Source organism: Gossypium arboreum, chromosome 3 (assembly GCF_025698485.1).
Source record: "Gossypium arboreum isolate Shixiya-1 chromosome 3, ASM2569848v2, whole genome shotgun sequence".
Taxonomy (NCBI): Eukaryota; Viridiplantae; Streptophyta; class Magnoliopsida; order Malvales; family Malvaceae; genus Gossypium; species Gossypium arboreum.
The window spans coordinates 2,415,009-2,486,376 of record NC_069072.1 but is presented as its reverse complement, the minus strand read 5'-3'; the positions used below and the strand labels follow the sequence as shown (position 1 = coordinate 2,486,376).

General features: G+C 32.7%; 9 protein-coding genes across 11 annotated transcripts in view; 6 read left to right on the top strand and 3 right to left on the bottom strand.

The window, feature by feature from the left end:
• LOC108476385 (wax ester synthase/diacylglycerol acyltransferase 11-like) overlaps positions 1-1,755 on the bottom strand; it is a 2,810-nt gene extending 1,055 nt beyond the window's left edge. Inside the window, exons 1-3 of the mRNA XM_017778596.2 lie at positions 769-1,755; positions 475-547; positions 303-370 (exon numbers count right to left, since the gene is read on the bottom strand). Of these exons, the coding sequence (XP_017634085.1) occupies positions 303-370; positions 475-547; positions 769-1,569 (942 nt within the window). The 5' untranslated portion in view covers positions 1,570-1,755. The remainder of the gene's footprint in view (positions 1-302; positions 371-474; positions 548-768) is intronic.
• A 1,489-nt stretch (positions 1,756-3,244) lies between these two features.
• LOC108475534 (caffeoyl-CoA O-methyltransferase 2-like) lies at positions 3,245-4,927 on the bottom strand. Its single transcript, XM_017777504.2, has 5 exons — positions 4,762-4,927; positions 4,572-4,651; positions 4,334-4,478; positions 3,845-3,976; positions 3,245-3,736 (listed from the first exon to the last, which is right to left on the bottom strand). Exons 1-5 carry the CDS (start codon positions 4,852-4,854, stop codon positions 3,443-3,445), a joined length of 744 nt encoding a protein of 247 aa, XP_017632993.1. The 5' UTR covers positions 4,855-4,927; the 3' UTR covers positions 3,245-3,442.
• Positions 4,928-8,141: 3,214 nt separating this feature from the next.
• LOC108475818 (transcription factor bHLH95-like) lies at positions 8,142-10,789 on the top strand. Its single transcript, XM_017777793.2, has 3 exons — positions 8,142-8,590; positions 9,302-9,784; positions 10,694-10,789. The coding sequence occupies exons 1-3, from the start codon at positions 8,150-8,152 to the stop codon at positions 10,787-10,789; spliced, it is 1,020 nt and encodes a 339-aa protein (XP_017633282.2). The 5' UTR covers positions 8,142-8,149.
• Positions 10,790-12,253: 1,464 nt separating this feature from the next.
• LOC108474661 (probable carboxylesterase 12) lies at positions 12,254-13,472 on the top strand. The gene has a single exon (XM_017776654.2). The coding sequence runs from the start codon at positions 12,355-12,357 to the stop codon at positions 13,315-13,317; it is 963 nt and encodes a 320-aa protein (XP_017632143.1). The 5' UTR covers positions 12,254-12,354; the 3' UTR covers positions 13,318-13,472.
• Positions 13,473-16,821: 3,349 nt separating this feature from the next.
• LOC108475712 (probable carboxylesterase 7) lies at positions 16,822-19,350 on the top strand. 2 transcript variants are annotated; one of them, XM_053026157.1, is made up of 2 exons: positions 16,822-18,016; positions 19,115-19,350. In XM_053026157.1, the coding sequence occupies exons 1-2, from the start codon at positions 17,065-17,067 to the stop codon at positions 19,171-19,173; spliced, it is 1,011 nt and encodes a 336-aa protein (XP_052882117.1). In that variant the 5' UTR covers positions 16,822-17,064; the 3' UTR covers positions 19,174-19,350. The 2 variants fall into 2 exon arrangements, with proteins under 2 accessions (XP_052882117.1, XP_017633184.1); XM_017777695.2 differs by having other exon boundaries at positions 19,099-19,350.
• Positions 19,351-39,579: 20,229 nt separating this feature from the next.
• LOC108475556 (cyclin-dependent kinase inhibitor 7-like) lies at positions 39,580-41,090 on the top strand. 2 transcript variants are annotated; one of them, XM_017777533.2, is made up of 4 exons: positions 39,580-39,991; positions 40,208-40,254; positions 40,513-40,668; positions 40,813-41,090. In XM_017777533.2, exons 1-4 carry the CDS (start codon positions 39,683-39,685, stop codon positions 40,880-40,882), a joined length of 582 nt encoding a protein of 193 aa, XP_017633022.1. In that variant the 5' UTR covers positions 39,580-39,682; the 3' UTR covers positions 40,883-41,090. The 2 variants fall into 2 exon arrangements, with proteins under 2 accessions (XP_017633022.1, XP_017633021.1); XM_017777532.2 differs by having other exon boundaries at positions 39,581-39,991; positions 40,208-40,260.
• Positions 41,091-49,164: 8,074 nt separating this feature from the next.
• LOC108475290 (serine/threonine-protein phosphatase 7 long form homolog) lies at positions 49,165-50,581 on the bottom strand. Its single transcript, XM_017777258.1, has 5 exons — positions 50,525-50,581; positions 49,700-50,415; positions 49,527-49,608; positions 49,330-49,437; positions 49,165-49,251 (listed from the first exon to the last, which is right to left on the bottom strand). Exons 1-5 carry the CDS (start codon positions 50,579-50,581, stop codon positions 49,165-49,167), a joined length of 1,050 nt encoding a protein of 349 aa, XP_017632747.1.
• Positions 50,582-52,804: 2,223 nt separating this feature from the next.
• On the top strand, positions 52,805-57,225 carry LOC108475291 (uncharacterized). Its single transcript, XM_053026136.1, has 4 exons — positions 52,805-53,320; positions 53,390-53,839; positions 53,936-54,511; positions 57,118-57,225. The coding sequence occupies exons 1-4, from the start codon at positions 52,805-52,807 to the stop codon at positions 57,223-57,225; spliced, it is 1,650 nt and encodes a 549-aa protein (XP_052882096.1).
• An 8,026-nt stretch (positions 57,226-65,251) lies between these two features.
• On the top strand, positions 65,252-70,011 carry LOC108474592 (uncharacterized). The gene is made up of 7 exons (XM_017776564.2): positions 65,252-65,657; positions 67,155-67,212; positions 67,322-67,402; positions 67,891-67,926; positions 68,062-68,301; positions 68,379-68,520; positions 69,274-70,011. The coding sequence occupies exons 1-7, from the start codon at positions 65,482-65,484 to the stop codon at positions 69,753-69,755; spliced, it is 1,215 nt and encodes a 404-aa protein (XP_017632053.1). The 5' UTR covers positions 65,252-65,481; the 3' UTR covers positions 69,756-70,011.
• The last annotated feature ends 1,357 nt before the right edge of the window (positions 70,012-71,368 follow it).

Below are 71,368 nucleotides of genomic sequence, written 5' to 3'. Positions count from 1 at the left end.
CTAACATCAATGGTGTTTTACCTATTATTTGAGCAGGGCCGAACATGAGTTTGATTCAAACATCAATTTTTAAGCTCAAGCTATCGAGGTTTTCAAGCTAGATTAAAGTTTGTGTATTGATTTATGCTCGAACTTGAGCTTGATTTAAGTTTGTTCATTGTGCTTTTTCATAGTTAACTTCTAAAAATATATATTGCATAATAAAAAATGTATCAAAATTTCATTTAAGTATTACTGAGTATAAGTTCGATTAATAGCTTGAGCTCGGCCCTATTGTTGAAATCTGGAAAGCTGAAACTGACCTGCAATCTTGGATTTGCTCTTACATTAACCATGGCTACCCCGGTCAAACGAAGGCCCTCATGCAAGGCTAACAACAAAAATTGGAATCAAATCAGTTCTGGTTTGTTTTTTGGTCGAAAATTAGTTCTAAATTATTGCCTGGTTCGATTAATGTTTCTGAAGTAAGATTACCGTTTGGTGTTCTGTGCTCTAAGTATCTTGATAGTCCAGATGACACCATTGCAAGCAGAACATCATTAATGGTCTGCAAATTTGCATTAGGTCAGTAAGAAATTTCAATATTTATACATGAACTTTAAATACAAAAAGGTAAATTTTAGTTTAAATTGATTGGATCAAGAATCGGATAGTAAAAAGTTCTAATTAAAATTTTTAAAAATATATAATCTGTTTAATCAAAACCGAACTGGTGGCATTACAGGTACCGATAGCTATGGAACAGATATTCGTATTCTGGTTACTTACTGTATTTGGAATAGCCCTTTTGACCTCCTTCATGTCTTCAAGCAAGAACTTAGCGGTGGCCAATTTCCTCGGCCAGAATTCGATGCCGTCGCCGCCTGATATCACTGTTTTCCTGTCGCACACAAACAAGCTCCTCACCACAAACTCCAGCACAAACACCAAAGTGTAACGGACCATCTTAAAAACCCCCCAGAGAAGACTTAACAACCAGAACCAGTCCCTTCTTTTCCCGCTCTTAATTCCCTCAGTCTTAATGGGAGGAACCGCCGCGGGAACATCTACCTTCCCGCTTCCGGCCATCAACATGGACATTAACGAAAACCCATCCCCTAAAGCATGATGAATCCTGAAAACGACACAATTGTGCGCCTTTAAAAGGTGTAGTTCCCACAAAGGCTTGTCCATACTCAACGGACTGCTCACCGATAAATCCGCTACGTACTGATTCACCGCCCCTTCACCATCACCATCACCATCATCATCGTCGAAACCTTGGGTTTCGTTTTCTCCGACGAACTTACCCGATTTATTGAGCCGGTTGTTGATGACGATGAAATGCCGGTCGATGTCGAGCTCGGTTCTTCGCCAATGCTCGAACCCGTTTTCGTCACGAACCAACAGGCTACAAAATCTAGGGTGTTGGACCATCACCGATGACTTTAGAGCCGTCTTTGCTACGTCTAAGTCAATGGGGTTTTTGCTAACGGCTATGCAATGGATGACCACGTCTGTTTTTGGATCAATAAAAAGTCGACCGGCAGGGCTCAACGGTTCGTCGGAAAAAGTGCCCCGAGAAGTCATTACAGTATAAAAAAAGGGGTATTTGAATTATTCAAAATGACAGTGACCGGAACTGTACTTTCTCGCCGTTTGCTTTGTATCGGTTATTTGTAATACAAACAAAGTTCTCTTTCAACATTGATGTTGCATTTTTAACGTGAACGGAATGATAACCGTCCCCTAATTGATGCATGATGACAAGTTTTTCCTGCCGTGAAACTGGAAAGCTGGTTATATTTACATTTTAGTCCTTCAACTTTAAAATATTACAATATATAAACACTAAACTAATCGAAATTTTTTATTTAAATTAGTTAAAATTGTTAATGTACAGCATTCTTTATTCTCAACTCTGGCATCAATTAAAAGGGCAAATTTCTCTTTCTCTTCTATAGTTTAATTTTTTTTTATAAAATAATTTTAAACGTCACAAATTCATTAACCAAAATTCAAATAACTTTCTTCTTTGATTTTCCATATTGATTATTAGATCAATTTGGCTATGAGATATATTTATTTACTCGTTGATTGATGTTATTCCACAATACTGATTAACGAATTATTGTTCAAACTTATTGGACTTAAAAAAATTTCATAATCTAATAATTTAAATAAAAACATTCAAATAATTCACTAATTAATTTATAAATTTTAAAATTAAACATTTAAAAATAAATTTATAAATAATTTAATAATCTTATGTGTAATTTATCAATTTTAATTGTATTTGTGTAACGATGGAAATTGTGTTTCATGGTGTTGTTTTGTCATTCATTCGGTGCTTTTGATTGTGGCATACTAACATTTATGAAATTTTGTTTGATTTTAAGTGTTGGGAAATTCTTAAAACTCGATTGGGTGTTTATATCTTACTACCATAAGATACCACTCATTATAGTGTAAATATGCATCTTTTTTTCTTCTATTTTTGGTACATGAACGATATAAATTAATTATTCATAATTGAGTTGAGTCGGGTTTTAATAAAATTTTAGGTTCGTTTTATAGTTTCGAGTCGATTTGAAAAACAGGTTTAAATTTTTGTCTAAGTCTGATTCGAATTGTAGATGCTAAACCCAGACTCGACTCAGTATTTAAAATTTATTTTATTTATATATAAAATAAAACATCAAAAATACTAAAAATATTAAAATAAATGTTTCTCAACAAATTAAAATAAGTTAAAAAATTATTTATACTTAAATAACACCAAGATATGTGCAACTTAACAAACAAATGTTTTTAAAATAGTAGCAAAATTAATAATAAAACAAGGGTTATATAAAATCTAAACAGTAACAATAAAATAGTAGTAACATAATAGTGAGATAACAGTAAAACAGTGAGAAAATAATAGTAAAACAATAATTTTTTTAATTTTTGGTAAATTTTAGGCTGAATCGAGCCTGGACAAAAAGACCTTACTCAAGATTAGACCTATTTTTTAAAAGAGTCTTATTTTTTGCCAAAACCTATTTTTCGAATATATATTTTTGTCCAGACTTTCTCACTTTTCAGACCAATGGCCCGTCCTATGAACAAATTTAATATAAATATATTAAATCATTTTAATTTGATATAAGAATATTGGCAATAATTTACTCCTATAAGTGAAAAAGATTAATTATTATAATTAATTAATTATAATAAATTTTATGATTTAATTGCAACTTAAAAATATATATATATATATATATATCTTAAAATTTCCATTGAATTGATTATAATTTGGAATGTTTAAAAATACCAAATTAACATATAAAAATATGGCATCCTCCAATCAGCCAATACATAGGGTGGTGGTGGCCAGGTGGGATCACATTGAATATTATCAATACAGTATGCAGAAAAGACACTAACGTCGTGATCAAACTTCGGTGGAAACAGCGGCGGTTCATTTGAGCCGACGGCAGAGGGTGATTCCATCGCCGACAGGAAGCATACAGATCTCAATCCTGGGGTCAACAGCAAGAGCCTTGTTGAGTTCCATAACAAAGTCTCTATAATACCTGACGTACTTCCGGAGAGGAGCATCCGCCGGCGCCACCACCGACCCATTCCACAGCGTGTTGTCGTAGCCGATCAAGCCACCCACTTTGACCAGTTCGATCAACCTCTTGTGGTAGTTCAAGTAATTGTCTTTATCAGCATCCACAAAGATAAAATCATACGACCCATGATTCTTTTCCTGCAAATTTTTGGAATTTTCAATCACAGAAACCATTAATATAAATTCACTCTATTAAACAAAATCTAAAGAACCAAATTGATGGGGTTGTTGAACAAAAAAAATTACATCTTGGAGTAGTTCATCAAGAACCGGCATTGCAGGGCCTTCTTTGAACTCGATTTTGTGTGCAACACCAGCTTTTTGGATAACAGGTAGACCCAACTCATAGTTTTTTCTATTAATATCCATGGCCAAGATCTGCAAAAAGCATTGAAAACCCTAATTAATTTTTTTTTGTTATTTAGTATTTAAATTTGACAATTAAATCCATTTTGATCGTTGAACTTAACGAATATAAAAATTTGATAACCTAACATAATCTTAAAGTGTCATCTAATTTTGATAGTACCAAAGCGGACAAAAAAAGTATAGACATAAGGGTAGGATAATTTTTCTTACTTAGTCTCTAAACTTTTTTTATAGTTTAAATTAGTCCATGCATTCAACAAATTATCCTGTTTTTATCTATATAATAACATATATCATTATGATATTATAATATTAAAATGTCAAATCCTCACAAATATTAAAATTGAAAATAGTTATCATTTATACCTTTCCATCATGAGGGAGAGCAAGGGCAGTGGCTAAAAGAGAATAGCCAGTGTAAACCCCAATTTCCATGGTGTTCTTGGCATTGATCAACTTAAGCAACATGTTCAAGAACTGGCCTTCATCAGCTGATGTTGTCATCAAGTTCCTATTTTACATTTCACCATCAAAATCAAATTAAAAATCCCAAACCATAAATGACAATTAATTGGAAAATCTAAATGAAGAAATAAAAACCAACCATGGGTGCTTGGCAGTCAACTCTCTGAGCTCTTTCATAGGTTGAGGCTCCCTAGGATACACACTGGTTTCAAGTATATACTGCACAAAATCAAAAACCCATGTCAGAAAATGATCAAGAATGCAATTTTTTCAAAAAATTTCAACGCAATCAAACAAGTTTCAATCTTGAAAGGATGGCATTGATTTACTTGGTAAAGATCATCAGTTTGTAAAAGGCTTTTGTGGCCAACTTCTTGGTGTCTAGCAGCTTGAGATTGTTGCTTTTGTGTATTGGTTGCCATTGCTATGAATCTTTCAAAAAAATTACTTATTGCCTTTGAATGGTGGTAAGCTGTGTGTGGAAATGTAATGGGGATTGTGGGGAGGGGGGGGTGGGGGTGGTATATAGAAGTTGAAAATCCCGGTTCGACCGGTGTTTTGGGTGGATGGACCGGCTGCCAACCCGGTTTTGGGTTGGGGGTGGGGTTGGTGAAGTACCAAAATTTTGTATTATAAAATGGGATTTGGGATTGGGACCCTATTCATAGCACACCATTAGGGCTGGCTGCATGGGTCAAAAATAGTAGGACAATGACTCAATGAGTCAACATGGCTTGATGATTAGGGTCAATGACTCAATGCAATGAATATTCTTAAATATAAGTTTTATAATCTTACCAAACCTCTAAACGAGGGTTAGCTAAAAATTTTGAAGTTAAAATTAAATTATATATTTTTATGATAGTAAAAATATAAAATTATTATTTTAATAGTTTATATTTTATAATTTTAAAAAATTAAGTTAATTTTTATTATTTTTAAGAAAATTAAAATATAATTTTATTATTATTAATTTAAAATTTTACAAATTATAAAAACAGTCTAAACATTAAAAAAAAATCTATCTTAGGGAGGGCCAAGCGCCCAAGCCCCTACCAACCCCTTTCAATTCCCCACTAAATTAAGCCTAATTGACAAAAGTCAATTATACTTTTTCTTATAACATATTTCTCAATTAAAAAAAATCTTTACTCATTTAATTAATTATTCCTAAATATTTGTGGTTAAAATTGGCTGTAAGTAATAAAAAAATACAAATAGTCGGAAAACAAATTAAAAAAAAAGACTTATTGGGTTAAAGAGATTTTAGCATGATTTATTTTGGTTAATTTTTGGGTGTAAATTATTAAACTATTGTTTTTAGGTTAACAATTTAACGAGAAATATTTAGCTGTATTATCTAATTAAATTAATTTCTTAATTTTCAAAAATATGAAGACTTTTAATAAATTAAATTAGATAAACTGATTCCTCAAATTTTAAATTGTGAATATGTTTTAAAAGTCTAAAATATCATTCAAAAAGTTTAATTGTTAGTTTTAGTGTTAAATGTTAATTTAGATATGGCATGCAAGGGCGTAATTGGAGGGCTGGTAGTAGCGGTGTTCAATCGGTTAACTGACTCCAACTATCATTAACCGAATTAACTGATCCTTTTAAACCCTTACCCGTTAACCGAACCAAATTTTTTTTAAAAAATTTAGAACCGAACTTTTTCGGTTAATCTGGTCGGTTAACCGAATTAATTCGATTTTACCTGAAATTTGCACACCCCTAGTTTGGCAGGGTTCTCGGCCTTCCCTAAAATGAAAAACTTTTCATTTAGACATTTTAAAATTTTAAATTAATAAAGGTAAAATTGCACTTTACCCCTTAAAAATAATAAAAATTTGATTTAATCATTTAAAAATTATAAAGATATAGACTATCAAAATAGTGAAATTACATTTTACTATTGTAAAAATTACAATTTAATTTCGCACCATTCAAAAATATTCTTCACTTTGCCCCTAATGACATGATTCATTTCTTAAACACGTATAAATTGATACATATATTAAACACGTCGGATTCAAATTAACATTTTACCTCAAAACTAACAAAAAAAATAATTAAAACAATATGTAAATTTAAAGATTCAATTACAACATTTATTTTAAAATTTAAATCAATTTAAAATTTAACTCATAATTAAACAATTGTGGTAAATTTTAATTTTCAATAACTTTCGGCTATAATTTTAAGCTTTTAGTTCACATTTGAGCATGTTAGCAAACATGGTTGTCAAAATTACAATAAGGCAACATGCCTTTCCACACAATTTACAACATACACAAAAATAAAAATTTGATTCTACATTTTATATAAAATTTTTAATTATACATAAATAAAAAAAATATAGCTGATTAAGTATTAACTCGATTAGCATGAACATTATTGTCAATGCAAGAGGACGTGGATTTGAGTGCGTTGAAGTGCATTATCCTCATATTTATGGATTGGGAGGGGCTATGAATAATTCTAAGTATTGTGCAAAAAAAAAACAAATATGATTAGAACTTATAATGAGATTGTTGCCTTTCAACCCAAACCCAAAATTGATTGCCCCCAATTTCATCCTTCATTACCCATCAAGTAATTGCATTGGCTTTCTAAACTCTATATTTTTTTAGAATTTTTTGGATAGGTCGGATCTGGTTCGAGGTAAGATTATAGATGATATTAGTGTACTTTATATTTGTATAAATTTGATTTGACTTGAAATATGAGTCTCTATAATTGACTAACTCAAGTCTATTTTAAACAATATTCATATTAATTTTTATTTTTAAATCAAAATATTTTTAATTTAATATTTAATTATTCTATATTTTTTATTAAAATATTAAACACAAACAGATATTTTTAATATTTACAAATCATTATAAATTTTATTTTTATATGATATGATTTACATAATTTATAGAAATAAAATTTATATTGAAAAATCAGAAAATGAATTGAGCTAAGCTGTTGGAGCTCGAACCTGGTCTCTATTTAAAACAACCCTAATTTTTTTTTATCTAAATTTATTTTTAGATTTTTTCAAACCCTGTTTTTAAAATTGGATTAGACTGGCTAGTTGTATTAAGAACCAATCGAGACACCGATTTGAAATAAGGGATTAAAATAACTAATTCATGAATTGATTGAACTGGATTTTTTTATATTTTTTAATATATATTTTAATAATTTATTTAATCAAATAAAAAACTGATGATGTAACTGATCAACCATTAACCTAATCCTGAAAACCTTGGCCCAAATCCTTTTAAATATCAATAGAGACTTGTTGATTGAGTTGATGAGGGACTATAGGCATGAGTTCAAATCGTATTACCTCCATCCCCAAGCCTAATATTATATAGTTGATATATTTATTTATACAAAGAAAGTGTTGACAGGATACAAGTTTAGCGACTAACTAGGTACAAATAGACAAATTCGGGGATAAAGTTATATATATTTAATAGAATGTTTAGAATTAGTCATAGTCCCTCCTAAACCCTTACATAGGATGACAACGCGCTTTAACGCACTTGAATTCATGTTCTCCAACACTAGCAACAATACTGGTGTCAATCGAGCTAACACTCAATCCACACAAAGTTGAAAAATATAAACTGTTTTACCATTAAATCCAAGTTGGTGATAATAATCTGTATGCCTATATATATACGTTTTGTTTTGATTCATATATAGTAACGGCATTGCCTTATGATTGTATTTTGGACTCATCAAAACAGTGTATTCGTCCTTTGTTTGCCACCTTTTAAACGCCTCCTCTCTTTATCTTCATCATCATCACGTCTTCCCTTAATTCCCCTTTCTCTTTCAACCTACTTAGCTATCATCATGTCTGAAGAAGGCCGCCATGAAAGCTTCTTGTTGTGGGAAAAAAACCACCAGTCACGGCCTTTATCCATTTCAGACAACAACAATAATTCACCTGGTCTTGGCAGTGAAGATAAATCTGCAACCCATAACAATAACCAACAACAAGAAGATAATTCACAAGCAGAGACCAAGAAGAAGAAGAAAGGGAGTGAATCAGATGATGAACATGACATGCATATATGGACAGAAAGAGAACGTAGGAAGAAGATGAGGAACATGTTCTCTAATCTTCATGCTTTGCTCCCTCACCTTCCTCCCAAGGTATTATATTTATATTTATATTTATATTTATATTTATATAACTGTGAATGATATTTTAGATTTAGAGAGTCAATGATTTACATACCTAAATTAATTCTGAACTTTAAAAATTTTTGGGGTCTCAACAAGTATGAGTGAGGATATTAATGTATCTTGTAATATATTAATAATGAGAAACCTTATGTGTTTGTTTATTAGTGTTTTTCACTCTATCCATCGTTGAATTGAATATTTATCCAACTTTTAGTCATTCTAGTTATGGAAAATGTAGGATATTTTTATGTTTGTTTTGTTGTTAATATTAAATGGGTCTACATGTTATAATTCAAGAAGCTAGCATCTTGATTACACATGTTGAATTGAGTAGCAAGAAATTCGATATTCATTAAATAAAATCTAGTTTTCAACATTATAAATGATAAATAGAAAGAACTAGTTGAAAGAACTTGCTCCTGAAATGAGATCCAATTCAATTCAACTCCAAATTTAATAGGATCCATAGGAAGTCAAAAGAACATATGAACTTCACAATATTGGGTGTTCACCCCATTCCGAAGATTGTGGACTTATTGATTAAGGGTGTCCAAACTATTCCGAAGATATGATTGATCCACAAGCTAGTAGTTTAGTAGTGTGAGTGTGTATGGGTGTGTGAATTGTGATGGAATAATATCAAATATATATTCTAACTTAATCTTGTATCCTGTGCAGGCCGACAAATCTACCATAGTTGATGAAGCAGTAAACTATATTAAAACCCTACAACAAACCCTCCAAAATCTAGAAAAAAAAAAGCTAGAGAGATCAATCCAAGGAGCCATTAATGTTGGTTACCACCCCTCATTAGCGATGAACACTCAAAACCAAACTTTGGAATATTCAAGCAGGGAGGCATTCTTGGCTGATCAAGTATCTTCTTCGTCAACTGACTTAGCCAATAACAACAATGCAACCAAAATTTCAAGTTCCTTTTCAATGTCGACCCAATCCAGACCTGTAACATTTGAGACATGGACATCTTCCAACCTTGTGTTGAATGTGTGCGGTAATGAAGCACAAAAAACCGTGTGTTCACCCAAAAAACCAGGCCTTTTGGCCACTATTTACTATATCTTGAAGAAGCATAAAATGGAGGTGGTGTCTGCTCAGGTTTCTTCGTTTTGTAAGCACAGCATGTTCATGATTCAAGCCTGTGTAAGTTTTCTATGTTTTTACTTGATAATTTTCTTAGCTACTTATTCATATCATTTAAAGATTTCAAAATTAGGATTAATTGCCCTAATGCCTTCAAATTATGGTTTAGATTCCAAGTTTGGTCTGATTGAGTCCTCAAAATAACATTAGTATTACACCGATTAGCCTGGTCATCAATTTAAGAGTTATAAATAGTTGGAATATAACGTGAAGCATATTTAAAGTAAGTGGATGAAATTGTAAACATATTTTTACCTATCGCATAGATAATTTGGATCTGAAATGTTAAAGAAGAAAGATAATGTCAATAAAATTTTAGAGGATTATTTATCTTCTATGTTTTAATAAGTCAGATTCAAGTTGTCCATAAAATTGGTATACACGTGTTTATAATTTTATCCACGTATGTGTAGGGACGAAACTAAAAAAAATTGGGGGGAGAAATTAAATTATATATTTTTATATGAGCTAAAATGCAATTTCACCGTTGTATTGACACATATCTTTATAGTTTTTAGGACTAAATCAAATTTATTATTTGGGGACAAACAATAATTTTACCATTTATTTACTTAAACTTTTATAAATTTTCTGAGAATAAAAAGCATAATTTTCCATTTAAGGGGCAAGCCTTTCCCCTGCATATGTTTTTTGAATATGATCCACATCATATTTGATTCCACATTTAACAAACAAGCTAATGACTAAAATCATGGACTAATTTGATTGCTACAATACCAATAATTTAATGACTCAATCAAAATATTTCAAAACTTGAGATCAAATTAAAAATCTAAATCGTAATTTGATGACATTAGTGAAATTAACCCCTTTTTTATGGTATTGCTGGCTTATAAATAGGGTTGGATTTTGATACAAACAGTTGTATATGTTGGGTGAAATAAACAGGCAAATGAAGCTTCTAAACAGTCGGTAGAGACATTCCAAGTCGAAGACATGTTTAAACAAGCTGTTGGTGAGATCATGTGTTGGGTCTCTTCATAATCATGCATGTGATAAACTAAGGGTTGTTATAGATCAACGGTGTGTTTTCTTATTATTAATGTAAAAATAACGATAATTATACAAAAATTATAATGTGAGATAAAAAAAATTAAATGCACAGCATTAAAATAAATCCACCTTCAAAAGGCCTAAGCCTTCAAATATATATAATTGTTGGGTTTTTTTTTAAATATATATATATATATATATGCTATATTTTCTATAAGAAATACTCATGGAGTAAATGATCTATGGCCATATGAAATTTACAAGGAGACCCTTTTAACTAAAGTTATATGTTGTTAAAATAATTAAGTAAATTTTTTATGTGAATATTGAATTAAGTATGTTCAATTATATATAATAATTATTTATGTCAGTTGGATGATTAAAAGTACTTTTTTAAAAAATTCACATCATCATTTTAATGATAATAATCAACGATGTTATAAATTTAAATTTTATTTTGTATATGTGTAATTAATGTATCCTTTATGTTTATTTTACAGTAAAGACTAATTATTTTAGAGTCTATAGTTATCCTTCTAATAATGTCTATCTTTAAAGTTCAAACTCAAGTTCTCTCATTAACAGTGCAATATATTTTAACATTATATTAAATTTAAACTTATTTATAACATTATAAAATAGAAAGATTAAATTCTATATTAAAATAGAAATTATATCTATAACTTGTATGAGACAATCAATATTTCTATTAAAATAACAACAATTTGACTATTATTGAAAGTTTGATAATTAAATTCAACATTTTAAAAAAGTTGAGGACTAAATTTAGCTCGAAAAAAGAATAAAAGGTTAAATTGATAAAAATTTAAACATCAAAGTCTAAATTTGTCATTATGCCTTTTGATAATGATTTTAACATTTTAATATTTAATTCGAGTTTTAGGGTTAATATGATGAAAATTAATAATTACCTAATAATAATATAAATAAACTTTAATCAAATCTACTCTAAATTTTGGGAAAAAATCATAATATATTTAATCAATGTATCCTAATATTTTAAGCTTTTTTAATGGGTTAATATAACATTTGATATCTAAGTTTGATCTCAATGTTCAATGTGATATCTAACATTTTTTTTATCTCAATTTAACACTTGAATTTGACTTCAATGTTTAAATTGGTACTTGATTTTTTTTTAATTTGACACGAGTTTCTTTTTGTCACAATTAAGCACCTAAATTTGGCTTCAAATGTTCAATTTGATGCTAGTGTTTTTTTTTCTCAATTAAGTACATTTTTTTATTAGATTATTGTATCAAATATTCATGGGTCCACATGATGCGGTTTGGTCAGAGTATCAAATTAGACATTGAAGCCAAACTCAAGACCAAATTGAGAAAAAAATAAGGTACTAAATTGAACATTAGAGCCAAACATAGGTACCAAATTGTATATTAAACCTTTTTAATAATATCTAAATTGTCTTATATGGTAATCCAAGTAGAGCCATTAACCACTATATCATCCTGCAAGTAACAAACTCCATCTTCGTGCTTGCTTCCCTTATCTTCTTTCTTTCTTTTTTCACCGCCATGGAACCGACCGCATCGGAAATCCGCATCGACGCCGCCCCGTTGCTTCGGGTATACCAGGACGGTCGCATCGAGAGGCTTTTAGGCACTCAAACTGTTCCACCAGGCCTCGACCCCAAAACCAACGTTGAATCCAAAGACGTCGTTTACTCCCAAGAAACCGCCCAATCCGTTAGGATTTACGTCCCCGGAACCGTCGTGACCTCCGCCCAGAAACTCCCTCTCCTAGTCTACTTCCACGGCGGAGGCTTCTGCATAGAAACCGCCTTCTCTCCTACGTATCAAAATTACTTAAACGCCTTAGTCGCCGAAGCTAAAATCGTCGCCGTTTCCGTCGATTACCGAAGAGCCCCCGAACACCCTATCCCTGCCGCTTACGACGATTCATGGACTGCCCTTAAATGGGTCGCTTCCCATTACGACGGAAACGGTCCCGAACAGTGGTTGAACCGCTACGTCGACTTCGAAAACGTTTATCTCTCGGGGGATAGCGCCGGTGCCAACATAGCCCACCACATTGCCGTTAAAACCAGCAAGGAGAAGCTCGACGGTATGAATCTCGTCGGTATCATTTTAACCCACCCATTTTTTTGGGGCAACGAACCGGTTGGCGATGAGGTTAAGAACCCAGCCGTAAGGGCGAAAATCGAAGGGATCTGGCGATTGGCCTCTCCTACAACGAGTGGGTCCGATGATCCATTGATCAACCTCATTGATGATCAAAGCTTTGGGAGTTTCTTAGGGTGCAAAAGGGTACTGATTTGTGTTGCTGAAAAGGATATACTGAAATACAGGGGCTGGTACTACTGCGAGAAGTTGAAGAACAGTGGGTGGGATGGTGAAGTGGAGGTGATGGAGGCTGAAGGAGAAGTCCATGTGTTCCATTTAAGCAAACCCTGTTGCTCAAATGCTGTGGCTAAGGTGAAAAAAGTTGCAGAGTTCATGAACCAGGGTAAGGCTTAAAAGTAGCTGTAAAAAAGTATAATTGAGATAGTAATTTAGTGTTCTATGAACCATTGATTTTTAGTGTTGAATTGTGTTTTGGATGATAATATGAACAATACCCAGCAATTCGATTCTGGTTTGGTGATGGTGAATTTGGATTTTAAAATTTTAAAGTTGTTTTGGGTTTGAATTATTTTTGAATTTTGTTAATTTTGATTTTATAGTTATTTGGGGTTTGAATTGTTTAGAGTATTTTATTTTAAGTTTGGATTACAGTTGATGGGTTGATATCCTTTTTTATAAATATGTATGTTGAAAGATATTTTCATGACTCCTTTTTAAATAAGTTTTTGAGTTGTTGTTTACTTAGAGTTGGTAGATTCTTAACATGTTGGGGATTATTTTTTATTGAGGTTTTATCTCTTGATGATATTGACAATAGCTTAAGTGCCAAAGGTTGTTTAAAGAGACTACGGGTTCAACAGGGTGGGTGTCATGTGCCCATAATTAATTTTATTAGGCACAAATATTCACATTTCCTTGTTAAGTGACCGTGTGTCACGCACGATCTATCGTGATGAGATGTTTTTTATTGGGCTTGTGGTCTCTTTAAGTAGCTTCAAGCACTTGTGCTCTTGTTAGAGTTGAGAGATAAAATCTCAACTAAGGATAACACCAGATATCTTGAAATATTTATCAATTTCGAGCAAACAATACTTTGAAGAGTTTTATTGAAATAATCAAAAATCCCTCAACAATGTATGATATCGTACAAGAGCTCAACCTAAAATTGACCTTATACATAAAGAATTCTAGCTATTAATTTCATGGTTGTTAAAGTTGAATCGGGAATCGTTTGATATATGAATCAATTTTTGAGCAAAATCACATGAAATTAGTTGAAGTAAATTAAAAAATCGATTGAATTGATTTTTTCTATTATTATCACATTGGCTCTCATTTACTCATTTTAATTATTAATTTTTGAAATTTAAAATTTTAATATTAACTAAAGGGTAATTGTTGAATTTATTATTTTTAAAATTTTATGCTATAAATATGATTTCTATTAGTCATGTTTTTGAAGTGAACTTCTATTAGTCATATTGTTTGTGTAATGGCTATTTTCTGCCCCTAGTTTTGACGGGCATTTCTTATATATATATAGTGATTATGATAGGGTAAATTACACTAATAGTTATTTAACTGTTAGTGTATTTCTATTTTAGTCACTTAAATTTGTAAAAATATATATATATTTTAATCATTAATATTACCCACATTTGATATTTTAATTACTCATCCGTTAAATTATTAACCAAAAATGACATAACCTTTCTTTAATTATTATAATAACAAATTTAAGTGTTAGGGAGGAACTATGGGTAGATTTAGGCATTGAATTAGGGGCAAAGTCAGGAAATTTTTTTAGGGGGGCCAAAATTAAATTGTAATTTTTACGATAGTAAAATGTAATTTCACCATTTGAATAGCTTATATTTTATAATTTTAAAGGATTAAATTAAAATTTTATCATTTTTAGGGGCAAAGTGCAATTTTACCTTTACTAATTTAAAATTTTAAAATTCTAAAGACCTAAATGAAAAATTTTCCATTTTAAGGCGGGTTGGGCCCCTTGCCAGCTCCCTAGATTCGCCTTTACATTGTATCAAAAAGAACAAAATATGATAAGAACCTACAATAATTTTAATGTTAAAAAAATTTATTACAAGTATGTAATTAAATAATTAACTCAAAATTTTACATAAATAAAAAAAGAAAGAAAAATAACCAATATTTTATTTTTAACAATATGATCATATCTACTCTTTTTAAAATAATGCCTAGAACCATCCATAACCCCTCCCAACCCATAAATAGGAGGATAATTTGTTTTAGTGCACTCGAACCCACATTTTTCTACGTTGATAACAATACTCATACTAATTGAGCTAAAACGACAAATAACCAATATTTTAATATCAATAATTTTTAGTTGGTTGTAATCTATCAGCTTGTCCTTTTATCCAAAGTCAATTCTCATTAGTTATAATTTTATTGAGGCTATGTTTTAAAATTTTCTTTTTAAAATTGACATTTATTTTAAAATAAATATTTTAATCTCAACATAATTCATTTGTTTTTATCTTTTCCTCATTGTTTGCTGCATTTATCTTTTCTGTAATAAATATAAATTCTCATCTATGCCATCCTTGTCTTATTACAAATGTAATGTTTATTGATGAGCAAAATGCAATGTTTTAAATAAATTATAAAAATTAAAAATTAAAAATTGTTTTCAACTTATTTTTAATTTAGTTCAACAAGTTTGTACAATTTATGAATCAACTAATTTTTATGTCTCTTCATGTTATATCAATTAATTTTTGATCCGATTGATCTTTATCCTATTTAACATATTGCAATTCGTCATTAAGAATTTTTTAACGGGAAAGTAAGTTTAAGTACTACTTTTAATAAAATAAATAAATATTTAAATGATAAAAATATTATAATTTAAGGTTATTTTTTATTTAAGCTCTTGTTCAAAATAAAATTTAATAAATTTATTTTTATAATTTTAAATAATACAACAGCATCAATGATTAGGCCCAACATCTTCAAAACTGAACTGATGATTGAGCCTGTTAAATTATTGATTTTGGTTGATAGATTGAATCAATTTGTTCGATTCAATTGAATAATTCTTTTAAAAAATTATAAACTAAAAGGGATAATATGTTTTTTATTTTTTATTTTATTTTTATCTTTGAACTAGGCAACTAGATTTATTTTGGTACATATATATATATTTTTTTCATTTTGGTATCTGAACTTGGCAATTAAATTTATTTTGGTCCATGAATTAAGATTTCGTTAAGATTTGATAATGTGACCAGTGTTCTTGAAACATTACTGGATTGGATGGTCGGACCAATTGGGTCAAGAATTGACTGATATGCTAACCCAAACAAAGGAGTTGAATTGATTAAATTAGAAATTGCTTGAACAAGTAAAAATCGAAAATCAAGACAAAAAACCAATAGTTGAATAGGTCAAACCAATTTAATAATTTTTTTAAAAAATATATGAATTTTTAATTATTATTGGTCTAACAATTGAACCAATCAAATCAATTAAATCATGAATCAGTAGACCTGTCCAATTATTAAAACACTATATGTGACACTTTAAGTACCACATTATCAAATTTTAATAATTTTCAAGTTAGTAATCAAAACGAATGTAGGCATCAAGTTCATGTATCAAAGTGAATAAAAAAGCACATATACCAAAATAGATCTAGTTGCTAAATTCAGGGCAAAAAAATATATTATCTCAATTTAAAAAAAATTGATTCATTCGGTCCAACCGACTAGTCTAGTTCTTAACAATGTATTCTAAATTCGACTTATATTAAATTAATCGGACACTAATTTATTGATTCGATTAATTCAATTAAAAAATTATTAAAAATTCAAAACTAATAAGACAATTCGATTTCAACAATCTTTTATCCAGTCAATTTTCCGATATCAATTCTCGAATAAACCGATTTAAAACTACTCCCCAGATTAATACCTAAACCGTGGTTGACGCAACATTGGCTCTTAAGAGAGTGCCACTAGCTCATTACAATGCACTATAATCTATTCACCATCTTTGTTATCTACGTTCATCATTTTTCCTTTTATTATATATTCCGCCATCTTTGTAATCTTTGTGCTTTGCCTTTCGTATCTTCTTTGTTTCTTTTCCACCGCCATGGAATCCGCCGCATCGGAGATACTCATAGACGGCGTTCCTTTTTTTCGCTTATACAAGGACGGTCGCATCAAAAGGCTTTCAGGCACCGAAAACGTCCCTCCAGGCCTCGACCCCAAAACCAACGTTGAATCCAAAGACCTCCTTTACTCCCAAGAAATCGCCCAATCCGTAAGGATTTACGTCCCCGGAACCGTCGTCACCTCCGCCCAGAAACTCCCTCTCCTCGTCTACTTCCACGGTGGAGGCTTCTGCATAGAAAGCGCCTTCTCTCCTACGTATCACAATTACTTAAACGCCTTAGTCGCCGAAGCGAAAATCGTCGCTGTTTCAGTCAATTACCGGAGATCCCCCGAGCACCCACTCCCCGCCGCGTACGACGATTCATGGACCGCCCTTAAATGGGTCGCTTCCCATTACGTCGGAACCGGTCCTGAACAGTGGTTGAACCACTACGTTGACTTCGAAAACGTTTATCTCTCAGGGGATAGCGCCGGTGCCAACATATCCCATCATCTCGCCGTTAAAATCACCAATGAAAAGCTCGACGGTATGAATCTCGTCGGTATCATTTTAACCCATCCATTTTTTTGGGGCAAAGAACCGGTTGGCGATGAGGTTAAGAAACCAGCTATAAGGGCAAAAATGGATGGGATTTGGCGATTGGCGTATCCTACAACAAGCGGATCCGATGATCCATGGATAAACCCCATTGATGATCAAAGCTTTGGGAGGTTCTTGGGATGTAAAAGGGTACTGGTTTGTGTTGCAGAAAAGGATGTAATGAGACACAGGGGCTGGTACTATTGCGAGAAGTTGAAGAACAGTGAGTGGGGTGGTGAAGTGGAGATGATAGAGGCTCAAGGAGACGACCATGTGTTCCATTTAAACAAACCCAACTGCCCAAATGCTGTGGCTATGCTGAAACAAGTTGCAGAGTTCATTAACCAGGGTAAGGCCTAAAACTTAAGGTTGAATTCATTTGGATAAGATTAATTTTGGGTTTGAATAATTTTAGGGTTTAGGATAAATTTTGGGTTATGATTATCTTCTAAGCTCGGATTATTCAAATTTATCATTTATTATTTTTGAATATTTGGATTTAAAAGTATTATAGAGTTTTTTTACTAGAAATTAAATTGTATTTTCTCCTTTACTTAAAAAATAAATATATTAGTCTCTATATGTTAGATAAAAGAGTAAACTAGTCATTTATGTTAAAAATTTAATCCATTGCCCCTTTTAAAAACTAGCATGCTTGATGAAACTGTACCTTATTTCGATGCCAATATATATGACCAATTTTTAATATTAGAAATTAGGATGCCAAAACCCGAATAGTATGGTGGATTCTGAGTTGATCCACTTTAAATGTAATATATTTTTTTGTTTAAAAAGTGGATGCGGGCAGAATGAATTTCTTCTTTTAGATAGTGGGTATGGAGTGATCACAGTAATTACTTGTCCCGCCCTGACCCGCTCTACTATATAAAATTATCATGGTATCCTTCTATATATATAAACGATTAAAAAGGTAAAAGTGTAATAACATAATATAGAAAAAATCATATATTTAATATTGAAATATGTTTTTTAAAGAATTATATTTAAATATTTTACTTGATTTTGAAAATTTAAAAATATTAAAGATAAGTAGCAAAAATAAGATACAAGCAGAACGGGTTGGGACAAGAATGGATGGATCCAAAATCTATAGAGGTAGTAGTAGTTTTCAAATTTATACATCTATAATGGAGTGGGGCTTGAACATGCCAATTGTGAGCAGTAGTGGATTTAGCAATATCCGCCCCATTCTATTGCCATTCCTAGTAGAAATGGATAAAGTTTTTAACAGAATGACCAATTTGCTCTTTAATCTAATGTATAGGGACTAATTTACTTATTTTTTAGTAGAAGGGGCAAATATAATTCCACTTTTAATACAAAGATCTCCATGATACTTTTACTCTTAAATTTATCATTTATTATCTTTTGATTTTATGAACCCTTTCGGCTATTAATTAACATTTACAGTAACAAAACGAAGAAGAGCAAGTGGCAGACAATCAAAATTATAAGTTCCAGGCCGCCGATGAACTGTCAATTTAGCGAGGCTATCCGCAACTCTGTTACCTTCTCTGAGTGTATGTATAATTTTCACCTCCCACGATTTAGCTAGAAGTTGCTTAATTTGCTTTATAAGTTGAAAATAATTGGTATAATTATATGTAATTATACATATGAGACATATTTTGATAATTATTATAATTATAAAATTTTATTGAATTGAGTGTAATTAGAGCATTCCAATTATACTTTTCAAATCTTAAGAGAGAGATTGAGATTGGAGGAATTACAAGAGTAAATAACCCGATGACCAAATTATTGATATGTAATTATGCTATGCTCGTCAAATAGCTTTAGTGAATTAAAATTCTTTATAATCACAAGAGGTTGTAACCTCAATGCTTGAAACTAGGAGGGATATTAGTTTGGTTTGGTCGAGTTTTTCGGAAATTTTTTTATCATTCATGATAATTTGGTTCGGCTCTTGATTGTTTTTCATTTTAATTTTTTGTTTTGAATTTCTAGATTTATTTTGATAAAATTGGCTTTGTTTTATAAATTTAGAATATTATTTGACAAAATTTTAAAGTTTTTTTCATTTATATTTTTAAAAATAATAAATTTTCAAGAACTTTTAAATTATTTTATTATTTTAAATATAAAATATTTATTTTAATATCATAAAAATAAAATTAATTATATATTAAATAAAAATATAATTCAGTTCGTTTTTGCACAACTGTGATTTCTAATATTGCATTCCATAAACTATCCAAATACCTTGATTCGAGTTGGTTTTTGATTTTTCGGTTTTCTTACTCAACCCTACTTGCAATTACATTTTGGCAACACACCATTAAGATGAACAATAAAATAAAACGAAGATGAGACGTATTCGGATAGGTAGAGGTGTTCATGGGTTAGGTTAGGTTTTAATCAAACCTATGTACGATATTTACACATTTTATGTTAGCCCAAACTCCGCATTGCCTGAAATATTAGCCTCGAATTTTGCCCAAGCCCACTTATATTTGTAAATAGTTAACTCAAGCTTATTTTAGCCATGTCCAAATTATTATTTCGTAAAAACTGTTAAAATTACATTAATTATTAATTTTATTTTTTTCTTTTATTTTTTTGGTACAAGTATTTTTTTCTTTTATTAAATTTTAAACATAAACAACTTTACATATTTTTAATGTTTATATTATAGTATTTTATATTTAATTTTATTTGATATATATTACATAATATAAAAATAAAATAATATATATACAAAGTAGAAAATGAGTAGAGCTTCAACCTTTCATGTTGAAGCTCAAACTTGACTCATATTTTAAATGCGTCTAATTTTTTTGTCCAAATCTATTTATTGCATCATACTTTGATTTCTACCTTTTTATATTTTTGTTAGACATTCGAGCTTTAACAGATAGATCGATCTTTGAACAGATCTAGTGACAACATGATTTGTTAGGTGGATATTAGACTTTTTAAGTGTTTAGCAACTCATTTAGTCGAATAAATATAACTCTCTTGGGTTGACTAGGCTTAAATAAAACTCGGTTCAACCCATTAAAATGTTTGAAAAATCTTAGATTGCATTATGTATCGACCCATTAAAACCCTATTAGCTCAATGAAGGTAACTTTTCCATAGGTTGGTTCGTCTTTTCCTTCGCTTAAAACAGCTACCGGTAGTGATCATAAAGGCATCATTTAAAGGTTTTACGATCATCAATTGACTGTTATTCATGACAAACTAGACAAAATAGGGTGAAACAACTAAATTTGAACATAAATACTACATTAGTATTGTAACACCTTTAACCAGTATCCGTCACCGGAATAGGGTTTCGAGGTATTACCAAACTTATACATTAGCATTTGTACAAAACAGAGTCATAAATTTGCATTCCAAATAAAAAATTTTCAAATTTCACCATAAAGTCCCTAATATGGGCCTACGGGGCCCAATACATGCTTTAGAAGTGATTTAGAACTAAACCGGCAACTTTGGAAAACTTTTAAAACAATTTCTTGAAGTTAGGGGCACATACCCGTGTAGCTAGCCCGTGGGCAATTCTGACTTGAAATTTCTTAAGCATCAAATGGGCACACGGCTTGGGCACACGCCCATATGGCTAGGCTGTGTGGTAAACTAATTTTTCACCATTTTTAAGCCATTTTTACACAATTTTGACACACGACCATGCTTGAAACCCATGTCCTTCACACGACCAAGACACACGGCCGTTTCTTTTGCCCGTGTACTATCCTGACTTCACATTTAAGGATGCCGGGGACACACGGTCATTTCACAAGCTCGTGGGCTTACCGTGTGTCACACACGGCCTAGACACATGCCCGTGTGTCTATCCATGTGGACAAAAATAGGTCATTTTAGGCCACTTTTCTCACCCTTTCATCCATTACATGCACTTAAACTCAACTTTATACAAATTACAACCAACCAATTAACCAATTTATGCCTATAATATGCATTTTATATTAACACACTACCACTTAACCATTAAACTAAGTTTCATACACATATGCCATCCCTTTTACATACTTTAACCATTTATAACTTTATCCAACCAAATACTTATACATGCCATATAAATCAAAAGATAATAACCCAAAAACTACCGGAGAACGTCTGGATAGTGTGATTCTTGGTGATGATCCAATCTTCCGACTCCACGTTAATCTACAAGACATGACAATCACATTCAAGTAAGCTTGTGAAAGCTTAGTAAGTTCATAGGCTTAGAATGTAAACTTACCAAATATGGTAAAGCATTCATATATTATCCAATTCACTAATTTCTCCTGTCATTCACAAGCCAAGTCAATTTCACTTAATATTATTCACACTTAAACTTCATTTTTTTAGGCACATTTATCACTTACCATCTCTTTTCAAATTAAGAAACTATACGGAATTGAGTACTTCGTCTTCACTTTGCCATAGTAAAACTATGGACTTGCACATGATCACGTTTCACTTTCCGAAGCCATGGCCCAACCATGGTCTTACACGAGTCATATATTATACCGATACCATATTCCGGATATGGTCTTACACGAGAGCACTTATCACTTTTCTCCGATGCCATAGGCCAGCTATGGTCTTATACGGATCACTTATATCACTTTAATCCGAAGGCATAGCCCAACTATGGTCTTATACGAAAAATCACTTATCACTTGTTTTTCGATGCCATAGCCCAACTATGGTCTTATACAGATATCACTTATCACTTGTTGCTATGGTCCAACCATGGTCTTTTTCCGTCAATTCATCGTTTGTCACTGGACAGAAGTACTCAATCCGATGTTTCATTCAATTTGATCATTTCTTCAATTTCATATTTTTACATTATTCATGGTTTTATCATAATCATATAGTATAACTCATTATAAAATTCATAAGAATAACAATGATCACTAAAATTTAGCCACATGAACTTACCTGGGCTAATTCGCAATAGTTGTAGAAGTTCAAGAAAATTATTTGACTATTTTCTCATTTCCACGATTCACTTCAATTTCTTGATCTATAATTACAAAATCATTCATTAATTATCATTCATTTCAATTTTATTTTATCTCACAATTTATACCGTTTAATTTCCAAAATTACACTTTTACCCCAAATTTCACAATTTTCACAATTTGGTCCCTGACCAATTAACTCATCAATAGAACCTTTTCTTCTCAATTAACATTTTACTTAGACATTTTAAATTACTTCACAACCATTTAAATTTATAATTTCTACATAAAACCCTAATTTCAAGCTCTTTTACAATTAGGTCCTCAAATATTCACTTTCTATATAATTCTTTCAATAAAATCAGCATATAAACAAATTAAAGCTTTAATTCCATGCTAAATCATCATAAACTTCCAGTACTTATTCATGGAAACTTTCAAAATCAACTATGAAATCAAAAACTAATGAATTAGATGATAGAACTTAGTTGTAAAAGTCCCAAAAACACAAAAAATTCAAGAAATAATCAAGATTTGAACTTACTTGCAGTAAAAATATGAAAAACCAGCTCTAAGGTTTCTTCAATGGCTATTTTTAGCTGAAGAGGAAGAAGAAAATTGAAGAAATCTCTAGATTTCCAATTACATCCCATTTTTTAACTATTCAATTTTTACTTATTTTCCAATTTTACTTCTTGTTCACACCTAATTTCAATATTTTCTGCAGAAACATGCCGTCCAGCCCAATAATAGGTGTTTAATTGCCTATTTAGTCCTCTTTTAATTATTACTAGAGCTATTTAATCACATTTCACAATTTTACACTTAATTCAATTTAGTCCTTTTTACCCAACTAACTACTGAAACCTTAAAATTTCTTGACGAAACTCTAATAATAACTTACTAACACTCCATAAATATTTATAAAAATATTTATGGCTCATTTAATATTCCGAGGTCTAAATTATTTAGTATTTATTATAAAATACTATTCACTATTTCAATCATTTTCCTAACTTCACATCTAACTTATTTTCATTAAATAAATAATATTTTCTACTCATTTGTTGGATTTAGTAATCTTGAATTACTATTCCGACACTACTGGAATTTGGGCCTTTACAACTCTCCCCCATTTAGGAAATTTCGTCCTCGAAATTTCACACCTCGAAATAAGTGTGGATATTGAGATCTCATTAATTCTTCTATTTCCCAAGTTGTCTCCTTCGACCCATGACGATTCCACAATACTTTAACTAATAGTACCCGTTTATTTCTTAATTCTTTAATTTCTCGTACTAAAATTTTCACTGGTTCCTCCGAATAAGTGATATCTGGTTGAAGCTCTATCTCCGTATGAGGAATACATGTGATGGATCTGATCTATACCGTCTCAGCATAGACACATGAAACACATCATGAATCTTTTCAAGTTCCGGAGGCAAAGCCAATCTGTATGCTTCCGGACCGATTCTTTCAATGGTTTCGTATGGCCTGATAAATCGTGGACTCAGTTTTCCCTTTTGTCGAACCGCAAAACTTTCTTCCACGATGACACTTTCAAAAATACTCGATCGCCTACATTAAACTCTATATCTCTTCTTTTTAAATCTACATATGACTTCTGATGATCAGAAGCAGCTTTTAATCTGTCTCATATAATACAAATTTTTTCTTCTGTTTCTCGAATCAAATCTACTCCCATTAACTTTGATTCACTTAATTTAGTCTAATACAATGGAGTTTTATATTTCCTTCCATATAAAGCTTCAAACAGGGCCATTTTGATACTAGTATGATAACTATTGTTATAAGCAAATTTAGCTAAAAGTAAATACCTTTCCCAGCTGCTGCCAAATTCAAGTACACAACACATCAACATATCTTTTAATATCTGAATTACCTGCTCTGATTGCCCGTCTTTCTGGTGATGAAAAGCTATGCTGAAGTTTAACTTGGTGCCCAAAGCTTCTTGTAATTTATCCCAAAATCTTGAGGTAAACCTTGGATCTCAATCAGAAATAATAGATGTCGGCACTCCATGTAATCTCACTATCTCTGAAACATATATTTTCGCCAACTTTTCAAGTGGATAGTTTGCCCTGACTGGAATAAAATGTGCCGATTTAGTTAACCGATCAACAATCACCCATATTGAATCTTTCTTTTTTGGTGTCGCCGGTAACTCGGACACAAAATCCATCGTGACATGTTCTTATTTCCATTCCGGAATCATAATGGGCTGCAATAAACCGATCGGTACCTGATGTTCAGCTTTCACCTGTTGACAGATCAGACATTTTGCTACATATTCACAAATTTCCCACTTCATACCAGGCCACCAATACATTTTCTTCAAATCCCAATACATTTTCGTATTACTCGGGTGAATAGAACATATACTACTATGAGCTTTTGATAAAATATCATTATTCAAATTTGGATTATTTGGAACATAAATTCTATTTCGATAGTATAACATACCACTGTCATCTATGAAATACTCCAAGCTCAACTTATCCAAGATCATTTGTCGTTTCAACACTAATTTCGGGTCTTCATCTTGCAACTCCCAAATTCGTTGAAAGAATACAGGTTTTGCTTTCAATTCTGCTAACACAAAACCATTTTCATTAATAGACAATTGAGCATTTAACGCTCGGAGAGCAAACAATGACGATTCCGGCTAAGTGCATCTACTACAACATTAGCTTTCCCCGGATGATAGCCAATAACAAGATCGTAATCTTTCAAAAGTTCTAGCCAATGCCTCTGTCTCAAATTTAACTCCTTTTGTGTCATCAGATATTTTAAGCTATTGTGATCAATATACACATGACACTTCTCACCATATAAATAGTGTCTCCATATTTTTAAAGCAAACACGATTGCAGCTAATTCCAAATCATGTGTAGGATAATTCTTCTCGTGCAGTTTTAGTTGCCGAGAAGCATATGCTACTACTTTACCTGACTGCATCAAAACACAACCCAAACCATTTAGAGATGCATCGCTGTATACCACAAATAGCACACCAGATTTTGGTTGAGTTAACACTGGTGCTTCTGTCAACATCTTCTTTAATTGATCAAAACTTTGCTGACATTTATCTGACCATACAAATTCAGTATTTTTTTGTAACAACCGGGTCAATGATAAAGCAATCATTGAAAAATCTCTGACAAATCGGTGATAATATCCTGCTAATACCAAGAAACTTCGTACTTCAGTGACATTCTTTGGAACTTTCCAATTCACCACTGCAGCTACTTTACTCGGATCAACACGAATTCCATCAGCTAACACAATATGACCCAAAAATGCAACCTCGTGAAGCCAAAACTCATATTTACTAAACTTTACATATAACTGTTTCTCTTGCAAAGTTTGTAACATTGTTTTCAAATACTGAGCATGCTCGGATTCCGTCTTTGAATAAATCAATATATCATCAATAAACTCAACCATGAATCTATCCAAATAGGGTTGGAAGATCTGATTCGTTAATTCCATAAATGCAGCAGGGGCATTGGTTAATCCAAATGGCATTACTAAAAATTCATAATGTCCATACCGGGTTCGAAAAATAGTCTTCAGCACATCGTACTCTTTTACTTTCAATTGATAATACCCGGATTGGAGGTTTATCTTTGAAAATATTGATGCACCTTTCAACTGATCAAATAAATCATCAATACGAGGCAAGGGATACTTATTCTTTACTGTTACTTTATTCAACTGCTTGTAATCAATACATAACTTCAAAGAACCATCTTTCTTCTTCACAAATAAAATAGGTGCTCCCCAAGGCGACATACTCGACTTGATGAATCCTTTATCTAACAACTCTTGTAACTGTGTCCTCAGCTCTTTTAATTCAGCTAGGGCCATTCTATACGGTGTCACTGAATTGGGAGTTATTCCTGGGATCACATCTATCACAAATTCTACTTCTCTATCAGATGGTAAACCTGGCAACTCCTCAGGAAACACATCTGGGAATTCATTAACTACCAACATCTATTCTAAATTTGAATTGGAACCCCGAGTATCAAGAATATAGGCCAAGAATGCCTCATTTCCTTTACGTAACAATCTCTGAGTAGAGAAAGCTGAAATAATACTAACAGTATCACCCAAATTTTCAGACCCAACGGAAATCATATCCCCTGTTTGATATTTCAAATTGATCTATTTTTCACGACAGTTCACTATTGCATCATGCTTCATTAACCAATCCATTCCCCAAATAATATCAAATTCTCGAAAGGGTAGCAACATCAAATCAGCAGGGAACTCACAACCCTTTATTCTCTGTGGACAATTACGACATATTAAATTAACTATCACACACTGGCCTAAGGGATTAGTAACTTGAACATTGAAATCAATAGGCTAAATAGATAAATTCTTTTCAGATGCTAACATGGAGCAAATATATGAATGTGTAGATCCAGGGTCTACCAATGCATACACAGTATCATCATAAAGATAGAAAATACTAGCAATTACGTCTGGAGCTGTCGCCTCTTCTCTCGATCGAATAGCGTAGGTGCGTACAGGTGTTCTAACATCTGATTGACTAGCTAATTATCTTATACCCGAATGAGTAGCCCCTATAGCATTACTTTGCCCCGAACGTTTATTTCATTGAGGAGTAACTTTCTGTTTCTCTTTCTGCTCTACTTCATCTCTTTGTAGTTGGGGATAATCTCGAATGAAATGATCAGTAGATCCACACCTATAACAAGCTCCTGTTTTGCTCCAACAGTCACCAAGGTGATTTCTTCCACAATACTGACACTTAGGTCGAGGGGCATTTTGAACACTGCTCATACTAGCTGTAAGTCTATCAAATGTCCTGGAATCAGATTGTCTTGATCTGCTCTTTCCCGATCTTTCCGGTACTGAAGTGGCCTGACTAAATTCTTCTCTGGATTTCTTCACCGGTAAAGTCGAAAATGACTTGGATGTATCTCTTTTAAATGATTCTTTGCTCTTTTTATCTCGTTGCATCTTTCGATTATACACTTCCTCAAGTTTCTGAGTACGATCTGATAAAACAACAAACTCTCGTATTTCATTACCTCATATCATCATTCAACCCTTCTTCAAATCTGATACACATTTCCCTCTCTGTAGGCACAATATCCCGGGCATATTTGCTAAGATAAACAAATTCTCTTTCATATTCAGCTACTGATTTACTTCCCTATCGTAGATCTAGAAATTCTCTCTTTTTCTTATCCAGATACTGTTTGCCCACATATTTCTTTTTGAACTCATTTTGAAAGAATTTCCACGTGATTTTCTCTACCGACACCACTGCCTCGATTGTTTCTCACCAATTGTATGCTTCTTCTTTCAGTAGTGACATAGCATATCTCAAATAATCATCTGGTGAACATGCCATTTCTTTAAAAATCCTCATCAAACTCTGTAACCAATATTCTGGTTTAACTGTATCATCATCTGATCTTCCCCGAAATTCTTCAGGTTCTAGTTTTCTGAGCTTTTCCAACGGAGTACGTTTACTAAATTCAATTGTCGGAGGAGGTGGAGGGGCAATCGGGGGCACTACAGGTGGTGCAGTAGGGGGAGGGGGTTGTCGAGCCGAGTTTCTTTCTTGCATTATTTCATTGTACCATTGATTCATAATTCCATAAATCATATTTTTAAGTTCCCGTTCCTTCATCAAAGAAATCGAAACTTCACTACTGGTCCCTTGTTTAGAAGTCTGTTCTCTACTATTTACTTCTTCATCATGTTCTGTACTTTCTAGTCTATCTGACATCTTTATAATCAAGAGTTATCTATAAAAATAACATGAGTTAGATCGGATCATATACATTACACTATCACAGATTTATATGGCATGTATTTCTAATCACTTTACACAACACGATCATTCCGAGAATTGGCTAAACTAAGCTTTGATACCACTAAATGTAACACCCCTAACCCGTATCCATCATCGGAATAGGGTTATGAGGCATTACCGAACTTATATATTAGCATTTGTACAAAACCAAGTCATAAATTTGCATTCCAAATCAAAACTTTTCAAATTTCACCATAAAGTCCCTAATATTGTCCTACGGGGCCCAATACATGCTTTGGAAGTGATTTGGAACTAAACCGGTAACTTTGGAAAACTTTAAAAAAAACTTCTTGAAGTTAGGGGCACATGCCCGTGTGGCCAGCCCGTGGGCAATTCTGACTTGCAATTTCTTAAGCATCAAAGGGGCACACGGCCTAGGCACACGCCCATATGGCTAGGCCTTGTTGTAAATTGATTTTTTACCATTTTAAAGCCATTTTCACACAATTTTGACACACGACCATGCTTGAAACTTGTGTTCTTCACACGACCAAGAGACACGGCCATGTCTTTTGCCCATGTACTATCCTGACTTCACATTTAAGGATGCAGGGGACACACGGTTATTTCACACTCCCGTGGGCTTACCGTGTGTCACACACAGCCTAGACACACACCCGTGTGTCTATCTATGTGGACTAAAATAGGCCGTTTTAGGCCACTTTTCTCAACCTTTCATCTATTACCTGCACTTAAACTCAATTTTATACAAATTACAACCAACCAATCAACCAATTTATGCCTATAATATGCATTTTATATTAACACACTACTACTTAACCATTAAACTAAGTTTCATACATATATGCCATCCCTTTTACATACTTTAACCATCTATAATTTTATCCAACCAAATACTTATACATGCCATATAAATCAAAAGATAATAACCCAAAACTACCAGAGAACGTCTGGATAGTGTGATTATTGATGATGATCCGATCCTTCGACTCCACGTTAATCTCCAAAATATGACAATCACATTCAAGTAAGCTTGTGAAAGCTTAGTAAGTTCATAGGCTTAGAACGTAAACTTACCAAATATGGTAAAGCATTCATATATTATCCAATTCACTAATTTCTCTTGTCATTCACAAGCCAAGTCAATTTCACTTAATATTATTCACACAAACTTCATTTTTTTAGGCCCATTTATCACTTACCATCTCTTTTCAAATTAAGAAACTATACGGAATTGAGTACTTCATCTTCACTTTGCTATAGTAAAACTATGGACTTGCACATGATCACGTTTCACTTTCCGAAGCCATGGCCCAGCCATGGTCTTACACGAGTCATATATCATACCGATGCCATATCCCGGATATGGTCTGACATGGGAGCACTTATCACTTTTCTCCGATGCCATAGCCCAACTATGGTCTTATACAGATCACTTATATCACTTTAATTCGAAGCCATAGCCCAGCTATGGTCTTATACGGATATCACTTATCACTTGTTTTCCGATGCCATATCCCAGCTATGGTCTTATATGGATATCACTTATCACTTGTTGCTATGGTCCAACCATGGTCCTTTTCTGTCAATTCATCGTTTGTCATTGGACAGAAGTACTCAATCCGATATTTCCTTCAATTTGATCATTTATTCAGTTTCATATTTTTTACATTATTCATGGTTTTATCATAATCATATAGTATAACTCATTATAAAATTCATAAGAATAACAATTATCACTAAAATTTAGCCACATGAACTTACTTGGGCTAATTCGCAATAGTTGTAGAAGTTCAAGAAAATTATTTGACTATTTTCTCATTTCCACGATTCACTTCAATTTCTTGATTTATAATTACAAAATCATTCATTAATTAGCATTCATTTCAATTTTATTTAATCTCACAATTTATACCGTTTAATTCTTGAAATTACACTTTTACCCCAAATTTCACAATTTTCACAATTTGTACCCTGACCAATTAACTCATCAATAGAACCTTTTCTTCTCAATTAACATTTTCCTTAGAAATTTTAAATTACTTCAAAACCATGAAATTTATAATTTCCTCATAAAACTCTAATTTCAAGCTCTTTTACAATTAGGTCCCTAAATATTCACTTTTTATATAATTTTTTCAATAAAAGCAGCATATAAACAAATTAAAGCTTTAATTCCATGCTAAATCATCATAAAATTCCAGTACTTATTCATGGAAACTTTCAAAATCAACCATGAAATAAAAAACTAATGAATTAGATGATAGGACCTAGTTGTAGCTGAAGAGGATGAAGAAAATTGAAGAAATCTCTAGATTTCCAATTACATCCCATTTTTTAACTATTCAATTTTTACTTCTTTTCCAATTTTACCCATTGTTCACACCTAATTTCAATATTTCCTGCACACACGTGCCGTCCAGCCCAATAATAGGTGTTTAATTGCCTATTTAGTCCTTCTTTAATTATTACTAGAGCTATTTAATCACATTTCACAATTTTATACTTAATTCAATTTAGTCTTTTTTACCCAATTGACTACGAAACCTTAAAATTTCTTGACAAAACTTTAATACTAACTTCCTAACACTCTATAAATATTTATAAAAATATTTATGGCTCAGTTTAATATTCCGAGGTCTGGATACCTCGTTTTCACTTTCAAATTATTTAGTATTTATTATAAAATACTATTCACTATTTCAATCATTTTCCTAACTTCACATCTAACTTATTTTCATTAAATTAATAATATTTTCTACTCATTTTTCAAATTTAGTGATCTCGAATTACTGTTCTAACACCACTGGAATTTGGGCCGTTACAAGTATCAATGAGTGCTTTTTTTTCCCAAGGTATTTATTGGAGTGAGTCCAGTAATTAATCTTCCGCATTCGATAGGCCTATTAAAAGGATAAATGCTAGCCACGAGTTTTAAAGCTGCTCCATTCCCAGGGCAAGGATTGAACCCTCAATCACTGGTTTTGAGTGCTTTTTTTTTAATCCCAATTTGATACCTTAGTTTAACTTAAATGTTCAACTAGATACCTACATTATTTTTTTAAAATTGATACTTGTATTTTTTTTTATCTCATATAAGTATCTAGGTTTGACTTCAATATTCCATTTGATACCGAGTTTTTTCTTTTGTCTCAATTAAATCTCTTTTTTTTATCAAAACACATATCAAATATTTATTAAACAACATGAGATTATTTAATTTAAGTATCGAGATAAAAAACTCAAATATTAAATTAAAATTAAAACTAAATATAAATACAAATTCTGTCTATTAATATAAAATATTAATCAAACTCAAGAAATAACAATAGAAACATTAATAAGACAAAACAAAAGGTAAAAGCAAAAGCTAACCAATCTTTTCAATCTGAAGAAAGCTTAATTTGCTTGATTTTTTTATGCACTAAAATTAAAAGATTCAATAATAAACCGACATTGCTAAAATTAGAAGCCAAGAAGGACTATTAACTGCATGAATAATAGGTCAAAATATCTAAACATTAGAAGCAAAAAAGTTATTCTAAGGGTGGTTTTAAATCAGCGGTGCGTTTACTTGTTGTTAGTATAAAAATAGTGGTGACAGTGAAATTAGATATTATAACGTAAAATAAAAAGAAAGTTAAACGCACCACACTGGAAATAAACGCTCATCCAAAATAGCCCTAAATAGGCAATCCTTTATAACTAGACAATGCATATTTTGTAAATTGTAAATAGATGAAATTGTTACTTTGTCACTCTATTTATCCGAGAGTTAATATATCATTTAATATTTGAGTTTTTTTTTAATGCTCAATTTGGTACCAGATCAATCATCATGTGGTCAAATAAATATTTGACATGTGTGCTTTAGTAAAAAAATACATAAGTACTTAATTGGGATAAAAAAAGTTTAGGTACAAAAAAAAGAGAGAGGGTAAATTATACCCAATATCACTAAACTATTAGTAAGTTTATGTTTTTGTCACTCAACTTTAAAAAGTTAAAAAATGGTCACTGAACTATTCGAAAGTTTTCATTTAAGTTATTGAACTATTCAAATTTTTTTATTTAAATCATTAGGCTGTTAAGTTTTTTTTTTTTTTAAGTTCAACTAGTGTGCTCCAAGTGACGATTAGATGATCAATATGGTGGATCATTACTCGTCAACAAGTAGAAGAGCATACCTTAGATCCAAGTTGATTAGACAACCAGCGCCAGAGATCGAATAAGAAAGCTGTTTGAATTTTGAACTGTAGAAGATAAAGGGAATGAGAGTTTTCGATTGGTTCAAGCAGTGAGAATAGAGAAGGCCATAAAACAACGACTTTAACAACTCAGTGACTTAAATGAAAAATTTCAAATAGTTTAGTGATCATTTTGTAACTTTTTTGAAATTGAGTGGCTAAAATATAAATTTACTAATAGTTTAGTAATCTTAGGTGTAGTTTACTTGAGGGTTAATATACCATTTGATACTTGAGTTTCTCTTTAATGTTCAATTTGGCACCCAGTCCAAATGACATCATGTGGTCAAATGAATATTTGACATATGTACTTCAGTAAAAAAAAATATAAATATTTAATTGGGATAAAAAAATAGGTATCAAATTAAAGATTAAAGCCAAACTTAGATACTCAATTGAGAAAAAAAAAACTCAGGTACCAATTTGAATATTGAAGTAAAACTTAGGTACCAAACTAAAAAAAACACTCAAGGACCAAATTAAACATTAAAATCAAACTTAAGTACTAAATAGTATAAAAAAATAATTCCAAATATGTAGCATTACAGAGATTAATATGTCCAAAGAAACTTTTTTCCCCACTTAACAAAAGCATTACATTCAATCTCATCCCTTTTAAGGACACCATATGTTAGCCACAAAAGTAGACTTTTTTCTTTTTCTTTTTTTTTTTTTCTCTTAAGGCCCTTTTAAGCTTTTTGGGTGGTTCTAACAGAAGACATTCTGGGAAAGATAAGGTTGTTGTAACATTTGAAAAAATTTGATCCGATTAATTTAAATTTAAATTCGATATAATCTGATCTTAAAATTTATCTGAACTTAAAATTGTTTAAATAAGAAAATTGAAATGTTCGATTTAAAAACTCAATTTTTAAACTTGAAATTACTCCAAGTCCAAAAATTTTAAAATCTAAATTAATTAAATTGAAATTAAATAGACCCAAAACCAGATCCAACTAATGGAATAATTTGCATTGGATACATATTTTTGTTGGAATAATTGGTAGGTGTAGTGCCATGTTCCAAATTGAATTTCATTTTCACTTTAGAAAATAAGATCATAAGAGACAATGTAAATCGTTGGAACGATGACACATTAATCAATCATAATTTATTTGCTTTTGCATTTGTCCTCCATGTTGGTATATAGATATAGTACAATAAGTGTTGTCGGTCACAGAATGTTACATTAAAATTAATTTTTTAAAAATAAATTCGAGGTTATAGTTAATTTTTTTAAATTAAGGATTTAGTTAAAAAATTAAAAATTTTGAGAAAATTAACATGGTTGTTGAAATCAGATCGAAGCGGTCAGTACACCGGTTTAGATCAAGGGAAAGAACTAGTTGACTTATAGATCAGGATACAAAATCGTTGAGCTGGTAGTTGAATTGGGTTTATAATTTTTTAATAATTTATTTTATTGAAACTAGACTGGTTGAACTAGAAACGAACGACTTAATTGGTTCAACCATCAATCCAATTCCGAAAACCATGAGATTTAATGAGAACTTTTAAATTTTTCAAAAATTTTGAAATGCTTAATGACAATTTCTCAATTTTTAAAGGCTGAAGCACTTTCTAGCTCCTATTACATTCTGTCATTGCATACATGTATTGAACACGAATATTTAAAAAAAAAAAAGAATACCCAAAATTACTTGGAACAATATATATTTTGTGGAAGGACTTCCGACTCCTTTAAAAGATATTTTCAAAGTGCCATCCTCCTAAAACCACTCAAATAGTAGCATAGTTGCCCACGAGTGCCCTATCAAAGGGTGAGCATTCGGTTTTTCGGCCTTCAATTATTTTTTTATTAAATCGATTTAACAGATCATAAACTACAAAAATAGATCTAATCAAATTAAAGCTCAAAAACTATCATAACTGAACCTAGGTTGATTGGTTAATCAGCTTTAGTTATTGAGCTTAAATAATATATATTTATTTTATAAATTATAAATATATTTTAAATAATTTAAAAATATATTAAAATAAGTCACTTCTTTTGTCAGGCTAGTTTGAAATTTTAAAAATTAATAACCGACCGAAATAATCAACAAAACCAAATTCATAATAAAAAAAACCGCCCAAACTGAATCCAGTTGAGTCAGTTTTCTTGGTTTAAACCGAAAATTTCTCTCTTTGACACAAATCTTACCGAACGTAAACATCCACATTTCCTTTGGTAGGTGGTCCATCCCAACAAAGTACTCTTGCTCTTCAGATAACCTCAAAGATTCTAGATGGGAAAAAATACAAGTAAATATTGATATGAAGAACTAGTTAGGGTTAGATGCTAGATATGCAGTAAGATCATAAATATATACATGTGGAGGTTTTCAAAGAAGGAATTGAAAACCTCACCAGCTGATTATTATTTAGCAGTGTGCAATGACAGTTTTTCAGTGCTTAAACTGAGAGTAGTATTTAGATATTTGGACCATTGCTGCAACTTCCCCAGTGCCCAACCCAAAAGACCTAATTTCACACAATCAATACATATATGTGTGTTTTTTATGTTCTTTATATAGGTGTGTATAAATATATATATAAAACCTACCCATCTGTGTCAACTGTGAGCCATGTCTGCATGTTTCTGAAATGAATGCATCAAATGTTTTTATCTACTAGGAATTTTCTTTTTCCATCTAACTTTGTCATTGCTTTAGAAAGTACAAAAATGGAGAAAAAAAGTAAAAAAAAAAAAGTTGTTACTAACCCATTCTCTTTTTTGTGTATATATGGTAAAAGTATTATAGAAGTAGAGAAATGATTGTATGAAATAGTGATGCCACGTCATCTGTATCCCTTTCTAATAGTTTTATGCCACATCAGGATTCTTATCCTGAATTTCAGGATTTTATCTTGAATTTTAGTATTTTAATTTGGATTTGATTTTTTTCAGGATAAAATCCTGAGATTCAGGATAAGAGTGCTGATGTGGCATAAAACTATTGGAAAAGGATACAGATGACGTGGCATCATTTTTTTCATACAATCCTTTCTCTATAGAAGTAATAAGAGTTCTAATTGGAGGTTGGGTGGTGGGTTTCGAAATGGGAAAATGTCGAGGTATTGACAATATTGGAAGGATTGAAATTAGCTTGGTCATGGGGTTTTCGAAAGGTAGAGATTGAAAGTGATAATGCTCTGCTAATTGACACCTTGGGCAATGGATTAGCAGCAGTCAGCAATATAGCCGAAGTTAGAATGATTCATGAATGGTTCTACAAGGGCTGGGAGGTGAAATGTCAACTTATTTAAAGTGATAGCAACAATGTTACTGATTTCTTAGCTAAAGAGGTAGCAGATAGAATGAATCAGTTGGTTGTTCTTGATGACCCGCCACAGAATGTGAGACACATATCGGAAGAGGATATCCAACATTCGTTATATACAGAAGCAAAATATGTTGAGGCTTGATAATTTTAGTTTATTGCTTATGCTTTATTTTCTAACCAAAAAAAAAAAATCTTTGTATTAGGAGTCAAATTGCATTTTGATCTCTTTACTCAAAAAATAAACAAATTAATCCTTGTATATTAGATGGAAAGAGCAAATTGATGACATGATTGACGAAATAACTAGACAATTATATATGGTGTGCCACGTATACCTCATGGTGATGTACAGGGACTAATTTTTTACAATAGAGAAATGAACAGAACTTTTAACAAAAAGACCAATTTCTCTTTGATTTAATGTACATTGATTGATTTGGTCATTTTTTAATAGAAAGAATACAATGTAATCCAACTCTTAATACACGAGTCTCTACAAAACTTTTACTATGTATATATATATAACTACAACTTGTAAACCAAGAAAGATTCACGAGTATTCAAAACTAATTGCATACTAAAAGCTAAGATTAACATAATCCAACCAAATTGAATTTTATTTTATATTTAATTTTGTTTACTGTGTAAAAATAAATATTTAATATTTAAAATACATAAAAAAATATTTTTTCCCAAAAGTTGCTATATAAAAGCTATTGATTTTTTATTTACTTAAAATTAATTTAAGAAAAATCACATCAAAACTTTATCAAATTTATGTTCAAAAGCAATAAAAGATATATCGTCAAATATAAAATTAAAACAAATCAAATTATTATGAACAGTTAAAAAAAAAAACTCGAACTCAACCTTACAAAACAAGGACATATCTTACCCTTTCAACTTTCGTTGTATATATTAAATAGATTTTTATTATATATTAGTACATATAATTTTTTAATATAAAAATATTTGCCTTTTATTTTTATAGCTGGTTTTTATTTTCTCCAATCGTGGCTTGACGGTAAAGGGAATCTCTCAAAGCTCTCAATGATGAATTATGTTGATAAAGGTAGCCGCAAAGTGTTCAACTATGATGAAAAGGGTCATCGACTTTAGAAACATTGCCTTTTGAAGTTGAAACTTTGTGGACCTTAATTAATTTGGTCCCTCATTTGCTTTTATCTTGAAATTTCATATTAAGCACATTGCATATTGCATCCTTTGAAACTCTTGTTTCAACAATATATCCAATCAAAATTTATTATGAAAGATGGTTCATGATTGTCTTCATTCATATACTATTTTAAAAGTATCTAAAATCTGTCGATTGAGTCTTAACTCAATTGGTATGGGTATTACTGTCAATGTAGGAGAACTTGGGGTAGTTCTAAGCATTGTGTCAAAAAGAGTAAATATAATCAGAACTTATAAAAAGATTATTCAAAATAAAAAGTGTCCACTCAAGACTATACTTGAAGTGCTGAGGATCCAAACTTAGAGTTTAAACTTTCGACAGAATTGGAAAACAAAATTCTCGTAGAGGACAATACATGACGTGTTGTGAGTCTATATATTTAAGAAGAGGGGGGGATTAAGGTCAGATTTGAATTCTAAACTTAGTGTTAATCAAGACTTCATATTAATTAGAAGTTTGAAGTTTTTTGCTAATAAACCAATAGCTTTATTGACACACAATGTGTGCGCAGCTTTTTTTCAAGGTTCATGACCATCTCTTTCAACAATGACAACTTGAGTGTTTAAACTTAAGAATACAATGTGTTTTATCATTACACTCATGAATGAATTTAAAATGAGCAAGTAGAGACCTTAACACCCACAAATGAAAAAATTATTTTTTTAATCCTTAAAGAAGAGATAAACATCTAAGCCAATATAAATATTGATATTCAAACTAAAATTTTTATTAAAATGTGACTTTTTTTTAAATAATCTCATTATAATCTCTGACCATATCTGTTTTTTTTGACATAATAACTAAAATTATCCATAGCTCTTCCCCAATTCATAAATAAGAGAATAATGCGCTTCAGTGCACTTGAATCTACATTCTTTAACTAAATTAAGACTCAATCGACAAACGTCATATCTTTTTAATATTTAATTTTTTTAAACCTTGGATATTTATCTTGCATTTATTTTCCTACATTAATCCATCTGTTACAATCCTTAAATAACATCTGACCAATAACAACTCTAATAACTCAAAGGCATTATTTTTACAGTACAAAGATCCCATTTTTTTTATTAGAATTCATTTCTATATGCATGTTTAGCGAAAGTTAATAAATTTAGAGTTATTGCATGTGTTAAAAATTTCATCTACCCATCATGTATTTCTTAAGGTGGTATCTTCATTATTATTATTATTTTCCAGAATACAATATATATCAGTTATACATTTATGGTGGCAATAACTATCAAAGATTATAGAGGTTTAAAGTACAATAAGTCCTTAAACAGAAGGGAATAATTAGGTCTATTATTGCTTAAAGTATTGGTAACATTCATATGCCATATCCATTCACATGTTATGCCTATTGCTAAAATTTTATGTTATATCTATCATCCGTACATTGCATTTATCTGTTTGTCTTAATACGATAATCTATACTTACGAGGAAGAGATGTTAGTAAGTCGGTTGAGCTCTAGAGAATGCGAAAGTAATAAGAGAATGAGGCATGGTACATCAAGAATGACTGATGACGCCCTTTATATAAGACCATCTGGATCCAAGAAAAAGGGGATCTCTCTCTTTCTCTCTCAACTATCACTCACTCTCTTCCCGTGTATTAACTCGCCAAAGAACCCGAACTCACTATCTTCTATGGATCTGTACTCGTTAGATGAACCGTAACAAACCACCATAACCCCATCCCTTTTCTCGTTTACTAACCTATCAAGGAACCCAAACTTACTATTTGCTATAATTCTTGGCTCATCGGATGAACCATCACAAACCGCGACAACCTCGTCTTTATAGAAACACCTTGAATTGTTATATATATATATATATATATATATATTTATATATAAAAGATTGCATGAGCTATCATAAAATCTCATTTCGGTTTTTGACTCATACTCAAGGTCACAAGGGTTTCAAATAAATTCCAAGTCAAGTCGAATTCTATTTAAAAACACAAGCACTTCAAACATTATTTTTTCTATCCACAAATTAAAATTAGAAATTCACTGAAGTATAATAATATTTTTCATTATTAGTGAAAATTTTAAATATAATCTAAATTTAAAACTATGATAAATTTTATTTATTTTATAAAATTAGAAAAAAATACCAGCAATTTCAAAAAAAAAAATTATATCATGCTTCAAGTTTTTTAGATGTAGCCACCAACCAGCCAGAGGGAGTTGACGTGACGGCAGACCAAAGACGGTAACGGCGTTATTCTTATTCCAGGTCGATCACGGTGTCACATATAACGGAGTTTAGAAACCACGTATACATTTTACACACAAAGTACCAAAACAAGGGAAAAAAACAAATCTCCACCATCCAAGATATCAACGGTTGCAAATAAACCATTTCATCACTCGATCGATCGCTTTTTTGTTTATAAACACTCTCTTCTCCATCGAAAAAAGCAAAATAAAATAAAATAAAATAAAATTGTCACACACGAATAAAAAAAATGGGCGATTGTATGAGAAGCTATAAACGAAGTGTAGAAAGAGCGGAAATGGAAGCTTCGAAAAAAAGGTTATTGTTATCGAAGAGAAGAAAATCCGTTGTTTCTATAGAATTACAGGAACTGGCGTTAGCTTCACCGGCGGACGTTGAGTTGGACAACGCTATAACTGCTGCTTCTGCTACTTCCGACGTAGTATTCGCCGGTGAAAAGTGTTGCAGACTTAGCTCCGACGAGTTTTCTTTTTCTAGTTGTTTTAGCAATGGCTGCTGTGATGTTGTCGAGGATAGCTTGAGATTCGTAGATCTAAAGGTGAAGTTTGAATTTCTGTTTCAGTTTTTTTTTTTTTTTTCCTTCTGTGCTTTTATGTTTCTCCAGTTTGGTTGCTGAGAAATGAAGAAAAATACACATAGAAAGGAAATCACGGAACGGTTCGTCAAAAGATTTGCCGTTTCATATGAGGTTTAATTGATCGTTTTTTTTAAATTAATTTACCTTATCGTAGCTCATGAATGTTATTTTTTGCAGGCCAAGAGTTTCGAAACTGAAATCTCGACGTGCATCAACGTCAACAGGTTCAGGTTAATTTTCACTAATTCCTTCATTAATGACTATCTCTTCTTCTTCTTTTTTTCATTTATTTCTAGTTCTATCTTTCAAATTTTCAAAAATTCAAAAAGCTGAATCGTTTCTCTTTTAACTCACCCTTTTAAGCGAGCTCAGTGTACACTCACACTATCCTTCATATTTAAAAAAAAAAAAAAACTGACTCGTTTCCTTAACTCAACGTTTTATAAATTATAACCCTCATTTGCATTTTTCACCTTTTTCAGTCAAAAAACAACTCCATTAACCGAAGAGGAAATGAAATCGCCGGAGATAAAAACGCCACCTTCACCTGCAAAGCAGCCGAAAACGCCTTCACAAGAGGAGATCAACGAGTTTTTCACAGTAGCTGAAAACTACGAGCAAAAACGATTCATGGAAAAGTGAGTATTGTTTCCATTTCCTTGGTGCGTAGGATAAGCATTGTCACCGCAATGTCGCAATTTAGCATTCATAGAATCAGAAAAAAATCCCAGTCTCTAACTAACTAACTAACAAACAAAGTTTTTTTCTTTTTATTTTTGCAGGTACAACTATGATATTGTCAAGGATATGCCAGTCGACGGTCGATACCAGTGGGTTCGGTTAAAGCCCTGAAAGACAGAAGAAGAGAGATGCTAGAGTTACATAAGGTAGCACGGATTTTTGCGTTAGTCACTTAATTTGTACAGTTAAGAAGCTAGCCTTTTTTTTTTTTTTTTTAACTTTTGGGTAAAACAATAGTAAAAAAGTTTTAATTATGTCCATAGTGCTCATATACTTTCGACTTTTACTTTTAATTTTATAAATTTAATCTTTTTATTTATCTTATTTATAATTTAGTTACCGATTGAGTTTTAACTTAGTTGATATTAGTATTGTTGCTAGGGATACATTTTAATAAATTCTATTAAGTTACATAATTAATAAGTTAATAACCTTTTTGGGAAGAGTAGCCTGAACTCGAATATGGACGGAAAAAAAATAAAAATATAAAGAATTAATAAATTTTAAATTTATTAATAATAAATATAATTAAAATGACATATTATTGTTTATTAAGAGTGTATGAACTTATACGATGTTAATGTATCAAATATAAATATATTAATGCATGAAATTCTTTGAATCAAAAGTAAAAAGTAAAATGACTAAAATTTAAAATTTATACGAAAATCAAATACAAAATTAGACAAGTAAATCCTATTAAAAAAACGTAAATTCTAAGAGTTATTTTTCAATGAGAGTAGTAATCTATATAGTTGGGGAAAAATACTTAATTTTGATCACTATTTAATTTCTTTTTGAAAGGCTTAATTTTATAGATAAGAGTGCATAGATAAGTGCAATATATATGTTTATGCATAATTAAATGATAAAAATTACAACAAATGTTTTAAGATTTTTAATTGTAGATAAATTTTAATTTTAACTATCGATAATTTAATTTATATTATAATTTTAGAAAATTCAACTAGAAATAAAGGTCTTTCTTTCTTTTGTGGAGTAATAAGAATACTTTAAGAGTATTTATTTAAAAACCTTGCGTGCGTCATTTTCTTGTGGCATATTTTGATTTTTAGTTATTTTTTCGTTTTAAGTTACTTTTGTTTTATTTTTTTGGTATAGTTAAACTAACTTAAAGGATTCGAAACTAAAAAATTATCTAAAATTGTATGAATTGTGAAACTAAAAATACATAATATATTCACTAAGAACCAAAAAGAACTTACACATTTTAATCTACTTTTCGAAAATTACTTGTTTTGATATTCATTCATATTACGATGCCAGCTTACTAATGGGGACCATTTAAGAAGGATAAGGGGCATCATGTGTAAGAATGGAAAACAGAAAGTGTCATTTCTTTTTGAGATTTTAACTTTTATGCCCTAATCCTTTTGGTTAAGTGTCAGTTGTACACAACATGACTAAAAACACTTGTCAATCATTACTAGTTTTTCAGTACACAAATATAACATTTCGTTTAGAATTTGTGGTCTTCTCGCTTAATAATATCATTTTCAGAATTAAAATTTGTATTCTTTTTTTAAAGTTAGAGTTTCAGCGAGGCTTTGGTGTCCATAAGTTACTTAAATTCAATTAAAAAAATTTGAAACTCGATTCAATAATTATGTTGACAGGCTTGAGCTATTGATCAAGTTGAATTCGAGTTTTGTAATATTTGACTCAAATGACTCACGAGCCTTATCAAATATTCTATATTTTATATTTTTATATTATTAAATTGTGTTATTACCCTTAATATATATTATTAACCCTTTATCTAATTATCAAGTCGAGCTTGTGCTTGAGTACAAAAATTAGTAAACGAGCTTAATTAAGCTTGAGCTCAAATAGCTTGATCATGTTTCGAACCAAACTTAAATTTATAAATAAATATTTGATCAATCTCAAGCTAAGTATCAAATTCCAATTAAAGACAAAATCATTTGAAGCTAAATTTTAATTTTAATTTTAATTTATTTATAATTATTTTTATAACGTAAAAAAATTTATATTTTAAATTGTTGGAAAGAACTTTAAAATGCTAAGAGAAACAATAAATCAAACTAATTTATTCGGTTTTGGATCAAAATTTTTAAAACCAGATTATTGTGTGTTAATTGAAAATTCTCTAGAATCAATTCGAGCTAAACTGTTATCTTCTTCATTGAATAATAGGGAGCTTAATGTCCTTTTTCTTAAATAAAGAACCGGCACCCAGTTCACTAATTCGTCAGTCCAATCGATTTAATTAAATAAATCTTTAAAAAATATTGGTTCAACCATCTCATATATATTGATTCTTAGATCAACCAATCTAATATCTCTCCAGACCAATATCTTTATACAGAAAAAACTTATACTCTATTTAAAATTTTAATCCAACTTAACTTCAAGCTTAATCGAGACCTAATATAATTATCATCAAACATTGAAAGTAAGAGAAAAGATTTTCCCATCCCTTTTTGTAAAATTGGAATATAGACAAAATAAAATAATAGATACCAACAAGTGGTTAGGTGCAATGGTAAGGTATATTGTATTCTTAAGAGAATAACGGAAATTTAAATACTAAAAACAACATCATTAAGAGAGACAGATACGAAACTTAAATATAGACTATTTTATAATTAAAAAAATAGATGAGGAAAACACGTTTTTGTTAAGAGCATAAGGATAACAAGAAAAGGGGAAAGAAAGAGTGTATAATTGGTTCATTTCATCATTGCTATTTGCAGATGCTGTTGAGAAAAAATATTCCCTTTTGGCCTATGCATGGCCACAAATTTTTTATTTTTTTATTTTTTAATTCTTCATGCATTTGCGACAGCAGAAAGGTACTACTGCCTACTGCTCATCGTTAGGAAAAAAAAGTAAAAATTTATTCGATGTGGGATTTGTGAGGGAGAGATGATTGAATGGCAATGCCAAAAGTGGTGATATCACCCAAATCACCTGATTTTATAAGGAAAAAAAATAAAGTGAAAAAGCAAAATTTCGGGTTTTTTATTAAAAAAGTATAAAAAATTTAAAAAATTCCAAAATAGTATACCTAAAAAGTTAATTACTGAAATGGTATAGTCAGGGTGGTCACGCCATTCTGACAGGCGGCACCACCCTGACAAACAGTACCGGTATAGTAAAAAAAAAATTCTGAAAACGAAAAAAAATAAAAATATGGGACATGTGGGTGGCAGAGGCGGCACTAGTTATATGGGTCCCACAGGCGGCACCTAAGCACTATAAAACCAAGCAGAACCAGCAACCCCGGGAGCAAGAATCAGCAGCAAGGAGAACAAAATAAAGAGAAAGAAAGGAGAAGAGAAGAAAAAGAAAGAGAAGGAAAAAAGAAGGTATAATTTTTTAAATAATGAAATTTTATATTGTTATTGTAGTTTTGCCGTTATTATTATTGTTGATTTTATTTTTTTGTTGTTAGTTATTAATATTGTCAAGAAAAAACCCTTATTATTATTGTTAGTAAAAATCATAATTATTGTTAGTTATTATTATTGTAAAAAACCCTAAAAAGTCTATTTATGTTATGTAAAGAATGTATTTTTTGTTATATGTGTTTTAGGTAGTTTTTACCCTTATTATTTTAAAAATAAAATAAATTAGCAAAATAAGTTGTTTGAAAGATTAAGTACCATTATTGGCACTTTTGGCACTTAATCTTTCAAACAACTTATTTTGGTATTTTATTTTATTTTTATATTATTAGGCTAAAAACCCGTTTTAGGTTAATTAGATAATATTTATGAAATTTATTTGGCATGTTATAGATATTGTTAGAAATGGCAACATATTTGGTATTACCTGATGAAATAACGAACCTATTGGATTCTAGTTATATGCTTCGTAAAGTTTATAATCTCTTATGGAGCAAGGAAAATAGCGAGACAAAGTACAGGTTCACGAAAGTTGACTGGGAAGCAAAATGTGATTGACATACCATGGATGGATAAATTAGATATTAGGAAATTACCAAGAGAATTTCTAAATTCAATACCCGCTATAAAAATTGAAGAGGAAGAAGATCCCGAGAAATTGCCAAATTGGATTGTAGAAGATGAATATGAAAAGAATCAAGAATATCTAAATTGGATTGTACAGTATTTTCTAGAGGAAGATACAGGGTCGGAGATGGAAGAAAACATAGAACTGAATTTAAATGGTTAAATGTAAAGATAAATGTTGTTTATGTATAAAATGGGAACTGAAAAACTATGAGTTTATGAATGAAAAAATTGCATGCATATTGAGTAATTAATTTTTTTTATTATAAGTAGTTTATTTGGTGTTCGGAATTATTTTGAGAAAGTTTGTTTATTTTTTAACAGATTGAGCATTTAAGATGGATAATCAATTTTTTGTATGCGTTTATTTCGATGGAATTATCTTGACAACAACCGTTGGATGCATATTTGAATGTCGACAACAAATAGCAATGAGATTTAATAGAAATGTCTCATTGGATGATATGAAGGGAAGAATTAACGCAAAAATTGTTAGACGTTGTGGGAGAAGGATCTCAAAACTTTTTTACAAGTTTCCAGTTTCGACAGATCCAATCAAATTCACTGAAATGGAACTTGTAGACGACGAAGACGTATAGACAATGATCGCTCTTTATTGTGGGAATGGGAGTGACAAAAATACACCGATTCACTTATTTACTGAGTTAGCCGGTATGGAGGAAAATGAAGATCTCATTGCATATGGTGAAGAACATAGAGCTCAAGAACCGTGCATGGTGGCTCTAATATCGTACGTTGATAGTGAATCGACTATACATGGGATCGATATCGATCTTAATATTACACCCGATATGGATGTGGTTGGTGATGATGGTTACGATAGTAGTGGTCCTTGTTATCAAGAAGTCGATAGTGATAGTGATCCCGATGTGGATGATGTCCCCGATGATATTGACGATGAAGATGTGAATGACGATGGAAACATTAACGCGTCTTCGGTCGGGAACCAGATGCGACGTATTGTGATTCACAATAATCCTGGGCCACACATGTCGCTCATAGACCCCGATGCGGCGCATGTAGCCGAGTTTCTAGAGTACCCTGAAATACTTCCTGCTCACCGACTGGCCGTAAATTCTGATCCTGATAAGTTATTCGTCGGCCAGAGATTCAAAAGTAAAGAAGAGTGCGTATTTGCTATTAAGCAGTATAGCATGAATATATCAATAGATTATAAAGTTGCAGTGTCTAAACCGACATTATATATTGGAGAGCGTTGGAAGTCGGCGAAAGGCTGCAATTGGCGAGTACGAGCTGCATTTATTCAAAATTCGCAGATGTGGGAGATACGCAAATTTGTTGGGCCTCACACATGTACATCAACACGTATGACAGAAGATCATCGAAAACTTGATTCTAAAACTATCTGTAGGTGTATCATGCCAATGGTGAAGGATATGCCGACCATTAAAGTTTCGGTACTGATTGCCGAAATACAAGCACGATTTTAGTATCGAGTGTCATATCGAAAGGCATGGATAGCAAAACAGATGGCAATGGAACAATTGTATGGGGATTTCGATGCATCGTATAACGAGTTACAAGGATGGATAGCAGCTATGTGGGAGTACGTACCAGGGACCGTCATTGAGTTACAGACACGACCTTATTACGGCCCGATGACCAACTATAGTCGGGAAAAAGAATTTTCCATCGGATGTTCTGGACATTTGATCCATGTGTACGCGCATTTCCCCACTGCAAGCCATTTGTGCAAGTGGTTGGGACCTGGCTATATGGAAAATATACACAGATCTTACTTCTTGCGGTTGCTCAAGACGGCAACAGGAACGTGCTCCCGATAGCATTTACCATTGTAGATAAGGAAAACATGGAATCGTGGAAATTCTTCCTTACCAACCTGCGGAGGTATGTTATTAGCAACGATAATATTTGTATTATCTCTGATAGAGGGAAAGGATTAATTGCCGCCATTAGACGTTCCGGTGTACCATGGAGATCCGTTTACTGTATCCGTCACATCGCAGCTAACTTCATTAGAGATTATAAAAATATAGACTGGAAAAGACAATTTATGAAAATAGGTAAATGATTGCCTTATCTTTTCAATATAAGTTTTTAGAGCAATACTGTAACTTATCTTTTCCTAATACATATACAGCGTACGAGCTAGAGCCACACATTTTTCGCCAAAGAATGACTCGACTTGAGAGTGACATGGAGGGTCAAACGAATACATCTTTCCGATAGTGGTTGGGTACTATGGAGCCGTGGTAATGGGCTCAAAGTTTTGACGAGGGCTTTCGTTATGGTCAGATGACCACAAATTTAGTGGAAGGGGTCAACGCTGTATTGTTGAAAACACGACATCTTCCGATTTCAACAATCTTCTCGGCTACATTCTACAGGTTGGCTACCTTGATGCCAAGAATGGGTCAGCAACAAGTTAACCAGATTGAGGCGGGACACGTGTTTGTCGAAGATGTCAGGGATGCAATGGTTGCAAACCGTCGGATGGCGAGGTCGATGAATGTAGAAATATATTCACGACGCCTTGAAACATTTCGAGTTACGGAGACCATTGGTCGTCGACCCGGTCTACCACCTAGGTCCTATGGAGTTGATCTCCGGAATAGACAATGCGATTGCAGGAGATTCCAAACACTTCATTATCCGTGTGCGCATGTCGTGGCAGCGTGTGCTAAAGTGAATCTTAATGTTGAACAATTTGTCGATAATGTGTACACACTCAATCGCACGTTACGTGTATGGGAAAATGAGTTCCATGTCCTGTCTGACCTGTCTACGTGGGAAGTGCCTCCGACGACTTTCGAACTTGTCCCAGACAGAGGTCTACGCAGGAATCTGAGAGGTTGTCCACAATCAACTAGAATCCGTAATGAAATGGACATTAGGGAGAAATCCAAGGGTACGCGTTGTGGATTATGCAGGTTAGCTGGTCATAATCGGAGTAAATGCCCGCAGCGAAACTATCATGTCGGACAATCGTCACGATCAGGTAGGAATTGAACTTATGTTGTAATGTATTTATTTTTATATGAAAAAAATTATATTGCAAATATTTCTCTATTTGTTCAAAATCCAGTCAAACAGTTTTTGTACAATATAATGATATTTATCATAATATCATTTTCAACTAATCATGAACTCACCATTTCATGGATCCCATGGTCAATTACACAATAAAACTTAATATAATTATCATTAAATTCTCATGAAGCACACATAACCAAACATTCCATCGATCAAGGTAATTTTTACCAATTACCTACACTCAATCAACGAATTAGTCACATATACAAACAATGTAATGGTTGAGTTTACATTTACTCAACTTGCATATATAACTACATATGTATCATCTATTTCATACGTCCATGAAATCTCTATATATATATCGGTAATAGTATGTTCCAATTTAATTAATGTTCCAATTAGATTAATGTTGTAATGTATTTAAAGTTTGTTCCAATTTATATTACAAGACTAAGTTTGTTACAAGTTTTAGTGTTTTAATGTTCAAAAATGTCCAAATTAATCTAATTTACGTTATGGTCAAATTTTGTTCTACGTTTCAAAGTTCCAATTAATCTAATTAAATATATACAAAAAAATACAAACTTTTTAATATCAAAACCCAAGAAACCCCTAAAATTGATGGTTCGATGGTGTGGTCCTAGGGGTATATTTCTGCGGAGGCCGATGTTCACGTTGTGGGTGATTGCGACGACCAACATCCTCTTCAGTCGCAGGTAAGGGTGTCTGATACATAGAAGAAAAATTATATGCCTCGAATGGCATCGATGAACTGGAGCCGGGAGGAGTGCCACGCTGCGGTGGATACAACCCAGTAGGAGTGGAGTACTGCAGTGGATACGGCCTGGGGGTAGTGCTATAATGCGGTGGATATGGGCCGGGAGAGGTGCTGTGCTGTGGTGGGTACGATCCAAACATATTTAACCCGTAATGGTATCCTCCCCCCGATGAGCCCGGGAAATAGTCATTGCCCGCCAAATCCGGATGATAAGAAGTATCAGCCGAATATGAATGCGATGATGAGCCCAAAAAATAGTCATTGCCAGGTACAACTGGATGATAAAAAGTATCAGTCGAATGTGAATGTGATCGCTCGGACTCGGCCTCCGGCTGTACCTCGGGCTCCAGTTCTGGGTCATGCTCGGTATCTGGCTGTAGATCGGGCTCTATATCTGGCTCGTATGCGCCAGATCGCTGCACGTGCGGGGGGACTATAGTCGACTGCCCACCAAGTAAATATGGCTTCCCTATACTAGAGTACCATTGTATGTACTCTAACGATGGGCGCAAATCGGAAGACATATCCATCTGAGGTCTTCGAGCCATCCGAATCTCTCACACCGCAATATATCTCCGGTGCGTAACCCCCCAATGCTGTCCATGTCTCCCTCTCTTGTTCTTCCCGTGAACCTCCTCCCCCACCTGCATTGGCGGATCCGGGATGTACTGGATGCAACCAAACTGTCGTAGTACTCGATCCCCGTGGTGCTACTCGACTACATTGAAACTGATAATTGGTGCGTTAGTGCACCACAAATGAAAATCAACATAGGCAGACGAGGGTATAATAGCCGCAATTTCTGGTCTACGGTATGGCATCCATATAAACTGCACGATTAATACCATGATTAAAATTTAACACGGTTGGAGTAAGATATATAAAGCAATTACATATCATGAATATTTGAATAGCTTACCCCTTCCCCGACATGTTGTTCAATCATCAGACGATATATCGGGACAGTGTACGACCTCCCGATACCCGGATAAATACTCCATCTACGAAAACAATTTTCAAATAAATATAGTATCGTTAGAATAGTATCATTATAAAGAAATTGTCAATTACTAACAAGTTAAATTTTATCACCTGTTAACTAGCGGATATACGTATGGCTGGTGACTAACCGATGCCAAGAATGGCATCCGATAAAGAGCCCATGATTGCAACAATATAAGGCATCCGCCCATGTCTACAGCATCAGGCTTTGTCGTCCGACAAAGCTCACGATACAACATACCCAGAACTGCGGAACCCCAACTATAGGAGCGAACACTACGCAGATCAGCTAACAGAGGTAAATACTGGAGATGAACCGTGTTGTTGTTCGAATTGGGCATCAGTACACCCCCTATGATATGCATAATGTACGTTCGAGCTACGCACACCAACTCTTCCTCGGTGGCATTATTTGATAAATGCTGAAAATTGGCTTTTAGCCATGTAAATTTTAGCTCCGAAAAAGTAGACTCAACATCGCCGGGTGAGGCTCTTAGTAGGCTATAACAAAGTGCAGTCGGCTCAGCTATCGCACTTATGCCCGTGATTGCATCCCCGTCAATTGGGAGCCCAAACTGTAATGCAACATCCTCCAGAGTGACTGTGCACTCCCCACACGGCAAATGAAAAGTGTGGGTCTCCGGTCGCCAACGCTCGACCAATGCGGATATTAAATTGTACCGCAAATCGAACGTCCGGGTCAATGCTGCTGACCTGAATCCAACTAGGTCTAAGTAGGGCATCAGTCGTGTATCCGAGGAATATCCTACACCATTCACCCGGCCCCTTAATATGCGGTACGAGTCCTGACAGTGTTAAGTTACAGAAAATAGTTATAATAACATAATTTATTTTCTTAAATTACGTAGATCTTTTTTTAATGGAACCCTTACTTAACAAATAACAATATATTACCGTATTATTAACTGTGTCACATATGTGAGAAAGTTCCTTATTGATCAATGAAGCCATTGCGATGCCTGCAGTTTCAAAATAAAATTCGGTTATTAATTTTAATGTTTGATAGATTTTAAATATTTATTAGAATAACTTATAAAAAATAGCAAACAATTTTTTCGACAACATATTTTTTTGCTATACTACATTAAAAATTAAATATATCCAACTTAAATACAAATATTTTTATTATTATTTTAAAATGATAATAATAAGTAAAATATTTTCAGATATTATTTTTAAAATATAATATAGTATATTTTATTTTTATATTATTTTAGCAAAAATGTTTCAAATGTATTATTTAAGTGTTTTTATATATTACCACTTTATTCGTATTTTTACTTTCTTATATTATTTCCTAAAATATATTATTTATGTATTTTATTTTTTATATTATTTTAGCAAAAATTGTTTCAAATGTATTATTTAAGTATTTTTATAATTTAATAAATAACCTCGACTTTGGCACCTTGTTCGTATTTTTTATTTTCAATTTTTTTAAAATATACTATTTTCATATTTTATTTTTTATATTATTTTAGTAAAAACTCGTCAAGACCACTTTGCTCAAAAAAGTTTATTTCATATTTTATTTTTTCATTAATATATTTTTAGTATTTTACTTTTATACTACTTTTTATAGAAGGTTTTAAACCCCATCACATAAAAAATAAAAAATTAAAATAATCATAAGTCAAATAAATTTAAAAATATATTTAATCAACTTAAAAATATATGCAAGACCAGTTGCAAGAACAGTTGGCTAAAATGCAGAATGAGATGAGGGAGCAAATGATGGAAGCTCAAAGGAATATAATGGCCGAAATGGCTTAGTTACTGAGGGTCACTGAGAAAGGAAAAGCTCCTATGGCCATCACTGAAGAGGAAAATGAGGGTCCTCCTCTAGGTTTTACACCGCCGCATGTATCATTGCAAACTGAGGCACCTCCTAGAAGGCCATCTACTACTGTGAGGCCTCAGCATGGGCCGATTGATGCTGGTGTCCATATGAATTTCCCGATTGGTTCAGGACTTAATATGGGTGACAATCTTATTAATCCTCTTGTTCCCGATCTAGATATGGTGGAAAAAGAGGATTTGAAGGTCGAAGCTGCAAGGCAATTGGATGAACGCTGCAGATGGTTAGAAGAAAAGTTCAAGGCTTTGGAAGGCACTGGCAATAATCATGGTGTTGATGCCAAGGACTTAAGTCTAGTCCCAAACCTAGTGTTACCTTACAAATTCAAAATGCCAGAATTTGAAAAGTACAATGGCACTACTTGCCCAGAGGCTCACATCACAATGTTTTGCAGAAGGATGACGGGGTATGTAAATAATGACCAGCTGTTGGTTTATTGTTTTCAAGATAGTTTAATAGGTGCGGCAGCCAGATGGTACAATCAGTTGAGCCGGGCTAGAATAAGTTCATGGAGGGATCTTGCACAAGCCTTCATGCAACAATACAATCATGTAACAGACATGACCCCTGACAGGATTACCTTACAAAACATGGAGAAGAAGCCTAATGAGAATTTTAGGCAATATGCACAGAGGTGGAGAGAGGTAGCGATGCAGGTCCAACCACTACTGTTGGATAAGGAGACCACTATGTTATTTATTAATACTCTGAAAGCCCCATTTATTACTCATATGATTGGAAACACTACTAAAAGTTTTGCGGACATAGTTATGGCAGGAGAGATGATAGAGAATGCCATAAGAGGGGGAAGAATTGAGGGGGAAGTAGCCAAAAGATCATCCCCAAGAAGAAAAGACAACGAGGTAAACAATACAAGTGATTTCAATTCAAAAGCAGTCACAGTTAGCCAACCCAAAGTAGCCACAGTTGGGCAACAAGGCTCTCAAAAGCAGGAATCCAATACTAGGCATGAGAGGATGCAATTTACACCCATACCTGTGACGTATAGAGAGCTCTATCAAAATCTATATGATGCACATGCTATAGCCCCTTTTCATTTAAAACCATTACAACCTCCGTATCCTAAATGGTATGATGCAAATGCCAGATGTGAGTTTTCTGTTGGAATATCGGGGCACTCAATCGAGAATTGTACTGGATTCAAGAAAGCCGTAGAGAGGTTGATCAAAAATGGGGTTCTGAAATTTGAGAATACCTCAATCGGAGAATCCTTTACCAAACCATGACAATCGAGAATAAATGCCATTGGTAAAGTCGGTGAAATAAGGGAAAAGGAAAATATTGGGGAGATAAGGATGCCTATGAGGGTAATCTGGGAGGAGATGATGAAGAGAGGTATGTTGACTTCTAAAAATGCGTGGGACTACGGTGAGTTCCGTGAAGATTGCGAGGAATTCAAGGCCTTGGTGCAAGGCTTTATAGACAACAAAGAGCTACAGGTTTATGAAGGTAGCTCTAGTGAAAAGCAAGTATGTGTGCTGGAAAATGAACAGCAAAGAACCAATAGACCAAGGATTATTATCTCCCTGCCAGGGAATAATGAAATGGGGACACCAGCAGCGCCTAAGGTTATTATCCATACACCTACTCCTTTCCCTTACAAGGATAGCAAGAAAGTACCATGGAGTTATGACTATAGCGTGACGGTGCCAGGAGAAGGAAACATAGCCAGTGCATCTAAAGATGTACGAGATGAAGGTTCCCATACGCAAAGTGGGAGGCGTTATGATATGGGGGACGTCAGAGTAGAGCCCACAAAACCCAAGAATGTTGAAATTAAGAAAAATAGTAAAGTACCTGTTAACGAGCCCGTAGGTGAGGAGGAGGCTAAGGAATTTCTAAAGTTCCTTAAGCATAGTGAGTACAGTGTGGTCGAGCAGTTGCGTAAACAACCAGCACGCATATCGGTTTTAGCCTTACTGCTAAGCTCTGAAATGCATCGAGAAGCGTTGTTAAAAGTACTCAACGAGACATATGTCACTCATGATATATCTGTTAATAAGTTGGACCAGTTGATAAATAACATTAATGCCGATAATTTCATCTACTTTAATAATGATGAAATTCCACCTGGAGGCATAGGGTCAACTAAGGCTTTGCACATCACCACTCGTTGTAAAGGATACACGCTTCCAAGTGTACTCGTTGATAATGGGTCCGCTTTGAACGTCCTTCCATTATCTACATTGAATAGATTGCCCATCGACAGTTCGCACATGAAGACGTGTCATAATGTGGTAAGAGCCTTTGACGGAACTGAAAGGAAAGTAATAGGGAGGATTGACATCCCTCTAGAAATTGGACCAAATACATACGAAGTTGACTTTCTGGTAATGGATATCAAGCCCTCCTATAATTGTTTGTTGGGGAGGCCATGGATACACTCAGTAGGAGCGGTGCCTTCTTCACTACACCAAAAATTAAAGTTGGTGACAGACGGACGCTTGATAACCATCAATGCAGAAGAGGACATCATAGCATCTGTTACCAGTAAAGCCCCTTATGTGGAGACAAATGAGGAGGCTATCGAGTGTTCTTTTCATTCCTTGGAAATTGTTAATGCCACTTTTATTTCGGAGGGAAGCGAGGTGCCGCTTCTCAAAATATCTAGAGCAACAAGGATGGCCTCACAAATAATGATGGGGAAAAGAACATTGCCAGGAAAAGGACTAGAGTTGCAAGGAGGGATTCAAGTCCCAAAATTGATAAAAAAGAAGGATCGTTTTGGTTTGGGTTTTAAGCCAGACTATAAACAAAAGAGACAGGAGATGGAAAAGTGTCAAGCGAGAAGGAAGGCGCGTTTGAACGGAGGAGAGGTGGACTGGGAACTGATGATATTTCCACCTATATCCAAAACCTTTAAGTCTGGAGGGTTGCTGGTAGAAGGGAGCCATCAGATCAATGTTGTACATAGTGAGTGGTTTGGACAAGAAAACGTCGAGGGTATTCGCCCTTACGAACCGGGGAGCTCTTTAAACAATTGGACTACGGAGGATTCACCTGTAGTCTTTAGAAATTTTTCAGAGTAATTCTCGAAACATGTTTATTACTCTAGAGCCTAGGAGTAGTAAGATTACATTTGTGAGAATAGGCTTATGTTCATCTATTATTATTCAAATAAAGTATAACTTTTACCAATTTAAAAGAGTATTGTCTCATTTTTTTTATCAACCGATATTCCTTTAAATTCTAACAACTTCTATTCTTTTATTCATAGCACATAAACAATTATTCTCAAATTCATTCATTCTTTGTATATTCTTTCATACCCCTCACAGGTCTCTAGATATCAATGATATGAGCGCTAATACTGCCATTCCTGATTTCTCTTGTGAGCAAGACATGTGTTTAGAGGAGTCTCAGGATTTTAAAGATGTTCAAGATTATGGCGTATCTCTCGATCTATTAAGAATGGTAAAACAAGAGGAGAAACAAATCATGCCACATGAAAAAGAGGCAATAGAAAATATAGCCTTAGAGGAAGGGAATGAGGTGAAAATTGGAACACTGATTGCTAATAACACAAGGCGTAGCTTGATTGAGTTGCTTCAGGAATTCAAAGATATCTTTGCATGGTCTTATCAGGACATGCCTGGATTGAGTACTGACATTGTAGTACATCGTCTTCCGATAAGACAAGAATGTAGACCGATACAACAGAAGTTGCGAAGAATGCGGCCAGACATTGTCCTGAAAATAAAAGATGAGGTCAAGAAGCGGTTTGATGCGGATTTCGCAGAAGTGAAGTACTCGAATGGGTAGCTAATATTGTACCAGTCCCTAAGAAAGACGGGAAGGTACGAATGTGCGTTGATTACAGAGATCTAAACAAAGCAAGCCCAAAAGATAATATTCCTCTGCCACACATTGACACTTTAGTAGACAACACGGCGGGATATTCGTTGTTCTCCTTCATGGACGGTTTCTCAGGATACAATTAGATAAAGATGCATCCAGAGGATATGGATAAAACTACTTTCATAACATTGTGGGGCACCTTTTGTTATAAAGTAATGCCATTTGGGTTGAAGAACGCAGGGGCAACATACCAACGAGCCATGGTAAACTTATTTCACGACATGATGCATAAGGATATTGAGGTATACGTTGATGATATGATTGCCAAGTCGCGAACAGAAAAAGAACACATTGAGGTCTTGAGAGGATTGTTCTTAAGATTAAGGAAACTTCAATTAAAGCTCAATCCAGCAAAGTGCACCTTTGGAGCCAGATCGGGGACGTTGTTAGGCTTCGTAGTCAGTGAAAAGGGAATTGAAGTTGACTTAGACAAGGTCAGAGCCATACGAGAGTTGCCTCCACCACGTACTCAAAAAGAAGTTCGAGGATTCCTAGAAAGGTTGAATTACATTGCCCGGTTCATTTCACAATTGACTGAAAAATGTGATCCTATCTTTCGTCTCCTCAAAAAGCACAATCAAGGTGTTTGGGATGAAGAATGTTAGAATGCTTTTGAAAAAGTCAAACAGTATTTGTTGAATGCTCCAGTGTTATCTCCGCCTAGTCCAGATAAACCATTAATACTATACTTGTCAGTGTTCAGCAATTCTATGGGATGTGTGCTTGGTTAGCATGACGAGTCAAGGAAAAAGGAAAAGGCAATTTATTATCTCAGCAAGAAATTCACTGACTGTGAAATGACATATTCGTCAATCGAAAAGCTGTGCTGTGCGTTGATTTGGACCACACGGAGATTGAGGTAATACATGCTATACCATACAACTTGGCTCATCTCAAAATTAGATCCATTAAAATGCATGATGGAATCAACGGCTTTAAATGGAAGAATGGCTAGATGGCAAATTTTGCTTTCAGAGTTTGATATAGTCTATGTAAGTGAAAAGGCTATCAAAGGGAGTGCTGTGGCAGACTTCTTAGCCAGTAGAGCTTTGGAGGATTATGAGCCATTGAACTTTGATTTTCCAAATGAGGAGTTAATGTGTATAGCAGCAACTGAAGATTCTCCATGGAAGTTAAATTTTGATGGGGCTTCTAATGCAGTCGGAAATGGAATTGGGGCAGTCTTGGTATCCCCGAATGGTCACCATTACCCGTTCACATGCAAGTTGGATTTTGACTGTACAAATAATATGGCTGAATACGAAGCATGCATCATGGGGCTCCAAGCGGCCATAGAAAGAGGCATAAAAACCCTAGAAGTATATGGAGATTCTGCGTTGGTAATCTATCAGCTAAAAGGTGAATGGGAGACGAGAGACCCTAAGTTGATCAATTATCGAATGGTAGTTTTGGGGTTACTAAGAGAGTTCGATGACATCACCTTCAACTATCTCCCACGAGATGAAAATCAGATGGCAGATGCTTTAGCAACCCTGGCTTCAATGATTAAGGCAAACAAGGAGGAAGAGATGAGACCAATTCAAATGAGTATCTATGAATTTTCAGCTAGCTGTTGTGACCAGTTCAAAATCAAGTATCACAACTCTTCACCCTATCGTCCAAAGATGAATGGGGCAGTGGAGGCTGCCAATAAGAACATTAAGAAAGTAGTGGGAAAGATGACTGAGACTTATAGGGACTGGCATGAAAAGCTACCGTTTGCACTCTTGGCTTATCGGACATCTGTTAGAACTTCTCTTGGGGCAACTCCGTTCTCGTTGGTTTACGGATGGAAGCGGTTTACCTATTGAAGTGGAAATACCTTCTCTCGAATTTTAACAGAGATAAAGTTGGATGAAGTGAATGGGTTCGATCTCGATATGACCAGCTAAATTTGATTGAGGAAAAGAGGTGAAGGCTATCCAACATGGTCAGATGTACGAAGCGTATGATGCCGACTTATGATAAAAAGGTTCGTCCAAGGGAATTCCATGAGGGGGACCTTGTGCTAAAGAAAATCCTTCCCATTCAGAAGGACTTTAGAGGAAAATGGATGCCAAATTGGGAGGGGCCGTACGTCGTGAAGAAGGCTTTTTCTGGTGGTGCATTGATTTTGACAGAAATGGATGGAAAGAGCCTACCCAATCCGGTGAACTCAGACTCAGTAAAAAAGTACTTTGTCTAAAAGAGAAAAAAATATAAGGTAAAAACCCGCAAAGGGCGCCTTGAATTTTGAAAAAAAAAAAAAAAGGAGAGGCCAGGGTGAAAACCCACAAAGGGCACCTTGAGACTAAAGGGATTTTGAGTTGAAAACCCGAAAGGGTAGCTTAAATTTTGAACGGCACACAGCAACCTTATTTGACTTAACAGAGAGTGAGGCACAGTGTACATTGGGGCTTCAACAAAGTACTTTGGATCTTTTAAACACATGTCGAACAAAAAAAAGAGGGCTTCGGGGAGCTAATGTATAGATGCTCAAGCGGTGATATTTAGAGCATCTGATTTTTATCCTGTTTGCTATCTTTAGATTCTATTTCTTCTTAAAGATATGCTATCAGACTTATTTCCTTTGTACAGTTAACAATTCGAATCCAATTATTCTCAAAGATTTACTCATCTCCCAATATTTTTAAAGTATGTTGCATTGAAATAATGCTAGATGAACTAAAAAATTTTTCACAAGCGAAGTTTTGCACATTCCTTTGGAATTTCTAGATAATGCAAGAAACTAAAACAGGACAATTGTTCGAGAAATTCACGTAAGTAAGGGATGAAGGAACTCGAGGGATTTTTTCTTCCAATCTAAAAAGAAATAGATGATTCAATTCTTACAGACATCCTCAGTAGATCATAGCATTGGATAAAGGCCTACAGAATAAAATTTTGAGAAAGACAAATGAAGGAATGAATGATGACACTTGAGATAGGGATCATATTCCCAGCACTTTGCATCATAACATGTTCGACTCATTTCAATCATAGCATACTTAGGCATAGACACATACTCATCTTACAGGTCATGTCCTCTAGGGGACAATGAAGATCAAAGATTTCAAAATGGCATCCCTGTGCTTATGGGGAACAAATTGAAGATAGCAGATCTAACCTTCAGATGTTTATACTGAAGCAGATCCAAGATGATTTGGCATCCTTGTGCTTACAAGGAACAAATCGAGGACATAGCAGATATGACTCTCAAGCGTTCTCAAACAGACTCAAGATGATTTGGCATCCTTGTGCTTACAAGGAAAAAATCTAGGACATAGCAGATATGACTCTCAAACGTTCTCAAATAGACTCAAGATGATTTGGCATCCTTGTGCTTACAAGGAACAAATCGAGGACGTTGTAGATATGACTCTCAAATGTCCTCAAACAGACTCAAGATGGTTTGGCATCCTTGTGCTTACAAGGAACAAATCGATGACATAGCAGATATGACTCTCAAACGTTCTCAAACAGACTCAAGATGATTTGGCATCCTTGTGCTTACAAGGAACAAATCGAGGACGTTGTAGATATGACTCTCAAACGTTCTCAAACAGACTCAAGATGATTTGGCATCCTTGTGCTTATAAGGAACAAATCGAGGACGTTGCAGATATGACTCTCAAATGTTCTCAAACAGATTCAAGATGGTTTGGCATCCTTGTGCTTACAAGGAACAAATCGAGGACGTTGCAGATATGACTCTCAAATGTCCTCAAACAGACTCAAGATGATTTGGCATCCTTGTGCTTACAAGGAACAAATCGAGGACGTTGCAGATATGACTCTCAAATGTCCTCAAACAGACTCAAGATGGTTTGGCATCCTTGTGCTTACAAGGAACAAATCGAGGACATTGCAGATATGACTCTCAAATATTCTCAAGTAGACTCAAGATAATTTGACATCCTTACAAATCGAAGAAGCAGACTCAGTGTCTCTGTGTTCGGCAGAAAACAGATCAAAGATATCAGCATAGCATTCTTGAGGTCGTAGGGAGAAGGTAGAAGACCATTCGAGGAAGAGATCGTAAAAATCGGGCTAGGCCGGGCAAATTTGGTCTTTTATGGTCTTTGCTCAATTCCTATTACATAGCAATGAGCAAAGAGGGGCAGCTGTAATCACCAAAATTTGCCCGGATTATTAAAACTAAAAGTTAATAGATAAATAATTAAATATTTATTTATTTAATTTAAACAGATCCATAAAAGTTTTTTACAAAGCCCAAATACAGACCCAACACCAAATAGCAGTTACATTTGTAACCTAATCAGGCCCAAACTACCCAGCAGACCCACAAACACCCGTGACCCAATTAAAACTAGCTAGCCCAAATTCAAAAAGCCCAATTGGTCTAGCTTGTTACACCAAGGCAGGAAACCCTAGGGTTTCTGCCTTTCTCCTCGAGTCGCAAGCAGAAGCTTCCAAAAGCAATTTCAACGGATGCGTCTGCTCGTCTCTCACGACGGTTCAGTAACCCTCCATCAGCGCCGTGATCAGTGCACGCGTCTACACCAGCATGGTCACTGCCGGATCCCTCGCTCGATTGCCTGCAAGAAAAGGAAACAAACAGCAGATACGCGAAAAAGCAGAATAGAAAATGGCAAGGAAATCGTAGCACATCAGTCAAAGATACAATAAGAATCAGAGATTTCTTTCCTTATGTAACAAATCCGTAGGCTATAAAAAGCCCTTTGTAACTCTTGTAACAGGATACGCGCACAGATACAGAAATAAAAAAAACAAATATAAGCAGTTTCAAAGGTGATAATCGAGTGACTTGTTCTTTTTTTGGCACATATATATGAACTGTTTAGCAAAATACTAGGGTATTTGAGAAGGAGAAGGACTACATTTCGGATCTTAAGAGACGAGGATTTTAACCTCCGACCCTCGTATACAGTGGCCCTTAGGACGGCACGTGGGCGCGTGGGCCGGCGCGTGGCGTACAAAGGCCAGAACCGGAGCTCCCTTCTTCTCTCTTTTTCAGAGAGATTTTTTTTTAGTTTTTTTTTTAAAATCGGGGTGCAAATGAATTTTAAGCTGAGATGGTAGCTTATATAACTTGAACGAAACGGCGTCGTTCTGCGACCCCCAGGATCCGCGTGTTGACCCGATTACCCGGGGAGGATCATTTTTTAAAATTGGGTTAATTGCCCAATTGGTCCTCTCGCAATTCTTATACTTTTAATTTCATTTTATTTATTTGTTTATTTGGTATTAATATTTTAATTCTGTTTCAATTCGACCCTCCCAATGATTTACAATCGTATTAGGGGGAACGGTGACGTTTTGAGAATAGGGCTATTTGCCTAATAACTCCCTTTGATTTCGCGAATGTTTCAAATTGGGTCTTAATTCAGTTTTAGCTTTGTGAATTTGCCCTATAATTTTGTTAAACATCAAATTTAGTCCTATATTTATTATATTATTCTATATATATATTGTATTATTTGTTTATTTTAATTTTACTTTTATATTATATATTATAAAATTGTTTTATTATGAGTATTATTTTTAATTATATATTGTTATTACTTATTATATATATTATTTTCCTTAAATTATTATTTTACATCTTTTATATATTATTATATTTTCACATATATTATATTTATTAATTACTTATACATATATATATATATATTGTTTTATATGTTACTTTATATCTATTATTTTTCTTATATGTTTATATTACATTTTATTATATAATCTTTATTATGTTTTATTTTCATATTATTTATTGTTTTATATATATGTTATGTATATCATGTATCATAAATTATATTATTATATATATATTATTTAAAAAATGTAAAGCATTATTATTAAATCATATCTTTAACCCACACTATATACATATTTTTATTAATTATTTATTTATTTACTATATATTATTTCTTTTAAAACTAATGTTATATTATGAAATCTTTTACATACTTCTAAACCAATATATTATCATATAATTATTATTCTTTTATTATATTATCTATTAAATATTATTTTAAAATGGTTATGAAATGTCTTGTTTTTAATTGTATGTATATTTTGTTAGCAATCAATTACTCCTTTTATATATTAGTTTCTTTTCACGTGTTTTATATTGTATGTATCACGTATGTGTTAAGTTTATTTTATTATAATATGCACTATATTTCTTTTATTCAGTATATCATACATTATTTGATTTATGTTTTTTATATCATGCATCATTTAAATATTATTTCGTGTGTTTATATACTTTGTTTATTCATTTTCAATACATGTTATACATATATCTTTGTTTGCATTTTTTTGCTTCAGTATGTATTATTCTTTATATCATAGTATTCATTTTTTTATCTACCTAGTACAATAATATATTATTATGATTTATAATGTAATCGATTTTCCACGCATCATCTTTAAAAAGACAAGGCTCTAAAATTTTCAAAAAATATAAAGGTAATACTTGGTGTTTGGAAATTTCGAAAAAGTAGTGCCCTAACTTATTGGGTTGCAACTTTTCTCGTTAAGTTCGAATAGTCAAGTACCCTTCTTAAGTTTTTAAAGGATTTCGAAATATAAATGACTGTCTTGGAATTACAAAGTGATATGTCCTAACTTACTGGATGTAACATTTTGCTGTTTTGAGATAGAGATTTCTAAGGGCTAACTTATAGTCGATACTTTGATACAAGTAAACCCAAATTTTCAAATGTTTTAAAGAGGATTATATCTTAAAATTTTTAAATTTCCGACATTAAAGACATTTGATAATCAATTAGGTACCAATTTTTGGGCATTACGAGGGTGCTAATCCTTCCTCGTACGTAACCGACTCCCGAACCCATTCTTTTACTTCGTGGACCAAAACTAATGATTTTAAAACAAAATGTTTTAAAGGTGATCCAATCACACCTAAAAAGATTGGTGGCGACTCCCGTTTTCGTTTTTTAAAATCGATTCCCATTTTCCAAAACTCAATTTGAAAATGGTTTCGACACCGGTACTGTTTGTCAGGGTGGTGCCGCCTGTCAGAGTGGCATGACCACCCTGACTATACCATTTCAGTAATTAACTTTTTAGGTATATTATTTTGGAATTTTTTAATTTTTTTTATACTTTTTTAGTAAAAAACCCCAAAATTTCCCATTCGATTAAGGACGGCAATGGAGTGAGGTCGGGTAGATGTTACTAAATTCATCCTTGCTTTATTGTTGATATGGGTTATGAGAATATAAATGTTAAAATTTGGGTATTAATAGTAAAAGTATCATGAAAGTCTTTATATTAAAAAATAGATAAAAATCGGTTCATGTACATTAGTTCAAAGGACATATTTAGTGTAGCTGATAGGATAACTAGATAGTGATACGTGACATGACATGGATCAATTTTTAGCAATAGAAATGAATGAATTTTTAACAGTGGTAGTTTGCTCTTTAATTTAACATACAATGATTAATTTCCCTATTTTCTAAGTAGAAAGGGAAAATACAATCAGGCTCTTAGTACAAAAGTTTCCGGCCAAAATTAAATTACAATATGTATGTACTAGAGGTGTTCATGTTCCAAGTCGGGTTAGGCAAAGACTCGGTTCCAAAATATTTTTCAAGCCCCTATTTTCAGATCGAGTCTAGCCATCCAAAAAACTTGTTTGACTATTTAAAAATTAATAAAATATTAAAATTATATATATTTTTGTTATTTTATACATTTTTATAATTAAATTTTAATTTAAAAATACTTTTTATTATTTAAATTGAATTAGTGCCAGTCTGAAGTGTAAAAATCTTTGTCTAAGCTTGGCCCAATAGGCTACCCAACTCTTAGATAGGTCTATCATGTAGTAGTTGTTCACCTTTTTTTTTAACCATGTGGTTTAAAGGTTAGATCTTTCCTTACGAGAATGGAACTTATTTTATGACCATTTTTTTATCTCTCCAGAGTGCACCTGAATCGATTATATCGGACTTAACCAATTCATTCAACTAATTATGTATTGATTAAATCATTTTTATCGCTTTAGTCAATTATGATTTTAATCAAGTCGATTAGTTATGGGTTGTTGAAATTTATAACCGAATTGACAGTAAACATATTATGGAGACCCTTGTACTAGGATTCATATTGTATTTTGCCCCATTTACTCAAAAAATGAGAAAATTAGTCTTTGTATGTTCAATAAAAAAGCAAATTGATTATTTTGTTAAAAAATTCATCCGTTTCTACTATTAAAAATTGGTTCACGTGCGTCAACATGTGTCATTGTTTGGTTATTTTGCCAGTAATGCCAGTTTTTAATAGCACAAATGGATAATTTTTTTTTAACAAAAATGATCAATCTGCTCTTTAATCTAATGTATAGGAACTAATTTGTTATTTTTTGAACAGAAAGATCAAATGCAATTTAACTCTTAATTCAAAGCCTCCATGATAGTTTTACTAATTATTTTTTATTTGTTAAATTATACCGATAGCTATTAACTATAAGTATATTTCTTTTTTGGTCACCCAATTGAGTTAAAGACCTAGGTGTGTTTGTGGGATAAGTTTAAGCATGATATTAACATTTTTAAGCTTACTTAAGTCCGGTTTAGCCTAAAATATGGGCTTAAAGTTTTGGTCAACCCCACCAATATTTATTAATGGTTAATCCAAAAACCTATTTCAAGTCCACTCATATTATTTTTAAATTTATTTGAAAAATATTTATATTTTTAATTTAATATTTATTAATTATATATATTCATTTATTAAAAATTTGTTTAAAATGTATTATATAATATATAAAATATAAAATTACACTATTATATATTAAAAGCTTAGAAAATAGGTCGCGTCTTAAATGCTTGAGCCTAAGTTCGGCCCATATTTTAAACAAGTCTAATTTTTTTGATCAATTTCATTGTTGAGCTTAATATTGTTATTTAAACCTTTCAAAATTTCGTGTGTACTTTCAGGCTTAGGTGAGTTGTTTAACCCTTGAATAGGTCATAAACCCCATTCTTGACGTCTTAGTTACCCTAGTATGAGAGAAAAACCATCATCATTGCGTTAGATAAACACCAAACTCCTAACCGACATCATTTTAAGGCTAAAATTTGGTAAAGTAAACAAAACAGTAAAAAGATCTCTCTAATCCCTTTCAAATTTAATATTGAACAAATTGGTCTCTCTAAAAAAATCAGAGCAATTCAATTCCTGTTAATTTCAAAAGTGAGTAACTAAGTACAATTAATCACAACATTGCTGTAAAGATGCCATATGCCACGTTGGATGTTACGCACCCCTAGAACATCTTGGGATGGATAAGTTTTTTTAGGTAAAAAAACCTCATCAGTCCTTCTCAACTTTGATATTGAGCAAATTGGTCTCTCTCAAAAAAAAAAATAGGAGCAATTTAATTATTGTCAATTTTAAAAGTGAGCAATTAAGGACAATTAATCACAGCATTATTATTTTCCGTTAATTTTACATAATTTTAATTGGTATAATAATAAATTTAACTCTCGAAGTTTACATATTTTGTCAATTGGCCTTAATTCTAAAAAAAAATCAACAAATTTAGCTTCAACATTTCTACATTTACACAAATGCTACAAGCTAAATTTGTTAAATTAAGACTAAGTTGCAAACATGTGTAAACTTTAAGGGCTAAATTTATTATATCAATCAAAATTATGTACCATTGATGAAAAACATTAATGTTGTTAAATTTGTTAAATTATGTACTTAGCTGCTCACTTTCGAAATTGATACGAATTAAATTGCTCTAATTTTTTTAGAGGGACCAATTTGCTCAATATTAAAGTTGAGAAGGACTGATGAGGTTTTTTTACCTTAAAAAACTTATCCATGCTAGGGGTGCGTAACATCCAACGTGGCATATGGCATCTATACATCATCTTCCCGGCCCCCAGCTCTACACCACCAGATCACCATTATTTTATTATTATTATTTCTGTTCAAATATTATTTATTTATTTATTATTGCACAAATTGCAATTTACTGCCAAGAAATATAAACCCAATTAAATTTAACCCACAAAAAAAGAGTTCCCGATTAAAAGTTTTCCCGGAAAATTTGGATTCAAGGGAAAAAAATAGTAGTAGTTGAAATCGGAGAGTTGAAAAAGATAAAATGATGGGCGGTGGAAGTGTGTATTGGGGGAGGAAAGAAAAGAGTAAACGAGTGAAGGGAATAGTGGTGATGTTTGCTTGGGTTTCGATTCACGAGAAACACCTTTTGAATTACGTGGATTTATTTTCCTCCCTCGGTTGGAATTCCCTCGTTTCTCGTGCCGATTTTCTCAACGTGTAAGTTTCTTTTCCTTTCATTTTCTCATTGATTTTTTGGAGCTTATTTAGGAAGTGAATTAGAATTAGAACAAGCTTAATTTAGTTTTTGTTAATTTTTCTATATCTTATCACATGGGTTGAGAATTTTAATGGGTTTTTGGGATTCTCATAAAATGGATTTTTTTTTTGTAGGTGAGTTTGTGCTTCTTCTATTTTGATGGTGTTTTTCAGATGCTTTCATTGTATTTTATTTGTCCTGCTAATGATTGTGATGATTGTATCATTAGGGTGTTTGAATGGGTTTATTTTTAGAACTGTATTTTGGCAATCAAAAGTGGTTGTTTGTGGAAAGGGAAGATCTAATTTTAGTTATTGAGGATGGAAAAATAAGGATATAATCATATAATATCAGCTAGAAGTGGTTAGGTTTGAGGGTGGAGTTGTTTCAACAATGATAGCTGAAAAGAATGCTAACTGTTGGTATGGTGAATGAGTTGATGGATTACAAAGAACACATTGAAGATGCAGCTTCTTGGAAGAGTGATAATGACTGTGATAATTCTATTATTGGGGCGTTTGAATGGGTTTATTTTAAGACTATATTTTGGCAACCAAAAGTAATTGTCTGTGGAAAAGGAAGATTTAAATTCAGTTATTGAGGATGGGAAAGTAAGGATATAATATCAGCTAGAAATGTTTGGTTTGGGGGTGGAGCTGTTTCGAAAATGATAGCCGACAATAATGTTAGCTACTGGTATGGTGAATGAATTGATGGCTTACATAGAACACATGGAAGATGTGACTCGTTGAAAGAGTGGTAATGACTGTGTTTGAATGGGTTTATTTTGAGACTATATTTTGGCAATCAAAAGTGATTGTTTGTGGAAAAGGAAGATTTAATTTTAGTTATGAGGACTGGGAAAGTAAGAATATCATATCAGCAAGATGTTTTTTGGTTCAGGGTTCGGGCTGTTTTGAAAATGATAGCTGAAAAGAATGTCTACCGCTGGTATGAAGAATGAGTTGATGGCTCACACAGAAGATGTGACTTGTTGAAAGAGTGGTAATGACTGATAATTGTATTATATGGGTATTCGAATGGGGTTTATTTTAGGACTTCCTTTTGGCAATCAAAAGTAATTGTTTGTGGAAAAGTAAGATTTAGTTTTAGTTATTGGGATGGGGAATAAAGGATATGATGTCAGCAAGAAGTGGTTTGGTTTGGGATCAGGGGCGTTTCGAAAATGATAGCTGAAAATAATGTTTACTACTAGTGTGAGAATGAGTTGATAGCTCACATGAACAGATATAAGATGTGCCTTGGGGGAAGAGTAGTAGTTGTTGGCTATATAAGTTATGTGTGGCTTTGTAAGATTAGAGATTTGACAATCTGTTATGGTATTAATCAAATTTTAAGATATTGAACTTGGCATTTCTTTGCTGCACTTTTCGCAAATTGCTTTCCTTGTTTCATTTTCAAGTTTTTGAAAATTTCATTTCGTATTCTTTCTGCAGGTATTATCCTGATAGGGCAATGTCCTTAGCATTTGTTCTTCTAAATGAGCTTATTGAGGTCAGTTTCATTAAGGTTTATTATCTTTAATGATGCCTGATAAATTTTCACTTGGGAGTTCCACAAAAATCTTAAAATATTAAACACCTGTTTGGTTTTTGGTTCACAGGAGCTAAAGATTAGAACTTGTCCTGTAGTATGTGTTGCTTTCTCTGGCAGTCCAAAGGCTTGTATGTACAAGGTTTTTCAGGTAAATTTTAGTTCTTATTCCAGCTCCAAATGAGTCAATTCACTTTTTGTTCTCTTATCTCCATTATTGCGGTAAAAGTATCATGGAGGCCCATTTACTAAGAGTTAGATTGCATTTTACCCCCTTGACTCAAAAAATGGGCAAATAATCCGTGTATGTTAGATCAAAGAATAAACTCGTTCTTTCTGTTAAAAATTTCATTCATTTCTTCTCTTAAGTACTGGCATGGTTGACGAAATAACCAACCAGTTACAGGTGGCATGCTACGTGTGCCTTATGTTGACATACAAGGATCAGTTTTTAACAGTAATAATGGATGGAATTTTTAATAGAGGGACCAATTTGCTCTTTGATTTAACGTACAAGGACTCATTTGCTCATTTTTTGAGTAGAGAGAGCAAGATGTCATCCGACTCCTAATATAAGGGCCTCCATAGTACTTTTACCCCATTATTGCAGTTGAAATAATTTAGCTAAGTTTAATGTAGATTATTCAAGGAATGGGTGAAGCTCAGCTTAATCTGGTACCCTTCTTTTCTCTCCAATTTCTTGTAATGATTTGTTGGTAACATGTAATATTTTTCTAAAATCTCAACTTTTTATATATATCATACTAAAGTTTTTGTTGTTATTTTCCCCCTTTTTTTCATTTTGTAAAGGATGGGAGCCACTTGGTTAGAAATTGTATTTCTGGACAAATCTATGATTCTAGCCCCATAGATTTTGCAAGTGATCTGAATGCACGATTTGCTTTACATCCTGCCATACGTAAAATGCCTGGACCTTCAAAGCTCGTTTCTTGGATTGCTAAAGGCATTTCTTCTGGTTTGGATGGTCTCTATCTTACTGGCTTCGAGTCTCAACGTGCTGAGTATTGGCAGACCCTTTACTCATCAGTTGTGAGTACCCTGTAGCTGGTCCAAGTTGTTTTTAATCTGCTCCCATCAGTTAATTTTACACCTTTCCTCTTTTGCAGGACTTGGATGCTCCATACCTTATTTTATGCTCGGAGAATGATGACCTTGCATCATATCCGGTTATCAACAATTTTACTGAATGCTTACAAGATCGTGGAGCGGATATTATGGTTGTAAAGTGGGATGGCTCTCCTCACCTAGGTCTGTCCCGAACCAAGTTCTTGGTTTGTTATTACTAGAACATATTGTAGCTTCCATAAATTATATTATCAATTGCCATATATGATCAGAGCATATATACATTCTGTATTAGGTAAAGGTAACATGGAGGCCCTTTGTACTAAGAGTTAGATTGTTTTTTGCCCCCTATTATAAAAATGGACAAATTAGTAATTGTATACTAGATCAAAGAGCAAATTGATCCTTCTGTTGAAATCCCATCCATTTCTATTGCTAAAAACTCGTGCCTATACCTCAAATAAGGTACATGTGGCACGTTACGTGTAACTGTCTGGTTAATCCATCAATCACGTTAGTTTTTAATAGAAATGATAAGTTTGCTCTTTGATCTAATGTATAAGGATTAATTTGAACATTTTTTGAGTAAAACGGGCAAAATACAATCTAACTCTTAGTACAGGGAATTTCATGGTACTTTTACCGATGTATTATGTTTTTTGCTATCGGCTATTTCCTCTCTAGATTACAATTTACAAATGGGGTTTCCTATACTATTCAGTTAATTCAACTGAAGGTCTGAACTTTAAACCTTAAACCCTAGATAAGAACATAAGGGCATCGTAAGCTGATTTATGTAATCTTCTTCTAGATTTACAAAACCCGAGGTTTTCTGCTCTAACTTGGAAGCACCGTATCCTGCTTCCGCACTCTTTAAATGTTCAGTTACTTTGTGACACATGAAAACTTACCTACTGTCTTTGTTTTCTATTTCAGAACACTACAAGCATTATCCTATCCAATACAGAGCTGTTGTGGCCAGTTTTCTTGAGAAGGCAACTTCAGTCTATTCCCATAGGATCAAGAAACTTGGAGAAACAAATGGTATGCACGATGAGATCTCCGAGCTAATCTTCAACCTGCTGAAAGCAACAGTCAACTCAAACCAAAGCCTTAGGAGAGTTGCTATTGGACCTAGTGACCACTTTTTCTTGCCAAGTTCAGCCGAATGTCACAACGGTAGAGAGACCAATTCTAAACAAGATGAACAAAGAGAACGACTGTTCTCTCTACCTGTACCCCCTACCATTAATGCTCACAGCGTCCTCGGCCAAATTCTCTTTGATGCTTGTGTTCCAAAGAACATCGAAGGTTGGGATATTAGATTTTCGGGTTGTGTAAAGGGGCAACCATTTTCTTCTGATCGTAGGTCTTCTTCTTTCCTTGGTATCAAGTCCAGTCATCGTTCGAGATTATAGTGCATGCCTTTTACGATTTGAACTTGGGGCATCTCATTAGCTTCATTGTTTGTTTATCTGTGGTTTTTTTTTGGCCTCTTCCTTTTTGTGGTCTAATCCTCTGGCAAGAAGTGTACAGGTAGTTCAGGAATATGAACATATATATATATTGTATTAGACTATATGTAGAGGACTGTTTGTATGTGAGCTTTATGAAATTATTCTGATGACAATTTGAAAGTTCATATATATATATATATATATGCGTGTAGGAAGATCTCCTTTTTTTTTTTTTTTTTCTAGTGAAACACTCATGAGAGCAAATTTGAAATAATTTATATGTATATGGTATTTATTAATTGAAATGGAATCAAATGTATTTTAATTATTACCTGAATTAATAAATTCAATTAAAGGTATAAAGCTCAAATAAAGTTTCCATAGAGGCTTTTTATTAGGAGTTAAATTATATTATATTTTTTACTCAAAAAAGAAATATACTAATCATTGTATGTTAAATTAAAAGAAAATTGGTCTTTCTGTTAAAATTTTTATTCATTTTATTGTTAAAAACTTTTCATTATATATCATCATGAGGTACATATAGCGTCCCATGTGTAACTGTGTTTATTTCAGTCAAACATTCCAATTTTAACATAGAAATGAATGATATTTTTAATAGAAATGATCAATTTGCTCTTTGATTTAATGTATAAGAACTAATTTGCTTTTTTTTTAAAGACAATATAATTCAACTCCTAGTATATGGAGTCGAATTGTTAACACTATTAATATCTTCTTTTTGTTAAATTTAGGTTCATTACATTGTTATTTTTTTAGTTACATAGCTACCAAATGAAATTTTTTTATTTCAAAATATTACATCGACAACTTTAATAAAAAAAATTATTAGTGTTAACAGTTAGATTTGAATTTTGAAAAGTAAAGAGACTGAATTCATGAAAATAAAAGTACAAAGAACAAATTCCAATTTTGTGAAGAGTACAATAACTTACATCATATTTTAACCATCCAAAAACGATAGTAGAGTTCATTTTTCAAAACACTTTACCTTTTTAGGATAAATCTCAAAACCATACAAGAATTATGGTGTACACGAACTTTAATTTTGTATAATTTTATATGATATTTTTAAATTTATTCAATTTTTGTAAAGAACTAACATCATTATCAGTAAAGACCATTTTATTACTTACATAAATAATTATACTTATCTAATATAAAAAAATCAATATATTCATTTCTCTAAATGTGTAGAATTAAAACAAAATCAAAGTTTAACCTGTATATGTAATGACCCAAAGGTCAGTGGTGTAGTATAATGTTTGACGAGTGAGTCAGCAAATTCTTTAATATTTACAAGGTTTGTATAATGTTTGATTAAAGTTTCATCCTTTAATTTGGTCAATTGAATAATTAATTAAGGTATATAAATTAAATCGTAAAAGTTAATTCCTATAGATTTTTATTTGCTGAGACAACCAATTAAATAGTTATTCATTTCTAACTAAATGTCGGGGGCTGGATAGGGCTTTACATCCCCCAACTTTGTTAAGTTATCATTAACATTAACTAATTAAGTTTAGTTAAAATTAATTAAATTAATAATCTAA

Coding starts and splice junctions, on each gene's coding strand:
- LOC108475534 (XM_017777504.2), bottom strand. CDS start 4,854: ATGGCAACCAATACACAAAAGCAACAATCTCAAGCTGCTAGACACCAA. Junction 4,479..4,571: donor TTGACTGCCAAGCACCCATG/GTTGGTTTTTAT, acceptor AATGTAAAATAG/GAACTTGATGACAACATCAG. Junction 3,737..3,844: donor TTGATGAACTACTCCAAGAT/GTAATTTTTTTT, acceptor AAAAATTTGCAG/GAAAAGAATCATGGGTCGTA.
- LOC108475818 (XM_017777793.2), top strand. CDS start 8,150: ATGATTGTATTTTGGACTCATCAAAACAGTGTATTCGTCCTTTGTTTG. Junction 8,591..9,301: donor TCCCTCACCTTCCTCCCAAG/GTATTATATTTA, acceptor TATCCTGTGCAG/GCCGACAAATCTACCATAGT. Junction 9,785..10,693: donor TGTTCATGATTCAAGCCTGT/GTAAGTTTTCTA, acceptor TGAAATAAACAG/GCAAATGAAGCTTCTAAACA.
- LOC108474661 (XM_017776654.2), top strand. CDS start 12,355: ATGGAACCGACCGCATCGGAAATCCGCATCGACGCCGCCCCGTTGCTT.
- LOC108475712 (XM_053026157.1), top strand. CDS start 17,065: ATGGAATCCGCCGCATCGGAGATACTCATAGACGGCGTTCCTTTTTTT. Junction 18,017..19,114: donor TGCAGAGTTCATTAACCAGG/GTAAGGCCTAAA, acceptor AAAACGAAGAAG/AGCAAGTGGCAGACAATCAA.
- LOC108475556 (XM_017777532.2), top strand. CDS start 39,683: ATGGGCGATTGTATGAGAAGCTATAAACGAAGTGTAGAAAGAGCGGAA. Junction 39,992..40,207: donor TGAGATTCGTAGATCTAAAG/GTGAAGTTTGAA, acceptor TATTTTTTGCAG/GCCAAGAGTTTCGAAACTGA. Junction 40,261..40,512: donor ATCAACGTCAACAGGTTCAG/GTTAATTTTCAC, acceptor CACCTTTTTCAG/TCAAAAAACAACTCCATTAA.
- LOC108475290 (XM_017777258.1), bottom strand. CDS start 50,581: ATGGCTTCATTGATCAATAAGGAACTTTCTCACATATGTGACACAGTT. Junction 50,416..50,524: donor GTGACACAGTTAATAATACG/GTAATATATTGT, acceptor TAACACTGTCAG/GACTCGTACCGCATATTAAG. Junction 49,438..49,526: donor AACAACATGTCGGGGAAGGG/GTAAGCTATTCA, acceptor TTAATCGTGCAG/TTTATATGGATGCCATACCG.
- LOC108475291 (XM_053026136.1), top strand. CDS start 52,805: ATGCCTATGAGGGTAATCTGGGAGGAGATGATGAAGAGAGGTATGTTG. Junction 53,321..53,389: donor AAGTACCTGTTAACGAGCCC/GTAGGTGAGGAG, acceptor GTGGTCGAGCAG/TTGCGTAAACAACCAGCACG. Junction 54,512..57,117: donor GGACTACGGAGGATTCACCT/GTAGTCTTTAGA, acceptor GACATCTGTTAG/AACTTCTCTTGGGGCAACTC.
- LOC108474592 (XM_017776564.2), top strand. CDS start 65,482: ATGATGGGCGGTGGAAGTGTGTATTGGGGGAGGAAAGAAAAGAGTAAA. Junction 65,658..67,154: donor CGTGCCGATTTTCTCAACGT/GTAAGTTTCTTT, acceptor TTCTTTCTGCAG/GTATTATCCTGATAGGGCAA. Junction 68,302..68,378: donor AGACCCTTTACTCATCAGTT/GTGAGTACCCTG, acceptor CCTCTTTTGCAG/GACTTGGATGCTCCATACCT.